At 45.6% G+C, this 71359-nt stretch overlaps 1 protein-coding gene and 3 pseudogenes across 1 annotated transcript; 2 read left to right on the top strand and 2 right to left on the bottom strand.

Annotated features, from left to right (window-relative positions):
• Nucleotides 1-5650: 5650 nt before the first annotated feature.
• LOC107525425 (26S proteasome regulatory subunit 4 pseudogene) lies at nucleotides 5651-7008 on the bottom strand (annotated as a pseudogene).
• Nucleotides 7009-31361: 24353 nt separating this feature from the next.
• LOC148091016 (small nucleolar RNA SNORA48) lies at nucleotides 31362-31506 on the bottom strand (annotated as a pseudogene).
• A 14270-nt stretch (nucleotides 31507-45776) lies between these two features.
• On the top strand, nucleotides 45777-65125 carry IRF8 (interferon regulatory factor 8). Its single transcript, XM_087827551.1, has 8 exons — nucleotides 45777-45950; nucleotides 51068-51251; nucleotides 53705-53793; nucleotides 55173-55278; nucleotides 56472-56522; nucleotides 61842-62228; nucleotides 62944-63059; nucleotides 63655-65125. The coding sequence occupies exons 1-8, from the start codon at nucleotides 45777-45779 to the stop codon at nucleotides 63829-63831; spliced, it is 1284 nt and encodes a 427-aa protein (XP_087683677.1). The 3' UTR covers nucleotides 63832-65125.
• A 1063-nt stretch (nucleotides 65126-66188) lies between these two features.
• Nucleotides 66189-66470, top strand: LOC148091015 (HIG1 domain family member 1A, mitochondrial pseudogene; annotated as a pseudogene).
• Nucleotides 66471-71359: the final 4889 nt, after the last annotated feature.

Here is a 71359-nt window from a genome sequence, read left to right as displayed (position 1 = left end):
CTGTGTGTCTAGACACGCAGAGCAGACCTGGCTCCTTGGGATGGTTGCAGGGGCCACAGAGCAGGGTCGTCTGAGAAAGATGACGGGGAGACAGCCTTTAGATTCAGCGGTCACAGCAGCCTGGTTATTTAAGGGAGTGCCAGCTGGCCAGCTGAGAGCTGGGCGGGGAGAACATTCCAGATCACAGGAGCGACACACGAGAAGACCTGAGCTGGAGCAGGTGATCTCTAAGATATGTTTGAACTAGAAAAAACACACGATTCCACTGCAAACAAAAGATTTGGAGACTTTACAGACAGCCAAAGGGAACCTGGAAATCTGATATTACAGAAAACTAGCATGAAAGAAGAAAGAAAAGGTGTCAGCAGATACCTGTTGGGGGCCTAGGCTGCGTGCTTAAGGCGGAGAAGCAGCCTGACTCGGAGGTTTGCAGGGAAGCCGGCTGTTCCCTCTGGATGCAGAGGAGGGCAGGAGGGACATCGGTGCCCCGGGGAGCTGGAACTCGCGGGTTCTTGCTGTGAGAGGGTGAAACTGGGCCCCGCGGAGGTCCCCCTGTGCTGACTGGGCGTGCTGGCGGCGGGGCCTTTCCAGCTTACCCAGCGTAGTAGCCTGACTTCTATTTTTTCTTTCTTTTTTAAATCCTCACCTGAGGATATGCTTTTATTGATTTTAGAGGAGGGAAAGGGAGAGAGGGAGAGAGAGAGAGGGAGTGAGAGGGAGGGCGAAACATCGATGTGAGAGAGAAGCACCCATCGGCTGCCTTGCGTAATGCCCCACCGGGGCCTGAGCCAGCAGCCGGGCGGGGTATGTGCCCTGAGAGGGAATCGAACCCGCAGCCTTTCGGTGTTCGGGATGGTGCTCCAACCAACTAAGCCACCTGGCCAGGGCTGGCCTTTAAGGGCGCTCCCTTTTACTCTTAAAGGCATGCCAGTTGGCACAAAAACAGACCGAGCACCTTATTCCCAATAGAAAAAACTGGGAAGATTCCAGGCGCCCATCACTGGGAGAATGGGAAACAAACTGTGGTGCTTGGGACAATGGACGCAACTCAGCGACATAAAGGGACAGATGACAGCTGTTCTCAGCAGAGTGCACGAACCTCGGCTTTACGCTGAGCGGAGGCAGCCCTGCCTAGGCGTGTGCTTACTGTGGGATTCTATTTTCATGAAGCTCTAGAGCTGACAGGTCCGCAACGTGGTGGGAAAAACCAGGACAGTAGTCACTGTGTGTGGGGAGGGGGCAGGAATTGAGTAGAAAAAGGCATGAAAGAAGTTTTTGGGTTGATGGTAATGTCTGTCTCTTTTTTTTTCTTAATCCACACCTGGGGATATGTTTTAATTAATTTTAGAGAGAGAGGAAGTGGGGGAGAGAGAGAGAAACATTGAACAGTTGCCTCTATACATGCTCCGACTGGGAATCGAACTCACAATCTAGGTATATGCCCTGACCAGGAATCGAACCCACAACCTCTTGGTGTATGGGACGAAGTTCCAACCAAGCGAGCCACGCAGCCGGGGCAATGTCTATATCTCGATAGGGGCTTGGGTTGCACAGGTATGTGCATTTGTCAAAACTCAGCAATTATATAAGGAAAATGTATGCATGTCATCATGTGTAAATTTTACATCTAAAGAAAAAACTATAAACAGATGTTAAGCACAGGTTAATATGCATACTAAGGCGTTAGGTCAAGGGTACTGGTGACCACATCCTACCTTGTGATGTGTCAAAAAAGCTAAGATGGGTAGATGGATGGACAAGGGAGGACCGATGGACAGCTATTTGATGGAGCAAAGGGAATGTAAGGTTCTGGGGACATCCGGGTGGTGAGCAGCTGTTATCACCTCATACGTAAAACCTGCTGTCTCTCTTTGGGGCATGCTTCTGCACCCCCAGCAAGGTTCAGGGGTGGGGAGGGCACACCATGCTTTGATAGAGCATGAAAGAACATTTCAGACCTTTCTCAGCGTGGGCCTGGTGCTACTCTCATCCTGTGCCGTGTCTCAGAGGTTGAGAAGCTTGGTGTTATGAGAAAGCTCGGGCAGACAGGCCCGGCTGTCATTTCCTAGTTGTGGCTTTTTTGAACTCAGGCAAGCTGCTTAACGTCTCTCAGTTTTAGTTTCCTCATCTGTAAAATGGGTCACTCTAACCTCCCTCACAGGGATTGCGGTGAAGAAATATTGTATGAAAAGTTTTGGCAGTTTTAATAAAATATTCCACTTTTGTTTGCTCAGCACCCAGAGCAGTGCTTGGTGCGAAGTAAGCTCTCAATGGACATTTGGGTGGAGTAATGATGCCCTGGGTTTCCACTGCAGACCTCGTGTCCTTGCATGCCCTTCCATGCCCTGGGGACAGATCCTGGCTGCACCCGACGGCCACCACAGCGCTTCTGCCTGCCTTTGCGCTCTCAGCCAGGCCCTTATTTTCAAGCACCTTCAATTTCTTCCTTTCCACAGACTGCTTCTTCCAACGAAGTGACTTAATAGAGTGAAAATGGTGCTTGAATTGGAGTAAAAATTATGGACTTGCGCTTACAAAACTTTTACAAACTATCTGACACATGTAAAATGTTTTATAGATGCAAGCGATCCTTTTTATGCAAGTGCTAGTTCTTACGATTTAATAGTAGCAGTAGTAATAATAGTAGCTAATAGGATCGGGCAGGTAACGGGTATCTGAGAGGTTGCCAGTGATATCCTGTCTTACAGGTGGAAAACCGAAGCTGGGCATCACAGAGCCAGGTTAAAAGCTAGGTCCACCTGACCCTAGGGCCTGAGCCCTTAACCTCTTGCTCTATTGCATCTGGGGACTTGTGTGCCACTTGGGACCTCTGACTCTTCCATGATAAGAGGGAGGAAGGGCAGCAATCCTGAGCACCAGGCTCAGTTGAGGCATAAAAGAACAGTGCGTGTGACGTGCCTCCTCGTGGCACCAAGTCACACGTGTCCTTGTCACTCACACACGTGTAGGTCTCCTCTGTGAATTCACCCCCTCCAGCCTTTTTCCACTCAGCCCCGTGCTCTCGTGCCTTTGCTTGCCAAGTTCCCCGGAGGTGTGGCCTACACCTGCCACCCGACCTCCTCTCCTCTCGCATGGGATCCTTTGCTCCCTCTCGGCTCCTCAGCCCCACAATATGGGATCGTCTCTCCAGGAGTAGGGTTTATTGGGAAGCAAAGTGGAGTTTGCCACAGGAGAGGCGAGTTCAAGTTCTAGTTGCATCCCCCACTGGTTATCATCTTGGACAAGTCACTCAGCCTCTCTGAGTGTCACTGTCTACAGAACAGGGACATTAAGAATTCCCACCTCAAAGGATTTTGGCCAGAGGGAGATGGCCATCAGTTCCCTAATTTGTCTTCACTTTGACAGCCTACGTGTGCACCCCCAGACCTCACATTTTAGTTCTGTTTCCAGACTGATCTTTTTACTCTTAGGGTGGATGGGACTGGGCCCTTTCTTTCCACACTTTCTTAAAGTTTCATCCATGTTGTATGTAGCCCTAGACTGTTTCTCTTCATTGCTGTATGTTAGTCCTTTGCATGAATATGCCACAAGTGATTTATCTATTCCAATGTTGATGGGCATCTGTTTCCCCCACCCTAGGCTTCGGAAGTCACAAACAGTGCTGCCTTTGTATATGTATATGTATATGTATATGTATATGTATATGTATATGTATATGTATATGTATATGTATATGTATATGTATATGATGTATATATGTATATATGTATATGTATATGTATATGTGTGTACACATATTTAATTATATACATGACCTGTATTCTGGAGTTTGCGTTTCTATCAGGTGTATACTAGATGTGGAATTGTGGGTCGTAGGTTATATACACATAATGATAGCTCATTGTGTTTCTTAAAAAAATTTATTTTTCAGTTACGGTTTATATTCAATATTATTTTGTATTAGTTTCAGGTGGACAGCATAGTGGTTAGACAATCACATGTACTTTACAAAGTGCTCCCCTCTGATATTTCCAGTGCCCACCTGGCACCACACATAGTTATTACAATGCTATCGACTGTAGTCCCTCTGCTGTACTTTATGTCCCGTGACTAGTTTGTAACTACCAACTTATACTTATTATTAATCCAGTCACCTTTTTTACCCAGCCACCCAACCCATTACTTTTTTTCAGGGTCATGAGAAGTATCCAAATAGAACGTGGTGGACAGGCCATGAGTGTAGTCAGTGGGGAGTACCGCTGATCCACCCCCTAGGCTGGGCACAGGGTTGCTGGCTTAGGCACAGAACCCTTGCTGAGCTGAGGTTTTCTTTACCTTTACAAAGTTAGAAAACCAGAGAGAATATGCTTGTTCATGTCTCCCTAAGTGGAAGGGAGAAGCTTTTACAAGAAATAACTTTTTCAGCAAATCCAGTGTATTTTTTTAACCTTTCATTTTCCCCCCTGCAATTGTGACATGTCTGCATGAAACTGGCCACAGGAAGGAAGCCCTGTTCAAGAAGCTATTTTCTGAACATCCCTCTACACCCTGGATTTCACAACAGGCATACATTTAGGTAGAGAGATCGAGACTTTGCGCCCTCAATGGCAGCTATAATTTGGGAGTCAAATGCTGTCAGGAAGCGCTTGCAGCTTCTGTGGGATCCCCTCATACAGACAGAAAAGGTGAGAATTAAAGGGGCAATTAAATATTTACTTTAAAGAAACAGACTTCCACAACAGAGAATCTAAACACTTCTGGAAATGAGCCTGAAGTCAGAGGTCAACTCAATGAGACCCTGCAATGGGGAAGTTAAGAGTTTAGAGAAGCACTAGGAAAAAATAGAATGACCCAACGACGGGAGGTAAAGTGACCTGGGACTGCTGCTCTTGAAAGCACCCATTGGCTTAGATGGGGAGGCCCGGGCAATTGATTTATGGCCCGAGGGATGTGCAGCCAACATGAGCATCCTGCAGAGCGACTTACTACAATGTTTGCACTAATCCATACAAAGCAAGGGAGGGTTCACTCCAATTTCCCTTCTGTCTCCCCTCAAGCCCTTCTGCACTTAGCAGTAATATTTAGGTTGTAGCCATGATCAAAGTCACCTGTCTTCTTGTCCTCTGCTTCCCACCCTCATTCTTTCTCCTTCCTGTTGGAAGTGGGCATCTCCATGCATCTTTGCGTTGAAGTATGCGGATTGTAACTACCATTTTCAGTGCTGAGTAGGCTCCAGGTACTTCACACATCTCATTTAATCTTCACAACAGCTCCTTGAGGTAGTGATTTCTATCTGTGGTTTGCAAAGGAAGACAGGCTCAGGGCAGTCAAAGGGATCTCTGAGTAAGGGCACGCAGCTGGTATGGGGAAGGCAGGACATGTCCCCCAGCGTCTGAGCTCGCCTGTCTGGCACTACATCCCAGGCGCCCATGAGCGCCGCTGGAGTGGACTCCTGCCCTCCTCAGTGACTTTGGAATGGGACAGACTCCAGCCACAAGGAGGCGCTGCTCATTCCTGAGTGCTGCTTGCTTGAACCTGGCTTTTTTTTTAGGAAGAGCATGTTTTATTGGGAAGAGGGCACTGCACATGATGCTCAGAAAGGTACACAGTGCACAGAACGTGTTGCTAATGAAGATCAACTGGAACAGGGCTCCTCTGGCAACTTCCCCAAACTCCTTCCTCTAAGGGGTCAGGCATTCCCCACCATTTCCTTGAAGGCAATTGTAGTTTGCTTGAGATAGAGCCCCTCAAGGGTGCCTTCTTGGTTTATTATACAGAACATTTTCTTTACATTTTTGGGTGTCTTCATTAGTTACTTTCATTCTATGTTCTCTCAAGGCCATCAGACCAGCTTCTGTACACATTGTCTTGATGTCAGTACCAGAGAGGTCATCTCTAGCCACGATCAAGTTGTCCAGTGTCACGTCATCAGCCAGCGTCATTCTGCTTGTGTGGATCTGAAAGATGCTCTTCTCGGTCTTTTTGCCAGGCAGGGGAACTCGATCTTGCTGTCAATGCAGCCTGGTCTGATAAGTGCTGGCTCCAAAGTTCCTATTTGGTGTGTGGCTGTGATAACTTTTACGTCTCCCCTTGACTCAGATCCATCCAACTGGTTCAACAGTTCCAACACTGTTCGCTGAATTTCTCTCTCACCACCGGAATTTGAGTCCTATCTTTTTGTCCCAGTGGCATCAATTTCATCAATAACCATGATGGACGCTGCATATTCTTCAGCAACTCGTTCAGCAACCTGAACGAGTTTGGGCCCATGGCCTAGGTACTTCTGTATAAGTTCAGAGCCAACCGCTCTCAAGCAAGTGGCCGAAGTTTGGTTTGCTACTGCTTTGACTAATAAGATTTTACCTATGCCAGGTGGACCACAGAGAATGACCTCCTTAGGGGGATTTAGACCCATCTTTTCATAAAATTCAGGATGAGTGAGAGGAAGTTCCACAGATTCCTTAATTTCCTGGATTTGGTTGCCCAACCCTCCATCGTCAGCATAGGCCTCCTGCAGGGCCTTCTCCACCTTCATCACTGTGACCAAGGGACCCGCGTCATCCATCAGAACCCGAAAGCCAGCATGCACCTGTGGTTGAGCAGGACAGAGCAGCCTGCTTCCAGCAGGTCCTTGTCCACATATGAAAGAATGCTGATGCAGTGTTCTGAGTCCACAGATACAGACACAAGGGTGTGATTGTCATTAATGATCTCTTCCAAGGTCCCTGCTGACATTGGAGACCCCTCAGATCATCCACCTTTGATCTTTCCTCTTCTTGCTTTTCTTCCAAAGGCTTCACTTGTTCCTGACTTCTACTGAATTCTTCCTCCATGAGATGATAGTCTTTAATTCTCCCTAACTTCAATAATTTCAACCAGCACTGAGTGTGAGTTGTCACCAGTGGCAGTTTGCTGGCAGCATCTGGTCCCCTTGTTTTCTTCTTTCCCCCACTCTAGTTGGCACGGGAGGGTCTATGTCTTTTTCTTGTCTGTGGCACCCCTTTTGCTACCTCCAGGACCATGACCACCGCTCTGACTTTGACCCATTTTGACTTCGCTGCTGGACCTTGACTTGGCACCTTTATCACTGTTTTATTAATGTAGCTTCAGAGAGTTAGGGACTAGAGACCACCTAGTTCAAACTCAGATTTTAGGTGAGGAAACAGATGCACGGAACAGGAACAGATGGACTAGAGTGATGTATTTGTCAGCGTTGCTGCACAACAAACTACACTCACACTCAGTGGCTTAAAACAGTGATGACTTGTTATTCCCCACGATCCTGTGGGTAGACTGGGAGATTCTTCAGCTGGTCTCCCCTGAGCTTACTGGTGTGGCAGCACCCGGCCGAGAAGCCTTTCACCCTTGGCATTTTCAAACCATGGCGAGAGTGTCCCAACAGGGCCAAAGCAGGAGCTGGCGTGACTTGGAAGTCTCAAGTCACTTCTGTTCCATTCTGTTGGTCAAAGCATGTCACAGGGCCCTCCCAGAGGTAAGGATTGGGGAAATAGACTCCACTTCTTGATGGGAGGAGCAGCAAAGCCACATGACTAAAGGGGGAGAATGCAGGAAGCATGATTTAAGGAAGGGGGTCATTATTCTAACAACTTCCCTAGATGATGTGGCCAGTGCCCGGCAGAGGCAAAATTTGAACCCAGGACTCCTGATTTTGTTCTTTCCCATGGCAGCATGCTGTTCTAACATCCATGGGACTTTTGAGAATCCCATGGATTTTCCAGGAGTCTCCCTAACTCACCAACAGGTTTCTGGCTCTGAGGAACAACAAAAAAATACTTCATATGTCCACCCCTCCACTCATGACTGGGCTGAGCAGCGTCTATTCCTCGATGATCCCACGGTGTAGCCACTGACCTTTATCTTCCCTCCGGAGTGTCACAGGATGGGAGGATTCTGCGTTACATCATCCAAAGGGGTTCCTGGGTGCTCAGTAAGGTCAAGGAAGAAAGTATTAGCATTCCATTTATCTTTTCATTTGCCTAGAAAGGAAATTAACTTTACTAATGTTTAGAAGTGGAGAGACACTGGTGCTCTGCCTTGGTGGTGATGTCCTGAGTCCTGCAGGGACAGAGAAGACCCTGGGGGAGGAAGGGATACTCTGCAACCCAGACACATGAGCAGTGATCTCTCACATGTCTGATATAGTGGATTAAATATTATGCTATCTTAATACTTTACAGTAATTTGCAAGCAGATTGAGTATGACCATGGTAAAATTTTGTACGGCGTGGACATTCACTGGCCATGTTCTTTAAAGAGTTACCAAATGTAAGAATAAATTACATTCTTTTCTATTTTTTAAAAAAAATCCTCCCCTGAGGACATGTTTATTGATTTTAGAGAGAGAGGAAGGGAGAAAGAGAGAGAGAAACATCGATCAGCTGTTTCCCATATGTGCTCCTACTGGGGATAGAACCAGCAACCTTTCGGTGTACAGGGTGACGCTTCAACCAACTGAGCCACCTGGCCAGGGGGAACAATAACTTATATCTCACTTGTGCATCTAAAACTTTGGAAGCAACATTTTATGTGTACACAATAGCATTTTATGTTTAATCTGAACTGCAATTTGAGGGTACCCATTATGTCTTATTCATTGCTATGTTTTAGGACCTGTCTAGGGCCTGGATTATAGGTCAGAGGAACATGAAATCTTTTGTGGTTAAATGGAGTTGTTCCTGATTGTTTATGTGTCTAGAGCTCCTCATGGTGAGTATCCTATAGAATCTATGATGAAATATTCCAGGAGGCATGAAGGGGGAGTCTTGTTAATCCTGGAACAATCCTACGCAGGGCTGTTGGATGTAATTAACACAAGTGATGTCTCAGATAAACTGCTCTTGTTTTGAAGGGCCGGGAGGACCTTTGTTCTAGATTGTTCTCTTTAGCAGCTTGGGAATTTTCTTGCTGAACTCCTCAACTGTTAATGTGCTTACTATTTTTGTATTTGATTTAGCACCTAGTATATGTTGCCTTGCTGCCATGTAATATTACCTAATTTTCCTTTTTTCAGTATTTTCATCATTCAAGGAATGGATTGGAGCAGAAGACACTTGAAGTCCTGTGCCAGTGTCCTATTACTGTTGTAACGAATCACCACAAACCTAGAGGATAAAAACAACACACATTTATTACCTTACAGTTCTGCAGGTCACAAGTGCCACGTGAGTCTCACTGGGCTAAAGTCTAAGTGTCTCAAGGCTGGTTCCTTCTGGAGAGTCCAGGGGAGAATCTGTTCCTTCCTTTTCCAGCTTCTGAAGGCCACTTACTAAATTCCTTGGCTTGTGGCCCCTTCCTCCGTTTTCGAAGCTAACAGTGTAGCACTTTCAAATCTTAATCTCTGTCTTTCTCTGTCCCCCTGTTTCTCTCTCTCTCTCAGCCTCTCTTTTCTGTCTCTCCCCCTCTGCCTCCCCTCCTTGTTTTTTTCTTTCACAGGATCTACAAAGTTTGCAATCCGGTCTGTATGTGTTTCAGGCTTATCTCCCGCATTGTTTTGGAAACTGTTTTCTCATTCACAGCTATATTACTGGGACCTAGAAAGGAACATTAGTTGAATTATCCTCAAATTGAAAACTTCTCTCCTTTTTTCTATTCCTATCCATCTGCAGGCCATGTGTTTGTCCAATAAGAGAAGAAGAAATACCGACACCATAGTCTAACCCCAGGGGCTTTCCAGCCAGTCTCGGTAATGCACTTAGGTAAGGCCGGGGCCTCCTCACATGACCTCATGCTGCGGGCAGTGCCAGGTCTGGGGAGCTGGGCGCCAGAGCACCTTGGGACTAGGAAGTAAAACTTCCACGAAGACCCTGTCCGCAGCTCCCGGCTCTCATCTCAGAGGCATTGCCTCTTCTCTTCTGGTGGACTCTATTTTCTCTGGAAATAGGAACAAGATCAAGGGGTGCTAGGGGTGTGAGGAGAAGGAACGTATGAGACAGTGGTTGAGGAGAGGAGGGAAGGACGGGGAAACGGGTGTGGTCCCCGGGCAGCAGGAACGCTGGCTGAAGGTCAAGGGCGCAATGGAGAGGGAGTTTGAGCGGCACTGTTGCGTGTCCTCTGACCACATTCAGCTGCTGGGTACAGGACTGGAGAGAGCTGAGGGCGGTGTTCAGCCAGGTTTGGTGTTTGTCGAGTGGGTAACACTGTGGGAACAGGTTCCCCTTCCTTTTCTGTAAAGTGGGTGGAACCTCCCACTGCGGATTGAGGGTGGCTGATTCAGAGGTGGGAGTGTAGGAGCTTATGGGCATCCAACATCCAGAACATTCTCACCAGAACCCAGGGACACTGCAATGTATCTCCCTTTAAGGCTGCCCTTAATTTTGATCTGATCTCACCCAACTTGTGGCAGGAGGTGAGCTGCAGGTGGGGGTGGAGGGAACATTGAGTGCCCCAAGGCTCTGTCCCAGACCTGATCCCCACCCAGGGACTGTTGTCTGAAGGGAGAACTTACCACGCAGAGTCTTCACCTGCAGGGCAGAGTTCTACCACCATCACCACGTTCATGCAATGGCATGAGTGTCTACCACGTGCCCAACAGATGGGGCTCATGGAAGCCTAAGTCCTCAAGAAACTTAGATCAACTGAGGCAGGAACACAGTAATATATGATATTTAACAAGCTCAGAAGTTATTTTCCATTTGGACCTAGGATTATGACCAAGCCTGGTTTGTCTTTGCCCCTGAAGAAAGGCAACAGGGAAAAAACCAGGGGCCAAGAGGTTTGAAGGTGAAGTTTCTGGCTGTGCTGTGGTTGCTCCTGAGAGGTATATTCTCGATGCCTTTTATGGGCCCGGCCACATTTGTGACTCAGACAGCCTAAGGGACTCCTCCAGTTTCCTGCTGTGGTAGATCCCACTGATGGAAAGCGTCACCTGATAATTTAGTTTCCTTTCATATGAGTTTCTTTTGAGTCCTGCTACCCTGATACTTAAAGATGGGCTGGGAAAAGCCCTTTCTAGGAATTTCTGTGCTGTGGGCTTTTGCCTCTCAGACCTCCTGGAGGGCCTGGGCATTGTCAGGCAAAGGGTGGTCATCCTGGAGCCAGAAGGTCCCCAACTGTCTGGAGAAAACTTGGGTGCCGATTGGCAGGCAGGCCTAGGCTGCTCCTGGCGCTCACCCAGGGAAAGTAGCACTCAGTCATTTTAAAAGCCATCATCTCCTCCCCAGACCCTGCACTGGGGGTGGTCTCACATGGGAGAGCTCCTCCTCTGCCGTTGTTGAGAGACCCTTTCTCATTTGGATCCCTACGGAGGGTCTCTGGGCTCAGAGCAGTGCCAATGGGGTGACTGCAGTTCAAGGAGCAGAGAGAAGGGAGTGGGGAGACAGGGAGCAGAGGGGAGGAGATCTGAAGGAGACTGAGGCGAAAGGAAGAAACATGCCCTGGCCAGCGTGGCTCAGTGGCTAGAGCATCGGTCCGCATACCAAAGTGTCTCAGGTTAGATTCTTGGTTAAGGGCAGGTGCCTGGGTTACAGGTTCGATGCCTGGCCCCAAGGAGGGGCTTGTGTGGGAGGCAAACAATCAATGCGTCTCTCTCACATCGATGTTTCTCTCCCTCTCTCTCCCCTCCATCTCTCTCCCGCCCTCCCTCCCTCCTTTCCACTCTTTATTTTAAAAAAAAAATATTTTTAATCCTCACCTGAGGATATTTTTTTCCATTGCTTTTCAGAGAGAGTGGAAGGAAGAGAGAGAGAGAAACATCGATGTGTCTAGAGAGACAGACACATCGATTGGTTGCCTCCCGCATGCACCCTGACTGGGGCCACGGATGGAGCCTACACACCAGGCCAGAATTGTACCCAGGACCCTTCAGTCCACAGGCCAGCGCTCTAACCACTGAGAAACCCAGCCAGGGCTTCCTTTTCATTCTTTCTAAAAACCAATGGAAAAAATATCCTCCAGTGAGGATTAACAAAAAAAAGAGAAAAAAAAAAGGAAGAAACATAACTCAGTGGTTCTCAACTGGGGCCGGTCCTGTCCTCCCCCCGCCAGAACATTTGGGCAATGTCTGGAGACATTTTTGCTATTGGCATCTAGTGATCTAGTAGGTTGAGTCCAGGGGTGCTGCTCAGCACCTTGCAATGCCCAGGACAGCTCAGCCACAGAGAATAATCCAGCCCCAAATGTCACCAGAGCGCTGATGTTACTTGAAGGACTGGCTGAGGCGGCGAGGACAAGGAGCCCATTTGTTCCATGGAAAGAGATCCACTGTTTTTTTTCTTGAATAGCAATTAGTGTTTATGAATTGGCATTTAGGCAAAATGTGAAAATGGAGAAGCTGGGGCTCTGGGCTTCGGTTTGGATCTTTTCCATATGAAACATCCCTTTGGATTACCCCTTAACCAAACAGGAGAGGGTGTCATCAGCCATTGGCCCTTTGGTACAAATGATTGTACATCCACACCACTTCCCTTTGGACAGTCACCGCTGAAACTTTTGTCTGATGGTGACATGGTGGCTTGCATTGTCTTTAGGAGGTTCTAGTACCTCGGTGTGGCAGGGTGGCATTGGTGGTGAGGGGCTCCCTGGTCACCACTCATACCAGCCTGGCCTTGCTGGGAGCATTTCCCACTAACTGGGCTATCACCTCTGAGTATGGCATCTTGCTGGCAGGAAGCTGTCCTGTGAGGGCTAAGTCCCACCTAGGCTGCCTTCTAGCTTTGCACAGGCTCTTGTGGGGTGGGGCACAGAGAAACTGGGTGGGTCTCTCTGCCTTGTCCACCTTAGGGCTTTCTAGGTGGAATCAGAGGATCTGGCCACTATAGTGGCAAGAAAAGGGAGTTGGAGCAGGAGTGATCAGTAAAGGGTGTGTGGTCTGGACCTTTAAGGAAACACATGGATCAGGGACTCCCTGGGTATGGGCTTTTGTGGGAAAAGACAGAGAAGCCCTGACTTTCCAATGAGGCAACAACAACTCCTGGTGGCTGGGCAGTGGGGGCTGGGCTCTCCACTGGGGACAAGCATTCAGGGGAAGGTGCCAGGCTCAGTCTTGGAGTGCACCAAGTTATTTCCAAGGGGGAGTGATTGCTTCCTGGAAGCTGAGATCTGAACTGTGCACCTGGCAATGGCATTCCCTTCTTACTCCACGTGTGTCATCCCGTGATGAGTCCATGGAGGACCTTTCTCTCTTCAAGACTGCCCTTGATGTAAATTTCGGCCAGGTGTCACCTGCAAATGAAGGGTGAGGGTCAGCCTGAGCACGCACAGATGACTGAGGCTGTAGGTCTGGGATGCCCATTGGGGAACACAGCTTGGAAAGTACATGCTGACATGGCAGTTGAGAGTCAAAACCCCTTTTGAGCATGTGATCAAATCCCTCTAATAAAGAAGAGAAACTGAGAGTCTCAGGCCATGTGCTGGGACGGCTGCCATCGTCGGGCTACAGGCCTGGGGGTGGGGGGAGGCACCAGGAAAACTATGAAAATTCTGCAGTGTTTTGCTTTCACTCACCTAGATTTAGAGGAATTCTCTGGCAAAATGAAACTGAAATCTTGCTTCCCCACTGATGGTCTCCTGGTGGCTGCTGTGCATGGACTTGCCCTTGACTCTAGGCTCTGATGCTCTTCCGAGGTCAGCTCTGTCAATGTATAATTCATGTACAATAAAATACAATAAAATTCACCAATTTTAAGTGTATGATTTGATGAGTTTTAACAAATGTGTACAGTTATGTAACCCTTGCAATCATGACATGCTACGTTTCCATCACCCCAAAAGCTTCCCCTCCTTTCTCTGCAGTCAGTCTCCTCCCTCTGTAGCAGTCTGGTAACCACCCATCTCCTTTCTGTCACTGTGTTTTGGCCTTTTTTTATTAAAAAAAAAAATTGTGTATACACAGAATCTTACAGTATGTAGTCTTTTATGTCTGGCTTTTAAAACTTAATGGAATGCATTTACAATTCATCCACATTGTGGTTTGAATCAGAACTTTGTTCCTGTTATAACTGAACCCTGTTCCATGGTGTCAAGACACCACTATTTGTTTATCGATTCACCAGTTTACAGACATTTGGGTTGTTTCCAGTTATTGGAGACTCTGAAAAAAGCTGTTATAAACATTCGTTTACAGGTATTAATGTGGACATACGCTTTCTGTTTTTGTGGTAAAAACTTGAAAGTGGAATTGCTGGGTCATATGGTAATTTTATGTTAACTTGTTAAGGAACTGCCAGACTCAGTGGCTGCACTATTTTGCATTTCCACCAGCAATGGATTAGAGTACCAGTTGCTCCACAGCCTTGTCAGCATTTGGTATCGTCAGTCTCTTAATTGTAACCATTCTAATGACCATATAGAGGTAGATTAATGGTTTTCATTTGTGTTTCCCTAATTACCAAGGATGTTTTCAGGTGCTTATTTGCCACCTGTATATCTTCTTTGATGAAATTTCTGTTCATGTCATTTGACCGTTTTTAAAAACTGGGTTGTTTGTTTTCTTAATATTGAGTTGCAAGAGTTGTTTATATGTTCTGGATACAAGTCTTTTGTTAGATATATATTTTGCAACTATTTTTGTGCTTTGCTTGCCTTTTCATTTTCTTAACACTGTCACTTGAAGAGTAAAATGTAAAAAATTTTGATGAAGTCCAGTTTACCAAATAATTCTTTTATAGTTTGTGCTTTTTGGTGTCCTATTTAAGAAATCTTTGCCTAACCCAATGCCACTTAGATTTTTTTCTTAAGTTTTCTTCTAGAAGTTTTATAGTTTTAGCTCTTACATTTATGTCTTAGATCTATTTTGAGTCCATTTTTGTATATGATATAAGTCATGGTTTATTTTTGTTGCCTATTGGATGCCCAATTGTTCAATTGTTGGGACTGCCATTAGTTGAAAAATTATTGTTTTCTCATCGAATTGCCTTGGCAACTTTGTAGAAAATCAATTTGCCATGTGCATACGGATCTACCTCTACACTTTGTTGTAATTTTATTAGAAAAAGTAAGATTTAAGTACAATGCTTCTCATGAAAACACTTTCATTCTTCATCAAATAATGTATTTATCTGGGATTCCAGTTATAATATTTATGTTACTCTAAAGACTACAGTTTATTTCTGTGCAACTTTGCAGTGTGCTTTGGCCAAAAGCATTAATAGCTGGGCCCAATTTAAATATTGTAACTTATGGAAAAGAACTGTCAAAATGGTCTGATGACTTTTGAGAATGAGACATAATGATCTGAAATGTATACCTTGCACCTATTTCTGCCTTTCTTTATCTTACACAACTCCCAGGTTGATGAATCTCCAAGAAAACCTCTGACTCAAACTTAGAAGAGAGCTGCTGCTCTCAAACACAGGTCACCATGTCATTGCATCTGAGTAGTAGAGTTTCCTAACTTCCAGGAATATTTAAAATTTTCTGTGGTTCTTCAAGTGTCAGGCATGAGTCTACCTAGGTGAATTTCTGGGCCTTTGCATAGCAATGAAAGAAAAGTTCATCAGTTGTAGATAATCTCGTGTTCACAGCTTGTTCATTCTCACATTTCCATCTCCCAGGGCTGGGACATGCAGCCCTATTTCCATATTCTCACTTAGTCTTTATTGTGAGTTTGGAAACACAGATACTCTCATATTCTATTCTGCTTTTGCTTATGATAAATTTTATCTTATAAGGTGCTGTCTAGGGCTTCTTCTTCTTTCTCTTTTGTGTTTCAAAGACCAGTAGGAAAATACACACCTGTGTGTTGATACTCTAACTTTGTGGTAAGCTCATTTGAAAAGCCAAGGACCACATACTGTCATTATTCATAGATGAAAGGATATTTTAGCTCCAAATTTTGAAGACTATCTCAGACTGGCTTTGTCCCTGAACTGCCATTTGATTCCTAGAAAGGACAGAGAGCTGGAGTCAGACCACTGGATGCCAAAAGAGGTCTGTCACCTTCTTCATTAAGCTATTTGCCCTCTGAGTGCCCTCATCTGATGAGTGTTAACCACACTCCATTTCTAAACCGAAGCTTCTGACAATGTTGAAGTGACCGTTTTCTCAGCTTTGGCTCATCAGGGTTTTAGAAAGTCTGAGTATCAGTTCAGTCTGACAGACCCACCCAGGAGAGGGGAGTGTAGTCTGCGGGCACTTAGCTCTGGGACCAGTCAGCCTCCCCCTTTTCATCCCACTTATGAACGGAAGCCTTTTGCCAAGCCCTTGACCCGAATGATGAACCAAGAGAGGTAGGGGTCACACTAAAGCAGAGGAAAGCCACTGCCTTGGCCGTGAGAATTTAGAGATAAGCACCAACCAGTGACAATGGCCAGGAGCATTCTTGAAAGTTCCCAGGTGTCCGCTGAAATTGTGACAAAGTGGATCTGCACTTTCTTGTGGTAGGCAGAATAACGGACCCCGAAGACGTCCACTCCTTACTCCCCAGACCTTCAAATATGTTAGGTTGCAGATGGTACTAGGGTTGCTAATCAGCTGACCTTGAGATCATCCTGGGTTATCCAGGCGGGCCCAGTGTCATCACAGGGTCCTTATAAGTGGCAGAAGGAAGCAGGAGAGAGTCAGAGGAACTGTGACTATGGAAGCATTTGGGAGATGCACCGTTGCTGCCTTGAAATGAGCCCAGGAGTGAGGGCAGCCTAGAAGCCAAAACAGACAAGGACAGGGGCTCTCCTCTAGACCCTCTAGAAAGGAACCAGCCCTGCTGACACCTTCATTTTAGCCCAGTGAGAGCTGTGCTCGACTTCTGACCCCCAGAATTACGAGATAATAATTTGTGTTGTTAAAAACTACTAAGTTTTGGGTAATTTGTTATAGTAGCAATTGAAAACAAATATAATATTTAATCTTTCCTCATTCATTTCCCCTTGTTTTGGTGTCTTTGGATGGCTACAAAAGTGCACTGCAAATTTTCCAAATTTTCTTTTGGACTAACGTAAGAATTTACCCACCATGTTTTTATTTTTATTTTTTGACTCAACCACTTTTATTTCACTTCTTTTTTCTCTCCCTAGCACCTTAAAGTTTTTTTCAAATTAGAAAAAACTGCAATGGAACTTTTGGGGCATAACCGGTGATTATGATCCTCCTCCTCATAAATAGAATTTCTATAGGATACATTTTTCTCTACTTAAATGCATGAAATAATATGCCACATGTTAAAGAAATTCTTTATGCCCATACTACAATTCACCTACTACCAATGAATTCCCTGAATGTCAATGAAAAGATAGTTATATGCTGGAGAGAAGAGCTGTGTCTGTGTTATTACAGAGGACAGACCCCCTTTAATTTCTAAGTGTTGAACTGGAACTGACTGTGTCTCAATCTAAGAGTTTTCTGAACATTAAACTGTTAAAAATCAAACTGCTTTATGAGATAACAAATTTCTTATTTCTGAAATAATTCAAAGAGGCTGTCAAGGCTGTTGTAGAGGGGATTCCTGCAAGAGGTGGGAAGTTATGTTAGGTCACCCCTCTGGTCCTTTCCAACAGAAAGAGCAGATGATTTCATGATGCGGAATTACCTGGAATTGCTTCTCAGTTGTCTTGCTGCGATGGCCCAACCCCCATCCCAGTTGCCCAGTTTTTCCGAAGAAACAGATAAGTGAATTCGAGTTGGAAGCGTCCTTAGAAATTCAATCTGCTGTTCTTATAAGGGGAGTTGATTTGCCCAAGGTCACCCAGGTAGTCAATGACAGGGAGTGAGCCAAGAACAGCTCTCCCCGGCTTTCTAGCTGCTTGATCATGGGCTCAGTTTCCACAGTGCTGCCAGGACGCAAAGTATTCTTGCTATTCAAGTCCTTGCCAGCTTTGGCATCTTTTGGGGAGTGTAAGGAAATATGGGACCAGCCACCACGCCCGCTTCCTTTTCTTGCTTTCATCCTGTCTTGATCCTTAGAGGAGCTTGTCATTCTGATCTTTTCCTGTTGCCAATTCTTTTAACCCCCACTTTTTAAAGTCCCCACCTGAGGATATGTTTTTATTGATTTTTGAGAGAGAGAGAAAGGGAAACATCAATATGAGAGAGAAACATCAACTGGTTGCCTCCTGTACACACCCTGACCTGAGGTCGAACCGAAAACAGGTCTGTGTCTTGACCGGGAATTGAACCCACAACCTTTTGGTGAACGGGACAACGCTCCAACCAACTGAGCCACCCACTCAGGGCGTAACTCCCATTTCTGAAGAGAGGCGGGCATGTGTCCGGTGACTTGCTGGGTCCAGGAGATTGTGTGGAGAATCCAGGGAGTGCTTTCAACCACTGAACTTCCATTCCCTGGGCGATGGTGACACAGGATAAGCACAGAAAGGGGGCAGGAGAGAGTAGAGACGGCCGGTTTGTTGGAGTGGCAGAATGGGGAATGATTTGTTTTCTCCCTTTTTACATTTTTCAGAGTTGCTGAGTCATTAATTTTTCATTAATGCAAAGTTGTGAGAAATATAAGTGTATACAGGCTCCACTCTTCTTTTAGTTCAGAAAAATGATGCTTGAGAGCAAAAGACTGAACAGCTGTTTCATCTACATGGAGGTGAAATTTAGAAAACAAAAGTGGAATTACTTTTTATTGTTTCGAAGTATTAGTCATTGTAATTTAAAAAGGGAAGTCATGCATATAACCGGTGGAAAAGAGCAGTCACTGCGGGTGATGTAAGCATGTGTCATCATGTTAATTAATAGCTGATATTAATACCAATGAGGCAGATTCAATCAGGTGGCCAGTTATACAACAAGTATCCAGAAATCTGTGTTTTTCCCTTTAAACCAATAATGTTCATTTAAAACTTGCAGTGAAAAAAAGATTTCATTCACAATGACAAAATGCATTAAATAACCTAGGAAAATTTTCACTTAAATGTGCAGGACCCAAAGTGAAAAGAATTGAAGCCTCTATAAAGGGCATAAAAAATGACTTCTTCTTGGATAGAAAGACTTGTCATGAAAAACATGTCAGTTCTCCATAAATTATCTGTAAATTCAATGCAGTTCCAAGAAACGTACCCACGAGTTTCTTCTTTTTTTTTTTAGTTAAAAAACCACAATTATTCTAAAGTTTACCTGTAAGACTATAGATATGGGAAGATGGCTAGGAAATGTGTGTTTTGCTGGTTTCTATAAAATTTATTATAAAATTTGCATACAATGAAATGCACTTTTTTGGTGTCTAGCTCTTCACACTTTGACAAATGCAGAGTCGTATAACTGCCACCTCATCAGGATACAGTCCCCCCCAATTCCCTGTGCAGCAGTCTCTCCCTCCACCCCTAATCCAAGGAAACCGTGGACTTCTTTTCTCTCCCTCTAGTCTTGTCCTTTCAAGGACATCATATAAGTGAAGTCACACAGAGTGTAATCCCCGCGTCTGTCATCTCTTACTTAATGTATGTGAGATTCATCCATGTTGCGTGTAATCAGTGGTTCATTCCTTTTTATTGCTGAGTGGTACTCCCTTGCATGGGATATTTGACAGTCGTGAGGAGACCTACTGTGCACCGTAGCATCGCATGGAAACAAACATAGCACAGCTTATCCAGCCGCCCACTGAAGGACACCTAGGTTGTTTCTCTGACTTGTAATTATGAACAAAGCTGCTACACATTCTGCGTGCAGGTTTTTTGGAAGGACATACGTTTTCGATTCTGTAGGGGGAGGGTGGACATACTCGCTTTATGTCTTTAGGAGGGGAAAGCATTCAGGTTTTCAACATTAGGTATAAAGTTGGACGTAGGTTTTCTGTTGATGTCATTTATCAGGTTACAGAAGTTCCCTTATAGCCCTAATTTGCTGAGTTTTTAAAAATCATGCATAGATGTCAGGTTTAGTAAAATGCTGTTTCTGCGCCTATGGAGACGGTGATGATTTTTATTCTTTAGTTTGCTGATACAGAGGGTGACATTGGTTGATCTTCCAGTGTTGGTCTAATCTAGCATTCCTGGGATAAACTCTGCTTGGTAGTGGTGTATTTCCCTTATTACTGGACCTGGTTTGCTGACATTTTGATGAGGACTTTGCATCTCGGATCCCAAGGAATATGAAGTTTTCTTTTCTTGTTTAAGTATTTCTCTGGTTTTGGTATCAGGGTAACGCTGGCTGTGTAGAATGACTTGGGAAGTGTTCTTTCGTCTTTTATTTTCTGGAAGAGTTTGTGTATTATTCCTTCATTAAATGCTTGGGTGTCTTTCTTGGAGGGTTTTTTAAAACCACAAACTCACTTTAGCAACATGGGACTATTTAGATGATCTATTTCTTCTTGAGTGAGTTTTGGTAGTCTGTGTCTTTGAAAGAATTGATCAGTTTCATCCAGGTTGTCAAAAGGAACATACAAGTTGTTATAATATTACTTTGCTCTCCTTTTAATGTTTCTGGGATCCACATGTAATTTTTGTCTCCCCACTTTTCTTCTTAGTCAGTTTGGCTAGAGGTGTATCAATTTTCTTGATCTTTTCAAAGAACCAGCTATTGAGTTTATTTACTTTATCTAGTGTTTTTTGTTTTTAATTAGTACTTGTTCCTCTCTCTATGATTTCTTTTCTTATTCTTGCTTTGAGTTTAACTTGCTCTTCTCCCCCCTCTCCCAGTTTCTTGGGTGGAAGCTCAGATTGTTTATTTGAAAACTATCTTCTTTTCTAATATAAGCATTTAATGCCTCTCAACTTCCCTCTAAGTGCTGCTTTACTGGCATCCAACACATTTTAATAAGTTGTATTTTCGTTTTCATTCCATTCAAATATTTTACAATTTCCCTTGTGACTTACTTTTTGACCCAGGGATTATTTAGAAGTATGTTGTTTAATTCCCAAACATTTGGGGGATTTTCTAGATATCTTTCTGTTGTTAATTTGTAGTTTAATTCTGTTATGGTCAGAGAACATAGTTTGTATCATTTTGATTATTTTAAACTCCTTAAAGTTTGGTATGTGACTCAGGGTATCGTCCATCGTGAGGAAAGTCCATGTGTACTTGACAGGAAGCTGTATTTGTTGTTGGATGGATGTTAATTGGGTTAAGCTGGTTGCTAGTGTTGTTCAAGAATATAACTTTTATATTCTTGGTGATTTTCTCTCTATTTGCTTCATTAATTACTGAAAGAGGAGTGTTAAAATTTCCAAGTATAATTTTAGAATTTATTTCTCTTTCATGTCTATTATTTATTTCTCCATGTATTTTGATTCTCTTTTGTTAGGTGCATACACATTTGCGATTGTTACGCCTTCTTGACGAACTCACCTGTTTTTCACTATGTATTATTCCTCTTTATTTATTTTTCTTGGCTCTAAAGCTATTTTGTATGATATTACTATAGCCACTCTAGCATTCTTTTTAAAAAAAATATAAATAGCTTTATCGAGCTATAATTTGCCTACCCTAAAATTTATTTAAAATGTATAATTCAATGCTTTTTAGTATATCCACAGTGTGTAAAAACATTACCATGACCAACTGGGTCACAGTTTTGTATCCCCAAGAGAAATTCTGCACCCATTAGCAATCAATAACCATATCCATTCCCCTCCTACCCTCCTCTAAGCCCTAACCAACCACTAGTTCACTTTCTGTCTCTATAAATTTATCTATTTTTGACACTTCATGTAAGTGAAATAATACAATTTGTACTCTTTCATGACTTTTTTTTCACTAAGCATAATGTTTTCAAGAGTCATCCATGGTGTAGCCTGAATCAGTACTTCATTCCTTTATATGCCTGAATAATATTTCAGTGTATAGACATTACATATTTTATTTATCAGTTCATCAGTCGATGCACATTTGGGTTGTTACCACTTTTTGGCTATTCTGAATAATGCTGTTATGAACATTCATGTACAAGTTGTTGTGTGGACACAGGTTTTCATTTCTTTTGGTTGTATACTTAGGGATACATTTGTTGGGTCATATGATAACCCTGTGCTTAACTTTGTGAGTATGTTTTTCTAAATTAGTGTTTTTAGGCTATATCTTTTTTCATTCTTTAACTTTTAACCTATTTATGTAATTATATTTGAAGTAGATTTTTTTTGTAGATAGCATGTAGTTGAATATTTTTTAAAAAGTCCAAATCTGACAATCTCTGTCTTTTCATTCATGTGTTTGACTACTTACATTTAATGTAAATTGCATTTAATGTAATTATTGATACACTTGAATTTAGGCCTACCAGATTATTACCTGCTTTCTGTTTGTTTCTCTGTTTTTTGTTCCTCTTCCTTCTTTCCTGCCTTCTTTTGGATTATTTGAATTTTTTAGTGGTCCATGTTAATTTATTTATTAGCTTTTTTACTATATTTCTTTGTATCATTTCTAAGTGGTTGCTCTAGGGGTTATAATATACACACTTACTTAGGGTTTTCCACAGTGTACTTTGGATTACTATTTTGCTGGTTCAAGTAAAATGTAGAAAACTTATGATCACAGACATTCCTACAATTCTCCCCTCTATGTTTTACTTGTCACAAGTGTTATATCTACATACATTGAAAACCCCATCAGGAAATGTTATAATTTCGCCTTTCAACAGTCATTCGTAGTTTACAGAGCTTAAGAAGAATGGTCATTTGTATTTACCATTTCTGTTGCTCCGCCTTTATTCCTGAAGTTCCAGGTTTAGCTCTGTTACCATTTTCCTTCTACCTGAATATCTTTCTTAGCATTTCTTTTACAGAAGGTCTACTAGCAGTGAATCCTAGTTCGGCTTCATTTGAGAATGTCTTTATTTCACTTTTATTTCCAAAAGATATTTTTACAGGATTTGGAATTATGGGTTATAATTTTTTTTCTTTTAGTTTAAAAATGCTGTTTCACTATCTTCTGGTTCCCAATGTGTCCACGAGAAATCTCCAATCTTTTAGGTCACTGTGCCCCTGTATGTAAGGTATGCCTTTTCTCTGGCTGCTTCCAGTAATTTTTCCTTCATGTTTGATTGTCACAGTATGATTATGATATGTCAGGGTGTGGATTTCTTTGGGTTTATGTTATTTAGGAATTTTGTACTTTTTCAAATCATAAATTTATGTCTTTCACAAAATTTGGGAAGTTTTTAGCCATTATTTCTTTGAATAATTTTTCTGCACCAATTTCTTTTTCTGTTGAGAAATCAGCTGATAGTCGTATGGGGGCTCCCTTGTAGGTAACTAATTGCTTTTCTCTTGCTGCTTTTAAGATTCTCTCTTTGTCTTTAACCTTTGGCATTTTAATTACGATGTGTCTTGCTGTGGGCCTCTTTGGGTTCCTCTTGTTTGGGACCCTCTGTGCTTCCAGGACTTGTAAGTCGATTTCTTTCCCCAGGTAGGGGACATTTTCTGTAATTAGTTTTTCAAATAGGTTTTCAATTTCTTGGTCTCTTTCTTCCCCTCTGGCACCCCAGTAGTACAAATGTTGGGCCTCTTGAAGTTGTCCCAGAGGCTCCTTATACTATCTTCATATTTCTGGGTTCTTTTTTCCTTTTGCTCTTCTGGTTGGGTGCTTTTTGTTTCCTCATGCTTCATATTGCTGATTTGATTCTCTGAGTCCTCTACTCTGTTTATTACCTGTAAATTATTCTTCATTTCAGTTCATGTAGCCTTCATTTCAAATTGGTACTTTATTATGTCATTGGTTTTCTCAGTTATTTTCATAATATTCTTACTAATATGGTTGAGCATTCTTATAAACAAAATTCTGAACTCTGTATCTGTTAGCTTGCTTGGATCTATTTCATTTAGTTCTTCTTCTAGAGATTTGTTTCTTTGCCTCCACATTTGGCTGCTTCCAGGTGTTTGTTTCTATGTATTAGGTAGAGCTGCTATGTCCCCTGGAATTTGTAGAGTGGCTTAGTGTACTAGGTGTCCTGTAGGGTCCGGTGGCTCAGCCTCCCCAGTCACCTGAGCTGGGCCTCCTAGGTGCTCCCCTGTGTGGGCTGTGTGCACTGTCCTGTTGTAGTTGAGCCTTGGTTGCTGTTGGTGTCCCTGGGAGGAACTGAGCCCCAGGCCAATCAGCTGTGAGGACCAGCTGCAACTACAGCCAAAGAGCTGCTGTGCTGGAGACACCCCTATGGAGCAGGATTTACTTCAGTGGAGCTTTGGGGTTCACCAAGTGTGCCCCTTGAGTGTGTCACTCGTGGATGTGGTAGGGTTGTAATCCAGCGTGGTCGAGTCTGACCACCAGGTGCACTGTCTCTGGGGCCTCCCGGGAGGTGCAAAGTCAGCCTCTGTCAGAGCCTTGCCCGGGGCCACCCAGCATGAGCTACACAGCAAACCGTAGTTGGCTGCTACTTGTGCTGGGCTTGGAGGTGCCCAGGAGAGGCCAAGCTCTGAGCCAGTGCAGCTGCCGCTAGTGCCAGGCCTGGGGCCGCTTATCAAGCCGTATGGGGCCCACTGCTGCTTGTTTGAGAGATTTTAGGAAAGTCCTAAGCATAAGACTCAGAGGCCACTTGCACAGAAAAGCCCCTGGAAATGGCCCGGATGAGCCTGGAGGTGGGGAGGGGCGGGGCCTCCGGGAATCACGGGGCGGGGCCAAAGGGGTGAGCCTGGTGCTGGCGACTCAAATATGGCGCCTGCCTGCAGGCTGTGTGCGGGGAGGACTCGCCAAAGGAGCCATGGCCTCCGCCAGCCCTTCTGCCTGGGAGGAAGCCGCCCTCCAGCTCTCGCCCCACTTCAGGCAGGTTAGTTCCTCCCCGAGTGTCCCAGGTCCTTTCAGGCCGCTGCCCGGCGCTGGGCTCAGAGGGAGCGTCCGAGTGAGTCCGTGCCGGGCCCTTAAGAGGAGCTGCTGGGGCTCCCGCAGCCTCTGCGACCCTCAGCCATAGTCCCCGCTGGTTTCACAGCTGGAAGGTGTGGGGACGTCTCTTCCCGGCCCTGGAGCCCTGGGCTGGGGGCCTGCTGTGGGGCTGGGACCCCTCGTTCCTCCCCTGCCGAGATTCCCTCCCAGGTTTAACCCGGGGCACCTGGTGTGGGCCCGAGGCTGCGTCTCTGTAATTCAGCCCCGACCCGCCCTCGTCTGCGCCCCTCCTACCGTCTCGGTGCTTCTTCAGCTCCCTGGTTGTGGGGCTTCTGTGCAGCCAGATTCCAGGAGGCTCTGAGTGACGGTGGTTCTGTATTTTAGTTGTAATTTTGATGTGGTTGCGGGAGGCGGCGGGTGTAGCCGTTACCTACCCGCCATCTTGTTTCCTCTCCCATAATTCTTTTTTAAAAATATGTCTTTATTGATTTCAGAGAGAGGAAGGGAGAGGGAGACAGAGAGAGAAACGTCAGCCATGAGACAGTGATCGGCTGCCTCCTGCACGCCCCCTACTGGAGCGGTCCGGAAACCCAGGCATGTGCCCGGACTGGGAATGGAACTGTGACCTCTAGGCCACACTGGCCTGGCACTGTGGCACAGTTCTTGCAGCTGGACCTGCCTCGAGGTGAAGCAACGAGAGAAGAGAGAGAGAAACAATGAGGATCCCCTTTCCTAGTCCCTCTGGCCGTAGAGAAGGGGCTTTCTCTCCATTTGGGTTTTCTTTCAACTCTCAGCCACTGGCACCGCCGTGGGAGTGCAGATCTGTGATGGGGTTTGCTTTGGGGCAGGACAAGGATAGTGAAAAGAAAAAAGAAGAGGGGATTTCTGCCACTTTCTGTCTTTCAGGTGCCCCCTTTCCCAGCCCTCTGGCCAGAAAGAGAGTTTCTCTTGGGGCTTTTTCTGTTCACACCCTGACAGTTTTCTTGGAGTTAAAACTGAATATAAATGGAAATGGGACATTAAAAGATTGTAAAATATGACAGACTGATTTGGGATTAGTAGACGGAGCAAAATGAAAGAACAGTAAATGATTATGAGGGACCGGGCCACATCCTTAAATCACCACTTTTGGGATAGTTGCAGATATCCCTTAGCTTCTCCTGGTGTTGAGGATGACCCCTGGCCCCCAACCACTTCTGGGCAATAGGAGAGACTGTTCTGCTTTTCTACTCCTTGCTGGGGCACAGGCCCACTGTCCTCTCTGTTCCCAGACTGTGTCCACAGTGGAACAGAGATGCAGCATGCGCCTCTTAGAGGCAGGCTCACTGCGGGTTTGTTCCAAGTGATTGGAAGGGTCTTGGCTTGGACTTACATAGAAAACCAGCATGTTTACCTCTATTAGTAATTCAAATGCTTAGGGCTTATAAAAGGCATTTCTAAAAATTGATCATGTTGTATGTTTTGTAACCTTTCTTTTCTTATAAAATGTCCTTAGATGTCATGGGAAAGGAGACCAAGAATCCCAAAATTCCCCTAATGATTGCTTTATCACTTGCTGAAAAGACCCAGTTTCCTGGGATTATCAGAGCTGTTTCTAGAGCATAACTTGAAGGGTGGTAAAGAGTCTCTCACTACCCCAAATACTTCCCTAAATTGATCAGCTTATGGTCTTGTCCCCACCCATAGCCTTTTGTTTGGTAAGGCATTAGATGCCTCTGCTGAAAATGTAAACTTCTGTTGTTGTTTGAGAGGGTAACTGGCTAAGCAGTAAGAGAAAGGGTTTTGGGCTCTGATGACCCCGGGCCTCTATCCTGCTCTGCCGCTTCCTTACTGTGTGACATTGAACTATTTCTTTTTCTCTGCAAAATCTCAGTTTTTCTCATCTGAAATACGGGGTAGCACCAACCTCACAGGATTGTTGTGAGGATTAGATGAGATAATATATAGATCAGCACTGTCCAATTGAAATACAATGTAATCCGCAGCCTAATTTTAAATTTTATAGAAGCCAAATTAAAAATAAACAAGTAAAATGAATTTTAATATATCATTTACCCCAACACGTTTATAAAATTATCAATTCAACATGTAATAAATACAAAAATTATTAATGAGATATTTCATTTTTTTCTCATACTAAGTCTTCAAAATTTGGTGTATTTTACCCTTACAGAGCCTCCCAATTCATACCAGGCAAATTTCAAATGATCGGTGGCCACATGTGGCCAGTGGCTGCCATATTGGTTGGAATAGTGGTAGATAAGGCCTGGCATGAAGGGAGTGCTCAGTACCTGGTGCTGTGTAGACTGTTTTTGGCACTTCCTTCTTATGTGAATTTGCCAGCTCTAGTTGGCCAAGCAGTCAACGCTCTCCTGACAGAATGTTACCTGTGTCAGTTTCCTATTGTTATGTAACAAGTTGCCACAAACTTAGTGGCTTCAAACAGTACCCATTTGTCATCCCCCAGTTTTATAGCTCAGAAGTCCATGTGGATTCAACCAGGCTCTCTGCTCAGGATCTCACTGACTGCAGTAAAGGTGTTTTAGGACTGCATTCTCATTTGAAGGCTTGACTGGGCAACACTATGCTCACTCAGGTTGTTGGCAGAATTCAGATCCTTGCAGTTGTAGGACTGAGGTTCTTTATTTCCTTGATGGATGTCATCCGGGGACCAGTGTTTGCTCTCAGAGACCACCTACGTTCCTTCTCATGCTTTCCATGTGATCCCATGACTTTGACTTTCCTGTCTGCTACCAGCTGGAAAAAAAACTCTGCTTTTAGAGGGCTCATGTGATTAGATTAGGCGTACCCAGATATCCTTCCTTTTGATTCACTCAAAGTCAACTGATGAGTAGCCTAAATTACACTTGCAAAGTCCCTTTTGCCATGTAATATGACATAATCAGGATATAATATCTCATCACTTTCAGAGTTGAAGGAATTAGGGTGAGAAATCTTGGGGGCCATTTTTGGGTTCTGTTCACCTCGTTACAAGTAGAGGTGGATGGAGGTTGAGGCTCAGCCTGTGGCAGGCTCTCTTGCCTACCTAGTTTAGATGTTACAGAAGGTTTTGAGGCCGTGGCTTTCTGGAACTGAGGGATGGGAGAGTGACGACAGGCGTGAAGGCTTCTGTAGATCTCACACTTCCTTTTGATCTAGTGCTGGTTCTGGCAATTGCTCCTGGGCATCCTCCCTCCCTTCCTTCCTTCCTTCCTTCCTTCCTTCCTTCCTTCCTTCCTTCCTTCCTTCCTTCCTTCCTTCCTTCCTTCCTTCCTTCCTTCTCTCTTCCTCTCTCTTTCTTTCTTCTTTTTAAAAAAATATGGCTTTATTGATTTCAGAGAGAGGAAGGGAGAGGGAGAGAGAGAGAGAGAAACAATGATGAGTCATTGATCAGCTGCCTCTTGCATGCCCCCACTGGGAATCAAGCCCACAACCCAGGCATGTGCCCTGACCAGCAATAGAACCACAATCTCTTGGATCATAGATTGATGCTCAAACACTGAGCCACACTGGCTGGACCTCTCTTTTTTTTGAACTAATGATCTTCTCAAGTATTTGACCAAGGCCAACTGGTGACTGATCCTTTTGCTAAGTACATAGATCTGAGGACACTGTAATCTAATGCTAACACTTTTGATCTTTTTGGGTTTCCGAGGTTGAATGCAGTGGCAATTGTAGGGCAAGATTATTTTGAAAAGTAAAACTATATTTGTCAAAAGGCTAGTCATCACAATCTTTTTTCCTCCGATTGTGAGGATTGGGTCCCACTTCAAGGAGAGGAATACTGATCCACAGAGGCAGTGCAGACTCACTCTAGGCATGGCTAGAATGAGCAGATCCTTGTTGGAGGACCACCCGGCCTCTTGAAGAACCTGGTGTCAGTGTGCCTCTTCCCTGAAATAAATGTGGTGTGACACTTTTGTGCCTTTTACACACAAGTTAAATAGAAGATGTCTACCAGAAATGCTCCGCATTCCTTTATCCCTATTAGAAGCCAGGGATCTTTTAAAAGTTTGGGGCTTTATATTTCATGTTAGTCACTTGGCACTGACTGTAGGCATTGAGTCTGAATTTCCTTGGAAAGAAGCCTCAGGACACTACTGTGTCTGTGGCAGAATGCACAAATGGTCACCAGTGACAGATGACGCCTCCCTGGCCAGATACATGGCTAGATGCATGGAATTGGCTAGATACATGGAAGTCACTGAATTAGCAGGGGTCCTGGGGTGTCTTCTGTTATCAAATAGAGACAAGCACCAAGAAACCCTCCAGTGGGAGCCCTAGAAGTTTTTCCTAGCTCTTCACTGGGGCCAATCGTTTCTTTTTCAATCATATACATTCCATTATATGCTTTCAAAGACATTATTCTGGACAAGGGGCCCACTAGCCTCACCAGATTGCCAAAGAAGTCCGCCAAAGGAGTTTCTGTGGCTGCTGTAACAGATTACCAAAAACTGGGGGGGCTTAATTGATCTCTCACAGCTCTGGAGTCCAGAAGTCTGAAATCAAGGTGTCAGCAGGCTCTGAAGGGAACTCCATTCCACGCCTCTCTCCTAGCTTCTGGTGGCTGCCTGCAACCTTGAGCGTTCCTTGGATTGGGGCTGCATCACTCCCATCTCGGCCTCCATCTGCACATGACCTTCTCCTTGTGTGCCTAAGTTCTCTTCTTATAAGGACACCCTAAATGCAGGATGATCTCATCTTGAGATTCTTAATTTAATTACATCTCCAAAGACTCCTTTTCCAAACAAGGTCACATTCACATCCTGGGGTTTAGGACATTGACATATCTCTTTGGAGGGGGTCACCATTCAACCCATCCTCGGAGCCCATGACACAAAAGCTAAGCACCCCCCATGATCTTCCTAGAGGATTACTGATCTTTCCTGTCAAAATCTCACTTTCCCATGATTTTTTGCTGCTGTAACTCGTTTGCATTGCTAACTTGCAAATTGAAAATAATGATGTACCCTCTGCCCTTTAAAAAACTTCTGATTAAGTTATGGTGAAAGCTGACAAGTGCACTTTTTTTTCTTTTTTTAAACTCTCAAGAATCATCTAAGCAGGAAACCACTAAGTGGAGATGACTTAAAATCTCTCCCATGTACATTCTGCTGGTGATACTTATGCTTTCTGGCAGGAGGAAACTCCCACAGTGCTTGGGGTGATGCTTCTCAGATTTAGGCTCATGTTTCATGTAATTCAGTCTCAAGGTTGACACCCACATGCCCCTGCCCCCTGCCACTTCTCCTGAGACACTGGAAGCCGCTGCTGGGTCAGAGCTGGCTGGAGCTTTGCAGCTGACAGACCACTTTCACCCACATGACATCATGTGGCTGAAATGCCTGTTCCCCTCCGGCTCACATGGCTGGCTTCTCTGCTCTTTAGGTCTCAACTTAAATGTCATCTCCTCAAAGATGCCTAACCACCCTCTCTGCCCTGAGGTCTCTCGTATTTTCTCCCTTGTTCCTTCTTTCTCCTTCACTGATGATATCGAAATAGCAAGGAGACAGGCAACCTCAAAGTCTTTGGATGACAATTTTTAAATTTCCTCCTGTCGAAACCAGAAGAGAGAAGTGGGAAACCTGGGGTGAAAACAGTCGTTCAATGCGTAGGATACATGTGGAATAAAACTTTGGTGATTTTAGTTAATGATAAATTTTCTGAAAGAGCACAGTTGCTAAAGGTTGACCATTATACTGAGCGTGAAACGTTTCCATCCCCAGACCCACTACCGCTATTTTGGCTCATTTTTCTTCATTGCTTTTGATTGAGTTAGAATTCACATGCCATAAAATGCACCATTTAAAAGTGTTCAATTCAGTGGATTTTAGCAAATTCACAAGGTTGACCCAAGTGATATTTAGGATGCTTGGCTACTGCAGAGGCAAAGAGTTAAACATTTTTTTTTCCAGTTTGGAATTTGTGTAGTGTTTTTTAAGGCACGCAGCATTGAAACCACCTTTTAAGAAATTGAGGATATGAGAAACTAATATTGTTTGCACCCTCTGTTATGAATCCTCTCTGATTTGGAGACCTATGTGTGAGGGATAGGATGGTGGATGGGGTGCTGCCAAGCTGGACGGCCCCAGGGAGCTGTGAGCCAGGGAAGAAGTGCTTCTCTGGAAACCCCCGGTTCATGGTCAGGGACACCAACCACCAAGGAGAACTTTTCTGAATGACATAACACATTCTTTTATCCTGTCGCCAACCTGATATGGAGATGCCCACAGAAGCTCCCTGCCCCACCATCTTCCTAAGGGGCCCCTCCCTCTGTGTCCCAGCCCTTTTCAGGAGCTTGCCGGGCACACTATTCTCAGCATGGCTCCCCTCCCCCCCCCAGTGTGTCCCTTACTCTCCTATCTGTAGCTTGGACACTAGCCAACTGTGACTACTACTGTCCCCTGGCATGCTCAACGTGTCCATGATTAAACTGCTCCTTGGGTGCACCAGGCACCATTGATTCCAAGAACTAAAACCAGGCTTTCTACCCTCCTAGGGGTCTCTGGCATGATTTCTTCTCCTGTTTGGGTCTTTTCTTCCTCTACCTGTAAAAGGCCTTTCTCAACCTCTAAGGTTCATTTCAAATGCTGCTTCCTCCAGGGAAGCTTTATTATTGAGATACAATTCACATACCATGCAGTTCACCCATTTAAAGTGTACAAGTCAAAGGCTTTTAGTATATTCACAGAATTGTGTAACCATCACCACACTCAATTTAATTTAATTTAATTATTTTTATATTTTTATTTATTTATTTATGAGCTTCCAGCATGAAACAGCTCTGGCCACCAACACAGGCATCAAGCTAGGGTGAACTAAGAACTGTACATCTGCTTTGCCCCTGACTGATATAAAAACACCACCACCAATCAGGTGTCTCCTTGCCCATTGCCAGGGGGTAACCACAGTCAATTTTAGAAACCAATAAAAGAAAACCCTTACCCACTTTGCTCCAAACTCCTCAGCCGTAGGTAGTCACCAGTCTTTTTTCTGTCTTTACAAATTTGTCTATTTTGGATGTCTCAAATAATGGAATCATGTAATATGTGGCCTTTTGTGACTGGCTTTTAAAAAAATCTAACATGATGTTTTCAAGGGCCTTCCATACTGTGGTATGTATCAGTGCCCTGCCCTTTTTTATGGCTGAATAATATTCCTTTGTATGGATGTGCCACATTTTGTTTATCCATTCATCAGGTAATGGACATTTAGATTATTTCTACTTTTTGGCTATTATGACAATGCTGCTATGAACAGCTGTGTAAAAGTTTTTGTGTGACTATGTTTTTATTTTTCTTGGGTACATACCCCAGAGTGGAATTGCTAGGTCATATGGTAACTCTATATTTTATTTATATTTTTTGCATATTTTTCTTCTAGCTTTTTTCCTGTTTTTTGGTGTTTTGTAGGAATTCTTATACTTTCTAGGTAACCATCTATACTCTTTGTTGCAAATATCTTCTAGGCTGTGGTCTTGTTTACATTTTCTTTTTTCATGGTATAGAAAGTTTAAATGTATTAATCATCTCCTGTTGGTTTATGCTTTTTTGTGTCTTGTCTAAAAAATCCTTTCCTACTTTGAGGTTATAAAGCTAGTTCCCTGTATTTTCTTCTAAGAATTTTTACTTGTTGCCTTTTACAATTAGGCTTTTAGTCCACACAGTTTTGTTGTGTGTTTGTTGTGCAACATGGAACCAATTTCCTTTTATTTTCCATATAAAAGGAAAATAAGTGTCCCTCCATCACTCATTAAGCAGCCCACCTGGCCCCACTGATTTCTAATGGCTCTTCTACCATACATCACATTTTCATGTACACAGGAGACAGTTTCTGGCCCGATCCTGCTGTTCCAGTAGTTTCAGCCTCTAACCATGTTGCTGTCACATTCTCTTTGTTCCAACGGATTTATGACAAGACTGGACATCTAGTAGGGCAAGTCCTCCAACTGTTCTTCAAAATTGTCTTGTCTCTTCTCTAAGATATTGTATTTTCCAAGCCATAAACATGGCAGAGTCTCTATTCAGTTATGTCTTCTTTTGTAACTTCCAATAACTGGACACTTTCTGGTTCAGGAATGGTGCCTTTTGCTATAAGCTCACGTGGTGGAAGGGGCCGAGGGTCTCTCTGGAGCCTCTTTTATAAAGGAACTAATCCCACTCATGAGGGCTCTTTCCTCCTGACCCAATCACCTCCTGAAGACCCCACCTCCAAATACCATTACATTGGACATTAGGCTTGAACATATGAATCCTGGGGGGACACAAACATTCAGCCCATAACAGCATCCAAGGACATTTATGTGTTGAAACAGTAAATAACCTAATGCAAGCACCAAGTGAGGAGGTGGAAGCCTAAAACCGCCTTTAGGAAAGAAATCTGACACCCACAGCTTGGAAGGGCAAGCACCCCTCTCCAGTGCGGGGGGAGCCAGGAGCGCTCGGCAGCACACACCGTCTCTCCAGGATCCTACATCCTGGTTTTCCATTCACTTAAATCTGAAAAAGAATCCCTGGAAATTATTCTACAGAGAGATAATCCTAGACCTTTCGGGGGGCCCCAAGAGTATCCCAAAGAGCTGGAGCTGAGTGAGGAAAGAATTTATGCGACTCCCAGGCTTGGCGTGAACTTACATGACCCTCACACAAAAGGAGTTTCTAGTCACATTCCCGGAAACACAGCGTGAAGCAGGTGTTGTTTGCACATACCTCTAGCTTGACTCCTAAGTGATGATGCATTTATTTGCGTGAATGGGTGACCAGAGTGAAAGGAAGAGCTCGAAACAAGGAGGCTGTCAGGAAGGAAATGACTAGCTCCTAAAGAACTTCAGCCATTTGTGTCCTGGCCCCTCCCCACCCAGTCCCCAACTGGCTCATCTTTTGGTCTGTAGAACAACTCTGCCTGGAGAGAGTAGGCATTTATTTAGACCTGGAAGAAATTCCAGTGCCTAAGTAGTTCAACCCTTTAATTTCCCCGAAGAGGAAATAGAAGTGTGAATTATGCCCCTCTGCTCTGGGCTGCACCTCCATCCCTGAGTAAACGATGTAGAGGGATAGAAAGAGCCTTGCACTTGAGTCAAGAGACTTTAGTCTTCCTGGCCCTCAGTTTTCCCATCTGTCTGATGGGGACAGTCATACCTGTCCCTCCTTATAGGGTTGTTTTGAGAACCACGTGAGAAGATTTGAGAGCAAGTGTTTTGTGAAAGAGAAAGCGAATTGCAGATGGAAGTTGGCATGGCTAGTCTCACTGTAGATGGCACTGCAAATGAGTTCTTCACCTCCTTTCTCTTTGTTGGGTCCATAACACAGTGCTGGGAGTAAAGGGATCCTGCTTTCTGTCTTGGCCCAACTCTGCCTCCTATGCTTCTTTGCATTCCTTCTTTATAGGTAGTTATGTGGCACATCACAGCCAACCATGAGATTATAGTGAAAGAAATTATGACCCGCTGTGAATTTAACTGCCTCAGTTCAGGAAATATTTACCGAAGACCCCTTTGGTGACAGAAAAGTTGAACTGGAATCACAGAATTTTAAAATTGGACAGAACTTGGACATTACAGATTAAGTAGCACACTCTCCCACGTGACACAGGAACACTGTCAGTAAAAATCTTTCACAGGTGATCAAGCTTCTAGGGGAAGGCAGCTCCCCACCTCACCAGGCACCTCGTCCCGTTTTACAAAGATTATTGAAGCACAGCCCATTATTAAGTGGATTGAAGTCAACCCCGGAGCAGATTCTGCTACCATATGCCACAAGAGTCTGACGTGAAGAGTCCTTACAAATAAAGACATTACAGAGTCCCCAGTCTTGTCTCTCAGAACCAGTATAAAGATGGAATTCTAGCATATCATTTTAAATGTCTCTTAGAATCCTCAAAATTTGCTATTTTATTTAGAGGTAAATATTCATTATTGTGCTATTTTTTTTTTTTTTTTTGGTGCCTTTGCCATACCTTTGTTAGAGATCTATTTGTTGCATGTCTGCAAAGGCCACTGGGAGATGGATATGGGTAAACCTATTCGGGAGTATTTGGCCTTGCTGTCAAGCACTCGGATTTCTGAATCCTAAGGGCCCCGAGTTACTTACGAATCTTAAAATTTTAAATCACTCATCTATGCTACATATCAGAGTTTATATTTGTGGTAAACCAGTATGTCCTAAGCAATAGCCCCAAATGTTATAGCTATTTTTGGTCTATGCTTAGAAACCTTTTCTCCAAGGAGCTCTTCCCCTAGTAACAAATATGAATAAAACACATTTTGAAAAGCAAAAAAAAAAAAAAAAAAAAAATTAACAAATGCTTAAGGCAATTTATTTTCTATTTTCTTTACATTCAAATTTTATATGCTTGACCCTTCTTGGAGGATGGATGTTAATGAGTTAGGTATATAGCACATTGCAGGGATTTAATAAATATCCACTAAATGAATGAACAATGTCTTTTAAAGTAATGAAGTTTAGTACATGCACAAACATAGACTTACCTCAGATTTTTCATTTATCTTTCTAGAGTAAAGAAATAGATTGGGGCAATATTAGTAACTAGTAAATTATCATCTAAATCCACCTTGAACACCTAGAGCAATTAATTCAGTAAAAGAGAAACTACACCTAAGCAAATAAGGTCAAAGTTCACATCTTTAGAATTGACAGGTTTTACCCAGTTTCTGAATATTTTCCTTTTCAAGGCTCTTGAGTCAGCCCTAATTTACTACCCTGAAGAAATCTCACTTATATTGTAGGATAGCCTCTTTTTTTTTTTTTTAATATGTTTTTATTGATTTCAGAGAGAGGAAGGGAGAGGGGGAGAGAGAGATAGAGAAACATCAATGATGAGAGAGAATCATTGATCGGCTGCCTCCTGCACGCCCCCTATTAGAGATCGAGCCTGCAACCTGGGCATGTGCCCTGACCAGCAGTCAAACAGTGACCTCCAGGTTCCTGGGTCGAAGCTCAACCACTGAGCCACACAGGCTGGGCAGAAGAGAGCTTCTTAACATGAAATTCACATACACGCACCCCCCCCCCCCCGTGTGTTTAGCTGCCTGATAAGCTGTAGCCATTTGTTCCGTGCTGAGTAAACTAATGAATGAATCTTTTCCTTATCTGCCAAGATAAACCGCCAACTTCCAAGTACAAATTGGTTTTCCCAGGTGAATCATACACCTTCCTGCACCTGCGGGCCCAGGGCTGCCCATGTGTGTAATTGGGCCTTAGTTCCTGACTTGGGGAAGGAGTATTAGGAGTCTTCGCTTGAGCCAACCTCTTTGTCAGTTGCCCTCAAGTTGTCCGCTGTCAGCTGCCTTTGTGTTCACTTTTGTTGTACAAAACCTTAAGTGTACGGCAGGATGACTTGCCATATATACACACCGTGTATATACCTCCAGATCAAGATGTAGAATGCTCCCTGGTAGTTCATCCCAGTCAACTCTCACTCACCCTGAGATGACCTCTATTCTGACCTCTATCATCTCAGGTTTAAAAAAAGTAGTTCATTGATTTTTAGAGAGAGAGGAATGGAGAGGGAGAGAGAGAGCAAGACATTGATGTGAGAGTGAAACATCGATTGGCTGCCTCCTGCGTGCCTCCCACCAGGGATTAAGCCCACAACTCAGGCATGTGCCCTGACCAGGAATCAAACCAGCAGCCTTTCAGTGCACAGGATGATACTCAACTGAGCCACACCGGCCAGGGCTATCACCTCAGTTTTCCTGTTCTTGGACTTTGTGTAAATGTAGTCTGACTCCCAGGTGTTCTTTTGTGTCGGCTTCTTTCACTCAGCATGATGTCTGCAAGCTTCATCCTTGCGTTGGAGTGCAGACATGATGTTCTTTCTATTGTTAGGTAATATTTCATTGCATCGATAGAGCACAGTTGGTTTATCTGGCCCCCGGTTGGTTAATATTTGGGCTGTTTCCAGGCCTACTTGGGGTTATTAGGAATAAAGCTGTAATTAAGTTTCTTGAACGTGTGTTTCAGTGAACTCCATGCACCTACTTCTTTGGGGATGTATTTGGGAGTGGAAGTTCTGGGCGTAGGCTAGGCGTAGGTTTACCCTATGTTTTCCCAAGCAGTTGTACCAGTTTGCACTCCTACCAGCAGTGAATGAAAGTTCTAATTATTCCACATATTTTCCAACACATAGTATGATCAGTCTTTTTAACTTCAGCCATTCTGGTGGGATATCTTATGGTGTCTTTTCTCTCTCTCTCTTTTATTAAAGTATAGTTGGCATACAATATTATATTGGTTTCAGGTGTTATTGTGGGTTTGTTTTTTTTTTGCATTTTCCTGACTGATTTTGATCCCTGTTTCATACGCTTTTTGGCTATTTGGTTAAGAGCCAAATAACTGTTCAATCTCTTTATCTTTTTTTCTTCAAGTATCACAATGCTTATTGACAGACACAAGTACACAGATCAGAGCATGAACATGACTTCATAAGTTAAGAAGATTCAATTTCCATACTCATATAAAGGGGCCAATTCAAATTTACCATTTATTTTGCACCCACAAAAACCACTTCAAGGGTATTGACGATCTCTGAAAACTGATCAGCTTTATGCAAGTAAATTATGTTTCTTTTAACAAGCCTGAAGACCTCCCAGGCTCAAGATAGCACAAGAGATAGAAGTACAGGCAATATACTATTATAGCCACAATCACCAATTACCGTTAAGAATTTTTGTGAATGGCCAAGTGGATAATTAAATATTGCAACAAGTCAAATATTACTGAGCAAAGTGCATTTCTATAGTAGTCATTGATCTTCTTGCATTTTCTAACTTAAAATGGCCTATGATGTCTGGCAGCAAAGTAGATCCATGTAAGAAATTCTCTGCTTGAGAATTTAGGGTGGAATCTTTTTCTTTTCTTTTTTTTAAAATATGTATTTATTGATTTCAGAGAGAGGAAGGAAGAGGGAGAGAGAGAGAGAAATATCAATGATGAGAGAGTCATTGATAGGCCACCTCCTGCACGCCCCCTACTGGGGATCAAGCCAGACACCCAGGCATGTGCCCTGGCTGGGAATTGAACCATGACATCCAGGTTCATGGGTTGACGCTCAACCACTGAGCCACACTCAGCCAGGCTCTTTCTCTTCTTGATTCACAGGATTTCTTTCTATGTTCTGGATATATCCTCTTGAAAATATGTGTTGTGAATATCTTCTCCCAGTCTTGGCTTGCTTTTGCACTCTTACTACTGTCTTTTAATGAACATACTCTTAATTTTAGTGAAGCCCAATTTATCTATCTTTCTTTTATGGCCAGTGCTCTGTCTGGTCTTACATCTTTGACTACCTACCCCCATTATTGTTTTCTTGATGGTTAGATTAATTCTTAGCAAATGTCCTGTTCTGTGTGCTTGGTATTTCTGACTTCCCACCTGCCCGACTCCATCAAGCTCTGTATTCTGCAAAGCCTTTCTTACCCATCCAGGTCACTGGTCTGCTGACCGATAGGTCTTTTATTATTTCCTGTTGCTTGGGCCTGTCTATCCATTTCTTTCCTCATTTTCCCATTCAGTTTCAGCATTGGTACCATTTTTTACAATTAACTATCCTTTCTCTGATTTGGCATTGCCATTCTTGGAGGGAGACAATAATGTCATTGTGTTGATGTGGTTTTAAGCAGAAGGCCTCTTGTGGAAATACGCAATCAGGAAAAATTTCAAACATTTACACATGCCCTTTGTCCAGAGTTGTACTTTCGGGGCACTGGGGTGAAACTTGAGAAGAAGGAAGGACCAGAGAAGTACATTGGGATCCACGTAACTCACTGAGCTGGGAGCCAGCAGGTATAACAGTGTGAGCAATCCAGAATGCAGATTAGATGAAGAACTGTAAAGCTGAAAAGAGGAAAAAGAGCTTTCATTAGATTTTTTTTGTCATCTGATTAAGGCAGCATGGGCTCTCTGGCTGGGAAGAGCTGGTGTTCCCAGGTGGAGAGATCACTAGGGTGGTGCCAAACAGATAGGAGTGGCCCCTCCCTGGAAGACTCTGCCTTTCTCCTGCCATCTTCATGCCTGCCACCCTCTGAATGCTGGCATATAGCAGCTTTGTCCTTAAGCATGAGCTCTCGGCCTCAGCGAAGCTGAGAAAACTCAACCTACCCAAGTTGATGACAGGTAAACACAAGTCACTAACGGCAGGTAAATGCAGCCACTGGCACCATTGGAAGGAGTGTAGTAGGTTTTGCATGTCAAAACCACCTCAGAATTGGGAGCATGTGCAGAAAAGAGTTGACATAGCAGGCCTGAGATGACAGTCCCCAGAAAGGCCTGCTTCCAAGGTGGGATCTAGGATGGCATCTGGGGACTTGGATTTCATGAGGGTCCCCACCACTCCAGCACAGATTGGTGGCTCCCTGTGCCTAAACTGTATGAAGAGTGTGGATAATCTGAACATCTGCTTTCCCTCAGGGGTCTGGGAATTGGATTTGGAGAAGGCAGAGGAGACTCACGTGGTGAGCCTCCAATAAAATCCCTGGGCACTGAGTTTCCCTGGTGGGCAACATTTTACACGTATTGATACAACTCATTGCTGGAGGAATTCAGCACATCTTGTGTGACTTCACTGGGAGGGGACTCTGGGAGCTGGTGCCTGGTTCCTCTGGACTTCACCTCATGCTGTTCCCTGTGCTGATCTTGCTTTGCATCCTCTCATGGTAATAAATCATGGCCGTGAGCACAGCTATATGCTGAGTCCCCCAGCATATACCACAGCTGGCGAATTACCAGCCTGGGGTGTTCCCAGAGAATCCCCAACTCAGAGGAGTATAAAAAACAACCCACCTCCTGGAGCACAGATTTCTTGGGAGTGAGTTGACACTGGTCCCCTCAGCAAACACAGTTCAGAGCTCCCTGGAACCTCCCTTGTGAAGCCTGGGCTTGGAAAGTGGGAAGGGAGAGGTGGGGACTCGGTAAAGGGAAAGCTCTTCCCCAGAAATCTCACCACCAATTCCCTTCCTTACCCAGCCCCCAACCTTCCTACACATCTCACTATCCTGAGGCAGGAATTACTAGGTTGAATCATATGAAACTGCCCTTTCTGTAGATCAAAAACAGTTGAATATTGGTAATTTCACATAATATTATAATCCACGCCATAATGCAGGTGAGGCTTAGGGAGGTTAAGTCATTTGCCGAAGGTCACACATTTCATGAGTCAGGGAGCTTGGATTTGAAGCGAGGCCTGACTCCAAAACCAGCCCTTCTCCCTGTGGTGACAGGATGCTATCCATGGAAATAGGGGTTCTTATTGGGTGATGGTAAAAGATCAGGTTGGCAGAGTATGGCTTTTAGATATCAGGATGAGCATCTGGGCCTGCAGTAGCAACTACAGGGAGACCATTGGAGATAAAAAGGCTTAAAATGGGGGAGCAAAGAGTGGGAAAAAAAGGGACGTGGTATGGAGGCAGGAAGGTGAGTAGGCTGCTGTAGAATCAGATGACACTTAGAATTAGGAGGTCCTGGCAGGTAACTGGCAAGAAAGGAAAGACTGAAGAGACACTTTTTGAGTCTCCTGTCCTTGGCACCATATATAGCACATAGTAGTTGCTCAATAAGTGCCCATTATGTAGGAACAGAACTGAACAGATAAGGTTAGAAATTGTTCCTAGGTGGTGAGAAATTACCACATTGAAAATATGGGGTTTCAGGATCAGTTTTAATGCAAGCCAGCGTATTGTGAATGATTCCTGTAATGTATATAGTGACACCTACTGCCAGTAACATATGCTGTGACCCAGCCACAGCTGACTGCTCTGTATGCTTTGCTCCTATCATTACCTAAGTGGAGTGCTGAGTGGAAACCTGAGCACTGATCTTTGTGCAGGGACAGCCGTAGGTATGTAAGCCTGGTTAGGCTTAAGTGGCACATTCGTGAAAAGATACCAGTGTAAACATACACAGCAGGCTATTTTAAGAACTTCTTACGTTCCAGGCACTCTGCATTCTGGAAGCTCATCCCACATCATAACAAATATATTAAAATACTCCCACATTATCTAAATACTCTTAAAACGTTTTGACCTTAAAAAAACAGTTTTCATTTGAACTTATTTGGCCACAGGGAACTTAGTTAATTTATAATTGCTGTGACTTCCCAGAAATCATGGTATTAGGAAACTCTTACTAAGTGATTTCTAACTTACACATGGTTATAATGAAATGTTTATCAATAAGTAAATTACATTTATGAAGTTGATTACATGTTCTGTTTGGAACATTTATGAATTTCACATTTGTTATTTGGGGCCAATAAAAGTTTTTGAGTCTCAACCATTTTCATAGGTCCTTGAAAAGCGTATTGAATAAAATGGCCCTGTAAACATTGCTGCTTGTATATGATTGGGCAACAAGGCAATAAAAATCAATTAAGCCTGGCCAGTATGGCTCAGTGGAGAGTGCCTCTGCCCTGGCACTGAAAGGTCAAGGGTTTGATTCCTGGTCAAGAGCATGCACCTGGGTTGCAGGTTCTATCCCCCCCAGCTCTGGTTGGGGTTCGTGGGGGAGGCAACCAATAGATGTATCTCTCTCATATGGATGTTTCTCTCTTCCCCTCCCTCCCTTCCACTCTCTCTAAAAAATCAGTGGAAAAAATATCCTTGTTGAGGATTAACAAAAAAAACAAAGTCAATGAAGACTCCTCTTCCTCTATTCTAAGATACCCCAGAACGGAACAAGGGGAAGCATGGCTTTCCCTCCTGTTTCCAAGGGCTTTCGCTCCTGTTTCTTTCAGCAGCGTTGTTTCCCCACTCCACTGCCAGGTACACAATAAATGCCAGCCGGCATCCAGGAGAGGCTGGAAACTGAAGACACAGACCTACAGGGCACCCGACCGCAACACAACGGATGTTTTCTGGGGAAAATAATTTATGATGAAAGTTTCCCTGTTTTTATGTCTGATCTTCAGAGGACAGTGGTTTCTGACCCCTCCCCTCCCACCTTTTTTTTTTTTTTTTTAAAAGCTGGGCATTTTTAAATTTTTCTTCTGCCATTCTCCGTCAAGTGCAGGCGACTGGTCCTCTAGGACCCGTGTGTAGGTGGCCGGTCCTTTCCACATCTCAGGTGGGCTGCTTGTCACAGTCTGGACGCGTTATTAGGGGCTCCATCGGGATGGGGGATGCCTCCTGGAGCTTCGGCCACACTCGAGGAGATAATGGCCTGGGTGGGTACTGGGGGTCACGGTCTGCAGTACTGACCTCTGGACCCCCCCCCCAGCATGCATGCCCCCCTCGGCCCCCGCCTGGGCCATCTGACACCCACCATGCACCCCGCAGCCCTAACCTTCCCCATGCGCCCCCCCGCTTAGGCCCTGACAGCCCGGCAGCGCCTTGACCTCAGCCACCTGACACCCCCTCTTCGCCCTGACCTTAACGTGGGCCCGCGGACGCCCCCACGGCCCCTCGGGAATTCCGTCGGCCACGCCCGCCCCGCGCCGCCCCCGGACCCCCGGCGCGGACCCCGGAAGACGCCGGGACCTATAGCCGCGCGTACTTTCAGCAAAGTGATTTCTCGGAAGAAGCAGAGCGAGCGGGCCGCGCCCATTGGGCGGCTCCGGAGCCCTGCCCGCGCCCATTGGCTGGCGCAGCGGGCGCGTGGCGTGCAGGGCCCGCCCCCGAGCTTAAATAGGCGCGGGAGCGGAGCCCTCGGCCGCATCTCCCGAGCGCGGCTGGCGAGCGTGGGAACGCGGGCGGCGGCACGGGCGGGCGGCGAGCGGGCGCGCACGGCGGCAGGTAGGTGTCCGGGGCGGGGGCGGCGGCCCGCGCGAGCGCTGCAGCCGCGAGGTCCCCGGCCGGCGCCGTCGCCTCCCCGCCCCCACTGTTTTCTCCCACCCCTCTATTTCTCCCGAATCCAAACCGAAGGTCCACGTTGTTGATCGTGGGGTGGCTGCCCCTAAAAATGGGCCGAGGCTTTTTTTTTTTTTTTTTTAAACCCTAATTTTTCTTAAAATCTGGTTTGCATGGAGGACTTTAGAATGGCTCGGATAATGAAGGGAAATACCCTTTATTATAAAACCTTCTCCTTTGTCCCGCTCAAATACAGCCACATGGAGTAACAGTTGGAGGGTCAGAACCCTGAAACTGCCCAGTACCCAGCAGGGCTTGTGTGGGTTAGTTTGTGAAGGGGGCAGACTGGGTTTTTTATTCTGATGGATGACCATTAGGATTTCTGAGTGGGGTTTGAGGTCCTTTGCTTCTGTCATAGCCTAGTCGCCCCCCGGGCAAGAGGTTAGTTGGGGTCACAACTAAGAAGAACATTTTGGTGTGAAATGACCCCAAGGCAAAGGGCAGAGCCTCTAAGGTGAAAAGGTGAGATAGATATATTACTTACCCAGAGCTGTGAAGTGCTTCGTGATGGAAACTAGAGACCTCATTACCCAGGATTTTAAACTATTCTCCTAATATATAGGGGGATACAACATAATTTTTTAAACCTAAGTTAGGAGCCGGTCCTTAAATGATGGTCTGAGAGTGTCCTTTTGGATTATGGCAGGTTCCCCCATATAAAGAATTAGGAGTGGTTTGGTCGTTTTAGCAAGATAGGGGCCAGAGGGAGAAATGACTTTGATGCTTTTGGGTCTCATGGGGATGGGGGCTTGTGGTGGCCAGGGCAGATGCCCTGGGCCTCCAGAGGTGTGGGAGAAGGTGAGTCCTGCACCATCCCTCGGGCACATCCTGGAATCAGGTTGGTTGGCCCCAGGGAAGCCTCTTATCATCTGCCGATTGGAAAGCCTGACCCCCGGACCCATTTATAGGGTGTAGATTAGCTCCAGATAGGACTTGGCCCATAAAGAGAATTATTACCTAAAAATCAAGGAAGAGGAAGTTATAAACATGTGACTGGGCTTATAAAATTTTCCTGGCTCAGCATTTGGTGGAATTAATTTGTTAGTGTTTAATAGATTATTATGGATCTTCATTGTGTTAGAATCTTAGGCTTTTAATGTGGCTTAGAATCTTGCAGGTGATCTCATTGAAAATTCAGGTGGGGCTGTCCATGTGCTGAGATCTTATAATTTAACCATGGTTTTTCTCTGCAGAGTGAGTAAACTAAGACCCTCTTGCTGGGTGTCTGGGGGTTCGGATGCCTTTCTGGGTCTCAGTTTTTCCATTTTTGAACCAAGAGTGGTTGGATTAGATGATTTCTAGAGTTTTTCCAGCTATTGTATTCTATGACTTAATCTTCCTCTTAATGCCATCTCTTACTTTTTTTTCTTTTCCTCTTAAATCACCAAGACAGTTGTTCTTAACAATTTTGTGGTTATGAATCCATTAAAAATCCTGATGAGAAGGTGTTGATCACTTTCTAGAAAAAATGCCCATACAAACAAAATATTGCTTTTCATTTCAGGATGCTCCTGGAATACAGACTGTAGTTTATGAACCTCGTACTAAGGGGGTGAGCAAAATGCCAATGAGCAGGAACATGTCTTTTAATAGACAGATCCACAGACTAACTTTTCTCTTGTGTTCTGGCCCCCTATAATTGTCCCCCACACAGCTCCTTCCTCAGAGAAGGGAAAAGTCTCCTGCCTTTCTAACAGGAAAGACCCATAGGAATCTGTACCCTGCCAAGTTATTTTCTGGAGGGAGCTTGGTGGTGCCATTCTCTCATTAAGTGCTCCTCCCAGATCTGTCCCATATTTATAAAAACAAGGGACTGTTTTAGAATTCTGGGACACTTGAGATCCATTCACTTTGCAGGTGAGGAGAACCCCAGAGAGAGGTTCAAGCGACTTAACCAAGGTCTAGTTAGAGAAAAGCCTTTGCTGGAGTCTGCAGTTTTCAAATCGAAGTCCACTTCCAAGTTCACACACTTCACCAGCTGGGGTTATTGGATGAAAAAGTTGTATTTGGTGCTCACGGGACCTCACCTTCTCCCCAGGACCTGGACACCCTCTCTGACCCCATAGCCATCTGCAGGGTAGCTGGAGTTTTCATTATACTCACTTGTTGCTTTATGGACCAGCATGGCTCTGGATGTGAGCATATTCTTGGGGACATTATGTCTTGTCACTGCTGATTGTTTCGAAGTTGTTTGCCTGAAGAGGTCACATTTTAATCAGAAGAATATAAATACTTTTTTTTTTTTTTTTGGGTGGGCGTCTGTCCAACTGCCTAGGGGATTTCCACTCCTCTTCTTGTAAATGTGGGCTGTGAGTTGATACAGCGTGACTGCTTTCTCTTTTTCTCTGTGCTGTTGGGACAGTTGCCTGCTCTGGCAGGAATGTCTCTGGGCTCCCTAGGACGGTGAGGTCCCCTGATTTTGGTGCCTCTGGAAGAGTCTATCCGGGCTAACTTTGTCTATAGCCACAGTTGATTTCCTCACACTCGTCTGCTATCTTCCAGTTGGTCATAAGAGTTCCTGAGGAAGAAAGTTGGGATAATAATACCAATATCTGTTATTTAGAGAAATCTTTGAACGTCCAGGCACTGTCTCAGGTGTTTTATACGCATTGTCTGAGCCCTGACTACAGTGATGCCAAGTACCAATAGTTTCCCCAGCATTTCAGCTAGTGTAGCTGACACTTCAGTGTTAAGTGATGCTCCCAGGTCACCCAGTTGAGAGATGGCAGGATTCGAATGGGACCCCAGCTCTGCCTTTCCCAAATTCATGCTGTTATCACTAAACCAGCCCTGAAGGAATGTTCTAGAAGGATAGCCCGAGACTTTTTTCTTTCTCGGAGATCACAAATGTCCTATTTGCTCACAGACACTGGTCAGAGTGGGCATCAAGTAATGGAATTGGCTCTTAGAGGGATGGGTGCTCATTGAAGGGACCTGAAAGTGTAAAAGTGAGCTTTCCCTGCCTTGTGCTAAAGATGGAATGGGGTCATTAGAGGTGGCTGAAAGGGAGCATGGGGTAAAAGCTGGAAGGCACAGGCAGAACCGTAGGTGGGGCCAACATCTGGGTGAAGGGCCGCTGCAGAGTTCCCAGGGAGCTTTCAGTTTTCATTCAGGAGCCTGAGGTCCTGGAGGCAGGCATGGTCTTCTCACAGCAGGTGGCCCAGAGTTCCTGGCAGCGTGGGTTTCCCCAAGCTGGCACCTGCGCTGCGACCTCTGATTTTCCTGATAGCAATTCTTGGCTGTTCAGTACCTGGGGTGCTGTGATGAATGAGCCAATATTTGTAATGTCTTAGACTATGCTTTCTCCTTTCCAAGGATGTGTGACAGGAACGGAGGCCGGCGGCTTCGGCAGTGGCTGATTGAACAAATTGACAGCAGCCTGTACCCAGGGCTGATTTGGGAAAACGACGAGAAGAGCATGTTCCGGATCCCTTGGAAACACGCTGGTAAACAAGATTACAATCAGGAAGTGGACGCCTCCATTTTCAAGGTAAAGGCTGGACTTCCCTCCCCTGACCACGAGCCGGGCCTCTGTCTTCCCTCACTGGCCGGTGGAGGTGTTGAGTGACAACTTTCTTATTTTCTTAAAAATTAACCCAATTTTTTAAAACTGAACATTGATTGAGTGCAGAATGTGTCTAAAAAATATACTAGGCGATTTTGCAGCTACTGTGTGATTTAATCACTTTGAGGTCAGTTGTATGTTGGTGGCATTTTTTGGATGAGATTAAGGACACTTTTTGCCTTCTTGCAAAGTTATTACATCTGTTTGGCAATGTGGGGTCAGCTTAGTGAGAGAGACACCATCTGTCATTACTTCCGGGCTGGGTCATATGGGATGTCCTGCCGCAGGTGTCTAGAAATAGCCTGACTTCCCTTGAGAATAGTGAGTACCCCAAGCATGGGAGGACTTGCTGTTTGGTTCTACCATTTACACTGAGACTCAGCACTGATTGAGAGTTTGGCCTGGCCCCACAGGGTTTGTTTTTTCTTCTACCACAGTCTTATGCAGGAGGTGCTGTCTTTGCCCTGGTTCTGTGGAATCACTGAGAGGAGAAGTGACTTGTTAAAATCTCACAGCTCTTGGATGATGGAGTCAGCATTTGAACCCAGGCAGCCCAACCCTGAGCCTATGCTCCCAACCCCTAGCAGTACTGATAAACAGAGGTTTCTTGCCATTACACTTAGATTCAGGCTGAGGAACCAGGAGCAAGGGCAGTGCAGCTCTGCAACCCAGAGGGTCATCAGGGTCCCCTGTGGGCTTCTCTAAGGCTCCAGAAGTGCAGGTTCTACCCCCTGAGAGATTTGTAGCCCTGGGTCAAGGTGAACCCAGGCTTCTGTTTTTGCAAACAGATGCACCACAGGTGGTCTGACTCAGCCCAGGTTGCAAACTGGTGCTGCTGTGGGCATTTGGGGGCTCCAGGACAGGGAGGGGAGAGTGAGGGAGCATGGAGGAGGGGTGGAGAGGCTGAGCTGTGAAGGGTCAGAATCAGACCTGACACTTTGGTTGAATGAGGGGAGCAAGGCCCTGCGGGACTCCATTGCAATACCAGACTCTTAGCCAGGGATGACTGTCTTCTGACACAAAAAGTCAAAAGTGACAAAAGATCATAACTTGGTCTCAGAGTGGAGCATAAGTAGGTCAGAGTTGGCTTCTGAGGCATTTCTGTCCTTCAGGTCTCTTTCTGATGTTTGCAGTGGGGCTGTACATGTAGCAATGCTATGAAATCTCTCACCTGGGGTCGCAACTCTCTGAGAATCTGATGCCAGTTACTGGCCCTCTCCAAGGGAAGTGGGCACATGTGGATGTTTTACACTCACCTCAGGGGACCCCACGTGGCCTGAATGCCCAGCAGATTTTTTTCCATCAAGGACCGCAGGTCAGGAGCCTAGGCTCTGCCAGGTTTTCGAGCTGCTAGTGAGTCCTGTCTCCTTCTTGGAGGAATGTGGATTCCTCTCTTGTGGAGGTTTTTTCCGTTAGCATTATACTGAGCTCTTCTTGGAATGACTCTAGCTAAATTTAGACAGTGCCCAAGGTCCGTCTGGTCAGCTGGGAATTCTAGATTATAGATCACTAGAAGCCAGGACCCCTCAACCTTGGCACTGTTGATTGACATCTAGGGCCAGATAGTTCCTTGTTGTGGGGGTGCACTGTGGGATATTCAGCAGCATCCCTGACCTCGACTGACTAGATGCCAGCAGCATCTACCCCCAAATGTGACAACCAAAAATGCCTCTGACATTGCCAGATGCCTCCCTGGGGGCGCTGTCTCCCCTTCCACATTGAGAGCCCCTTTAGGAGCTGACCATGGCCAAGATGAACAGATTTACGCAGAAGTGTGAGGTGCTGAGGGCACATTCTGGGAGGAGAGTAAAGGGGGCTGGACCAGTAGGCTGCATAACCCTGGCTTGGGGCTTGCTGGTGGAGATGCAAGGCCTCTCCCTTCATGCTGCTCCCCGTTTCAGCTTATGCGCAGGGGGTAATGAAATAAAGCCCCAGATTTATACATCTTATGCAATGTTCTTCATGGCCGTTTCAACAGCGTTGAGAAAAATGCGCAAGATTCCCAATGTTTCCGTTGATTACGCAGTCGCTCAGTGTGGCAATCTGAAATGAGTGTACAATCTCAGCAGGAATGGGGGTGGGGGGGCATGGGTGCCCACCCAGGGCTGCGCAGCCACCGGGAGGGTGACAGCCTGGGCTGGGGGAATACAGGTGGGAAGAAGGCATCTGGCGCTTCCCCGAGTTGCACTAGCTCTCTGCAGCCTCTGAGGGGCGGATCTCGGACGTCCAGGAAACGTGTCTGCTCTTGGAAGAAGCTGGTAGGCAGGCCTTGGCTGGATAGAGCCAGCTTAGGGATTTTCTGGTGAAGTTTAGTTTCACACAGTCAAAGAAAACCTGTCAAACACTTATGAGTTAAGAAAACCAGTCTGTTTTCCTGCCGTAGTAAGTGGGCTTAAGAAGCTACTTATACCAGAGACTCCTTCATCGTCTGCAGGCATCATTCTGAGGTCAGCTTCATGGTGGAGACCAGAGATGGGAGACTGAAAAAGACATTTAGCTCAGTTTGTACCATCCCTGGATGCACTGATGAGGCCCTGATATCAGCCCATATTTATTTTTTACAAAGTATTTGCCTCCTTTTCATAATGTTGAGGGGGGAAATGGAGTAAAGGGGGGTTATGATTCATTGGTCGTTCTCTCATTGACCAGGCATTGTGATAGTCCTAAATGGGTTAGAACTCACTTAGTAGGCCTTTGAAAAAAAACACCATTTGATTTTTAAAGCACGAGATGAGACAGTAATGCTCAGTCAGGAAGGGTTCATGGTCTCCGGTTTAATGCTGGCAGCTGATGAGGGCAGAGCGCCTTGTGGATGGGAGTATAGGTTACGGTGGGACTGGGCGGCCGTGGCGGCTGCTATTGGAGGGACTCAGAATCGCTCTTTTCCGTCTAGGAATAGCCCTTAGGGTCTTGACAGATCTCCCAGCTGGGTGATATTTTAGAGCCAGCCCGAGAACCTTCAAAAAGACTCAGTGTGGGCTGAAGCGGGGAACCTGATGCCAGCGCAGGGTGCTTCCTGCCCACAGGCCCTGCTTTGCTTTATGATGTCCTGGCTATTTTCATGGGGCAAGTGTGAGCCTTGAATGAACCAGTGGTTATGACCCTGTAGGCTGTGCAGTTCTCGGTAAGTACCAGCTGATCCTAACATTGCCCCTAAATCCATGCTCTTCAAGGTCCATTTGTAATATGGATTAGGCCGGTGGTTCTCAAATGTGTGTGTGTATCATGATTTTACTTCCTGGGGACACTTGGCATTGTTGGTTGTCACAATGGGGGTGGGTGTGCTACTGGCATTTAGTGGGTGGAGGCCAGGGATGCTGCTAGACATCCAACCATGCACAGAATAATCTGTCGATAGTGCTGAGGTAGAGATACTCTGATTTAATGTAATAAATACTTGAAATTACTGTTCAGTGTGTACGTGGTTTGCTCTTATATTTCTCTAGTGCAGTTAATAAATGATTGAAAAACAAAACACTGAAAAGAATTGAAAACCACTTTTAAACATATTTCTAAAGGGGAGTTTTTCATCTGTGTCAGTAAAGGAAATGACCACTCATGCTCATTAGTAGGAATGTTTTAACAGTTTCTTTGCATGGAGCAGAGATGCAAAATCTGAGCTCTGGGCATCAACAGAGGAGGGAGCATTGGCAGTGGACTGTGAGGTCTTGTCTACTATGGGGAGATAAAAAGCCAAGACTTTTAAATGGAGCTGTGACTTACAGGGGTGTTATGGTGTTTCTGGGAGCGTGGCCTCATGTGCACCTGGGTCAGAATGACTGGGATGTTCGCTAAGGATGCAGGTTTGCAGACCTTACCCACACCAACGAATGAGAATCTTGAGGGGCAGGTCCAGGAATCTGCATTTCACGACTCCCAGGGGATTGTCATTAAGGTAGAGAATAGCTGGCATTTAATCCCATACAAGGTCACCTTGGGAAAGTTACCTCTTGGAATTGCATTTTCCTGAGTGGGGTTGAGAATTCCTTTTAGATCTGGTATTATTTTAGGTTGGAAGATGTGTCTGATTTTGTCTAAAGCCAAAAGTTATTTTCACCTGACAGTAGTGACCTCCTAATTGATGTGTCCTGTATTCCAATTTTGAAATTAAAAGTATGCCCATTCACATATTTTATTTTAAAAAACTAATGCCTCATTTATGTTCGGCTGGTCTCAGTGGTTGAGCGTCGACCCATGATCCAGGAGGTCATGGTTTGATTCTGGTCGGGGCACATGCCAAAGTTGCAGGCTCGGTCCCCAGCAGGAGGCAGCCAATCAGTGACTCTCTCTCATGATTGATGTTTCTCTCTCTCCCTGTCCCTCCCTCTCTCTGAAATCAATAAAAACATATTGTAAAAAAATTAAAATAATCCCCCATTTACATTTTGACTTGAAGTTTCCTGCTTTGAATCTTTGTTCTTAGTTCAGAGTCTAAGATTTGGAGAGGTCAGAAAACAGAGCTGTGAGAAAATGAACAGAGGGAGAACATTTCATTGCATTGTGAGCAGTGCCCTGGGGAGGTTGGGGGAAGGTTAGAATAAATGCCAAAATGCAAAACAAAATTTCTATTAAAAGTAGCAGGGCAGTCAGTGGATGACCCACACTCAGAATTTTTGCAAATGTTTCCCTTTCATGCTAAATTTTCATGCTTGGGGTTGATTAAAAAACACACACAAATTGTTCTTTGTTTTGAACATTCTAGTGAAACCATGTGCACTTCCTTCTTGTGCTACTTGACCTCAGGCTCCTCCTGGCTCTCTGGTCCAGGGAAGGATTTGTGTCAGGGAGGAGCCTTGGCCTGAGTTCCAGTTTCAACTCAGCTGGGAGATCTTGGGGGACCCCTTCTTGGCCTGGGTCTTCTTATATCTGTCCAAGAAAGTGGTCTGATTGAGGTCTCTGAGCCCCAAAATTCCCTGAATGAGAGTTGATGGCCAAAAATGACTTTCAGGAGGGTGAGCATGTGCTGGTCCTGACTGTGGCTGTGGATATCTGTGGTCGAGGGGCAGGCTGTGTGTTTCATGTGCTGCTTTCTCTTTCTTCAGGCCTGGGCAGTTTTTAAAGGGAAATTTAAGGAAGGAGACAAAGCTGAACCAGCCACGTGGAAGACAAGGCTACGCTGTGCTTTGAACAAGAGTCCAGATTTTGAGGAAGTGACAGACCGGTCCCAGCTGGACATTTCCGAGCCATACAAAGTTTATCGCATCGTCCCAGAGGAAGAACAAAAATGTAACTATCCTTGATGGGCACTCAGTCCAACAGAGGGTGCAAGGCCCAGGCTCAGGGTGGAGGCCACCACCCACAGGGTCTGGGGCAAATGGTTTTAGCTAAACAAAATAGTTCTCTCCTTTGTATAAGCAGATATGGAGATCTCTTTCCGCTGACCTCACCCACCATCTGCTGACCAAGTGGCAGCTTCTGGTTGAGTGAGAGGTGGAGCTGATGGAAGGAAAGGGTGGGTAGATTGGGTGGCAGCCAGTTTTGCTGACCAGGATATCCCTGGGGCTTAGGAATGAGATTGGGCAGGAGCAGGGATCCTCTGACAGTGTGGAAGGAATTCCTTTTGTTTTCTAGCAACTCTAAGAGGGGGCCAGGGGGACATAAAGTGAACAAAGAAGGGATGGCTAATGAGGGTAGAGGGTAAAGTTCTTGAATGAATTTGCAGATGATGACACTGTTAGTTTCATCACCACAATTCAGTATCGTTAGATCCTGATCCTTGTTTGGGAACTCAGGATGTGGTAATTCCTGAAGTTTCTTCCACCTCTAAAATCCCAGGAAAGCATCTGTGAGGAATTTAAAGCAGGGATAGCAACAACCTGCTGTACATCTCCCAATACTTGATTTCTACACTCCAGTCAGATATCGCTAATAAATCAGGATGGATGGAGCTCGGATCTGGCCTCAGAATCCTTCCAGAGGGGTGTGCTCTGCAGCTGCTATGCATCAGAGCTGGCCCATAAGATCAAATCTAATTGCCATCTCTGGTTTAAAACATTGTTAACACATTGATTTTCTTAGCCATTAATTGTAGCAATGAGAATATTGGCATGGCATCCTTTTGTCCTTTGAAGAAGTCCAGTAAGATCTGAAAGAAATAGAACACTAGTTAGGACTATGCAGAAATTCTGAGTTTGAGCTCTTGCCACTGTGGGAAGGTTAAAAGTGTTGATGTGTAATTTTTAAAAAGTTAAAATTGTGACCCTAACAAATATATAGTGAGCCTGGGTCAGAGAGTTACTTGATTCATTAATGAGGGAACCAGCACAATGACAAAGATTGTTCGACAGAATATGACACACTGACTTACATGGTCAGTGAAGGACAGAGTCTGACCAGGCAAGACAACCATAGTTTGGGGGTTATCTTTTCTGCTGGTCATTTGTAGCTTAATTGCCTGTAAATGAACACCTGGCTTTACTGAGTCTGAAGCCTAATCGATAGTCGATAGTCGATACTAAGTCAAACAAACTGACCTTGCCCTGGAAAATCAGATAACCCTTAGGGGAGACCTCTTGGATAATCCTCTGGAATGGTTTTGAAAGGCCAGTCATCTTTTTGCTTTATTTCCCAGTTTTGGATATGTATATATATTTTTGTCATCACAAAGTAAATTGTGATTTGAAGGAATAGAGAAGTTCCTCTCACTCCCCTACCCCTGGGATCAGCCAAGCTTGAACTGGCAGGTGACCCTAACTTGTTTATAGCATGGGGCGCAGCCAGCATCACCTGCAAGGGTGGATGTTAAAGAGCAGGTTCTCAGGGGGGCAGAGAAGCATTGCATTTGCATAAGGCCTACGTGGACCCATCCCCTCTGTACTTCAGTGGTTTGCAAGCTCCATTGAGGGTGCCCCACCTGCCCCCTACTTCCCTCATCAACAGCTTCTAAGTGAATTCTTGAATCAAAATGGAATAAAAATTCAGTGCCAATGAAACAATAGGCCAATGCTGTAGATCACTGGGACTCAGGAATTCCAACCAACAGGTGTTTGTTGGTTATAGTACACCTCACACTGATAAACTTAATGAGGTGATTTTCTGGCCAGGGAAGAGACATAAACCCAGGGAAGAGACTAGCCCGGTCCAGAGTGCTTGTCGTGGAAATGCTCACATGCCTTTAGTGATTCCCGATGAAGGTGGGTTCGAACTGGGCATGGGCGAGTCTTTGTGGTATGCCTTGTGTGTGCGTGCGTGTGTGTACAGATGCACACGTGTATATTTGGAAAGGCCAAAAAGAGATTTCCTGCCAATTAACTTAAAAAAAAAAAAAAAAAAAGCTCTAACCTGCAAATGCATTTTGCCAGGAAACCTTTGAGTGCCTTCAAGTGCCCCGGCTTGTAAATTTAACCTCTGCAGGGTGGTAGGCACCTGGTATAAAGGACATCTCATACGAATTCCTTTCAGATCTCCACAAACAGAAGGAAGAGACCAAAGTGCTCTTTATCCTCTGAGTGTTAGAAACAACAACAACCAACTTCTCTCTTTTGATTCTGCTGATCAGATGACTAAAGAAGCATGGGAAAAAGTTTTCTAGGCCTTCCCCAAACCAGGGAAGACACTTACTGACTTTAATTTCTTTCAACTCAGCATTTAAAAAACTCCCAGTGATTATGGCCTCACTGATGGTTGTGATGTCTCAGTGCTGTGGTCACATTTTGTCATGTTCGTCTGCTTTTCCATAGGCAAATTAGGCGTGTCCACTCCTGGCTGTGTGAATGAAGTCACTGAGATGGAGTGCAGTCACTCTGAAATTGACGAGCTGATCAAGGAGGTGCGTGGGGGCAGCATTTCCAGAGGTCTGGCCCAAAGACAGAAGCCACATGTGCTTTGGTGGGCAGTGGCATTGTTCATGCCCTGCCAAGGCATCCAGAGCCTCGGGCTCTCCCCACAAACCTTGTCTCTACCCCAACAGAGACAGAATGTGGACTGGGCCACCTATGTGAGGCCAGCCGCCACCAGCTGGTCAGCCCCTTCACCTGGTGTCCGCTCCTTAATCCTGAGGGCTGGGGCAGAGTGCTTTCTCTGTGTCAGTGGTGTTCCCTCAAGCTCTCCCTCTTCGTATTTAAACATTCTGAATGGCAGTCTTTTTAGTGCATCATATATTTTCTTGCTTTCTTAGCAGGCTGCAGTGAACAAAATGGAAACCTTTCTTCCTGCTTGGGGCTGTCCCTATGGGCTGGCTATTGCACTAGCTTTCTTGGCTGGTGGGTTGCCTGTCTCTCAATACACAGCTTTCCATCCTTGATGGGTTGGAAAGCTGCATAACCAAGCTCGTTAGCATTGTATGTAAAGTCATAGTTAATACGCTATCAGTAAAGGCTTAATGGGGCCTCAGACGATGGGTATTTGAATACCAATTTTAGCTATTTGGATGCCATTTTCTTCTGCCTTTAGCCTTTTAACTATGTTTTTTATGGCTGTTACAAGGTGGACATGGCATAGCTAAAATCCCACACAGTCCTTGCAAAAGGCGGTGTGGGTATTGTATAAATTCTCAATTCACACAGCAATGCTACAATCCTTGGGAGCAACTTGGCTGTCAGAAAATGCAGATAACAAAATACAATCTATTCCAAGCCGCCTGACTTTCCTGTACATAGCCGCTGTTTCTGGGTGGTCTTTGGCAGCAGATCAACTGAGTTCCTGGCTTCATGTCACTCTAACAAGGTCCCATTTTCCGTACAAGGTTTTTCTGCTCACTCAGCTAAGAGAGTGAAATAATTGGATTGGTGCACTAGGATCACAGGAAAAGCAGATTTAAAAAACATTGCCTAACTGATTTGCCAACTCCTTTAAGAAATGGGGCAGAGATGGAAAATTGAGACATGGCGTATTGAGTGAGACTCGCTAAAACATGGCAGAGCCCACTCAGTTTCAGGGTGCATTGGGGGTCCCAGAACTGGCAATGGGCAGTTCATGTAAAAGGCCAATACACTTATTAGCGGCTCTGAAGAGGCTAGTAATTCAGTCACGTGGCTTGATCACTAAGCCTGCTGGATTGTCCCGGATCTTTCAAGATGCAAAGTAAAACTTCCCTTTTGTCTTATGAGCTAAAGGTGATAGTATAGTTTCAGTTAAGCTTAAGCCATTCGTCTTTACAACACTGGGGTCCTGACTGCACTGCTTTTCTGTCTGTCCTCAATTGCACAGCCTTCTGTGGATGAGTACATGGGGATGGTCAAAAGGAGCCCTTCACCACCTGAGGCCTGCAGGAATCAGTTCCTCCCAGACTGGTGGATGCAGCAGCCCAGCGCAGGTGAGGGTGGGAGCCCAGGACCACTCGAAGTGGGGTGGGGGCTGGGCTTGTTTGAATGGTTTCAGCCCCATCGCAGCTGGAGTGTGGTGGGGGCGGGAGTGCTGCTACCATCCCTATTTTATGGATGGTAACTGATCCCGGAGAGGTGGCCCTTGAGGGCAGAGCCCAGCCACGCCCTTAGCCCCATTTTCCTCTGTCCTTCCCTGGGAGATGTCTACTTTCCCCTCTGCGCCTGAGAAGGTCCGAGGGGAGGGAGTGCAGTGAACTTCATGTAGAGCAGAGGGGATTCACAGCTCTGGGCCATGTTAGGTCTGTTAGGTCCGCCATCCAGTTTCTTCAGACATTAGGGGCTCCTCAGAGCCAAGCACATCCCAGAGCAGCTGGAGAGCAGGCGAGCTCAGGAACGGCCAGTTGCTTACTCAGAGCCCTGGATGTGAATCCCCTGTCAGAAGTTGCATGAGGCTCAGTTTACTCGTCTGAAAAATGGAGACACCAGGACAGACCCTACAGGGTCTTGAAGTTAAATGAGACACTTACACTCTTATTAGTTTCTGATAACCCCTTTTCTCTCCCTGCCCATCACCACTGCTTGAGATGACCCTTCTTCCAGGAGCATCAAAATTACCCTTCCAACGGGAGCATGAGTGGCTTTGGTTCCTTGCTTGGCCTCTCCCCCCACTGTACCCTGTGGGAGAACAGGAGGTGATAGCTGGCCTAATGGGCCTCAGAGATTGCCAGGGTGTGGGATGGTGTTAAGTCAGGGGCCCTGGGAGAGCCCCCTCTCCCTGTGCTCAGCACCTCCGAGAAGCTAACTCGGGCCCAGGCTCCCCTTCGAGTCAAGCCCTGGATGGTGGGCACGCAGTCCAGCAGTATTTTGAGAGCAGGCCCTCAGGGGGAAGGAAATGTGGCCCCACAATGTCACACTGACACATGGTCAGAAATCCCACAGCACAGAGGAAGTCTTCCCCCCTCCATGCTGGTTGGGTTGAGGTCTGGTTTTCTGCGTTTATGAAACATAGGTCGCCACACTGAGAGGGAAAAACACCGAATTCAGCGGAAGCCTGTGGCAGGGCCTCAGGACCACGCCATATGTGGCTTTTTAAGAAACTTTTGGAGAGGGGGAGCATTTGGGCTGCTTCCCCTGCACACAACTGGGCCTGGCTGGGTCTGATTCTGCTTCTCTCTTTCTCCAGCAGGCTTGCCGCTGGTGACGGGGTACACCGCCTATGATGCGCACCACTCAGGTACAGAGTTCTCTGGGCTGGCTGCCATGGGAGGGGGGCACTCTGAAGACGAAACTCGAAGGGCCCATGTGGGTTCTTGAGGGCCCCTAGATGAGCACAACCTGGTGTCAGAAGTTGGGCACCCAATTCCTCCTTTACTGTGTGGTTTGGGAGTGAGTAAGTGGCTGGCCTTTTTGAGCCTCTTCTTGGATTGGACCAACAGAAAGAATCGAAGAGCTCTTTGCAGGCCTAACTATATGGGAGAGTGTAGGTACAGACATACTCAAGGTCCAGCTCTGCCCCTCTCATGTGACCCCAGGCAGAGTAACTGAACCACTCGGAACCTCAGGCTTCTCATCTGTGATGTGAGAACAACAGTAACAACTACCTCATGGGAGTGTTGTGAGGATTAAACAGAGTTATTAAAACTTTCTGGTGGGGACATATTGGTGAACGGATGTCACCAGTGTCAATTTCCTTTACTCTCTCCCTCACCTAAGCTTATAACAATAACAGTGCTAGTAACAGTAATGGTGGTGGTGATGATCATGGCTATAGTGGTGACGGTGGTGATGATGATGGTCATGATGGTGATGCTGATAGTGGTGATGGTGGTGATGGTGATGATGATGGTGATGATGGTGGTGGTGATTGTGGTGATGGTGATGGTAGTAGTGGTGGTGATGATGGTGGTGATGATGGTGGTGATGATGGTGGTGATGATGGTGATGGTGGTGGTGGTGATGGTGATAGTGGTGGTGGTGATGATGGTGGTGGTGATGATGGTGATAGCGATGATGGTGGTGATAGTGGTGATGGTGATGATGGTAGTGGTGATTGTGGTGATGATGATGGTAATAGTGGTGATGATGGTGATGGTGATGATGGTGGTGATGATGGTGATGGTGATGGTGATAGTGGTGATGATGGTGATGATGTTGGTGGTGGTGGTGATTGTAGTGATGGTGATGGTAACAGTGGTGATGATGGTGATGATGGTGATGGTGGTGGTGATTGTGGTGATGGTGATGGTAATAGTGGTGATGATGGTGATGGTGATAGTGGTGATGATGGTGAGGATGTTGATGGTGATGGCTGACATTAGCGAATGCTAAATGGGTCCAAGATCACAAGTGAGACTTTCATGGCCTAATCTCATTATCACTTCCCACCACCCGTAGGTAGGTGCTGTTATTATACCTACTGCGCCACAGACACTGGTCACATAACTTGTGGGCTGCAGAGCTGGGGTATGGCCCCAGGCTGTCCCATTCATGCTCCTGCCCCCAGCAGACAGAGGTGGCCTCTGCGTGTGCCACCTCTGGGGACTCAGACCGCGTTCCTGCCAGTGGCCCCTGGAATTTACATTCAGGCTCATTGATGGCATCTTCAGAGCAAAGGAAGCTGGTGTCTTCCCCAACAGTGGCCGGGTTCTGTGAGAAGGGAACAGCCTGACTCATCAAGATGGACCACATAACACTGGGGCCGGGGATCCGAGCAAGGCCTTCTGGTGCAGAGGTGGAAACGGGGCTCAGAGAGAAGTGTCTTGACCAAGGCCCTCGTGAGATGAGTGTTTTTGAGTGGTAGAGGCAGGTTCTTACCCAGGCAAGAAAATTTTAAAGCTAACAATGCTCCAGTTCATTGAGCTCTTACCTATAGCACAGCAGCCCTTAGAACTGTGGACTGTTATAATTCTGGCTTCACAGATGAGGAAACTGAGGCTTAGAGGTTAAATTGCTCTCCCAACATCACACAGCTGGTATGTGGGGCTGCCGGGTTCAAACCCAGGCATCTGGCTTCAAGTCTGTTTTTAGATTTATACTGGGCAGCTCTCATGCTCACCAGAGGCCCAGCTCCTGGAGGCCCTGAGTCATGGGACTGGGCCTTTGACCTGGTCAGCTCTGGACTATGGCCCAGGGAGTCTGCTGACTAATGCTTTCTGGGGGCAGGAGAATAGTGGGGCACCAGGCTGCAGTGTCTGGGTGAGAAGGCATGGTCTGAGGAGGAAGCTCCCGCAGGTTATTCCAGAGCTGTCTCAGCACACAGCAGGTGGAGTGACTCGCAGCCACTGCCTCACGCAAAGAAAATCCTACAACATTCCTCTAGAAGTTGTGGACTTCGGTATTTCTGTTCAGTTCACACAACCCCTGCTCCCATGTACATAAGTTGTCAAGGGTCCCAGTTCTTAGCTCTGCAGGGAAAGGTAATATAATGAGTGAAATGTCAGGTGAAAGACAATAGGGAGTGGCAGAGACTCTGGCAAAGTGGAGGGGCCACACTCCTCTGGGCTGTTTGTGATGGTCCCTGCCCAGTGGACTTGCAGACCCAGCCAGGCTCAATTTTTCCATTTTTCTAGAGGAACCAGAGGTCAGAATTTTTAAGTGAAATTTTCCCATATAAAAAGTTGGCACCAAATTTGCGTTAACAACATCCTACTGTGCTGGTGGATCCAAACATGTCTCTTGCTCCCCTTCTGTGCTCTCAACTGTGTGTATTTGAAATAATTGGTGTGAAGGGTGATGTTTGAAATTGACAGTGTGGCTTGGTGCTTAAGAACACAGGTGTGGTTCCCTGGCCAGTGTGGCTCAGTTGGTTGAGTGTTGTCCCATGCACCCAAAGGTCACTGGTTCGATTCCTGGTAAGGGCACATACCCAGGTTGTGGGTTAGATCTCTGGTCAGGGTGTGTATGGGAAGGAACCTATCGATGTTTCTCTCTTACATTGATGTTTTTCTCTCTCCCCCTCTCCTTTCCTCTCTTTCTAAAATCAACGAAAAACACTTAAAAAAGAAGAACACAGATGTGGTGCCGGCCTGCTGGGGAGGGAGTGCATCCGGGCTCCCTAATTAGCAATTGTGCCATTCACAACAAGCCCCTTAACATGTCTGTGACTCAGCTTTCTCACCTGGAATATGGGTATAATTATTAATAGTCTTCACCTCATGGGGTGGTTGTGAGGATGAAGTGTGCTAGTAGGTTTAAAGCACTGAGAACAGCACTTGGGATTGTGCTGTGTAGACAGGACTGTGGCTTATAACTTCAGGAGTCTCATCTGTGTAGCTAATCTTTTGTCTTCTTACCCCAATTTATTTAATAACCGCTTATATGGTGCTAAGTACAAATGCAAGCTCATTCAATCCTCACAGCCACCCAGTGAAGTGGGATTATTATTAGCTCCACTTTGCTGATGGGGACACTGAGGCACAGAGCAGGGAAGCTGCTGCCCCAGGTCACACAGCTGGGATAATGCATCAGGCAGTGGGCTCCACAGTATGTGCTCTGCTGCCATTGTCCTCTCTAAGCAGGGCTGTCCGCAGTGGGCAAGTGGATGTAACAGGCGCAGGACAGGGTTGCATTGGGGCTCTCAGAATTGCAGAGGGCTGGACTGAATAACTGGGGACCCTTGATGAGTGGCTACTGCTCTGTGGGTCTCCATTGCTCGCCTGTAGGGCTCGGCAAGTCATGGCTCAGGCCCTTCTAGCTCGAACCTCCTTCTAGCTCGAGCCTAAGCTGTCCCATGGCATTGGGGTCACTAGGACAGCCCTGCCTGGGCCTCTCTGGAACCCCTTGTCTGCTCCTCCCTCTGAAGCAGTCAGTTCACACAGTCGAGAGACACTAGTATGAAATAAGGCCACAGCAATGGCAGGGCAAAGGGGCAGAGTGGCGACAGACTCATCTGGAGTGTTCCATTCATTTGGGACAAAGTTAAGAATTGTTTTGGGGCAAAGGAGTGGAAAGTGTGTCAAGTCATCAGGTGATGTGGATGCTGCAGAGCTGGAGGGTGGGAGGATGGTGAGTGGGGGGGTCATGAAACTTGGGGTCAGATACTAGTGGTGCTACTTACCTGCTGGGTGACCCACCTGGGCCTTAGTTCCCCCAAATGTCAAATAAATGAGTTGGACTGGAGCCCCTGCAGCTCTGATTCCCAACCCTGCAGGATTCTAGAATGTCATTTAACTCCAACATGGGAGAAAATGGATTCTGTGAACAGTAGTGGGGCATCTTAATATTTGACTGAGCAAACGTTTCTTGAGCAAAGCCCAGCAGGAGGGTCCAAGGAATTGTAAGTGCGCAGCAGCGTTAACCCAGGTGAGGTAGGTGGCCACCCAGAAGGCTGCCCCTGACAGTTGTGCAGGTGTGCACTGCGCAGGTCTAGGGGGGCACCATGGAGTTGGACACCTCACAGCTTATGTGGCTCCAGGGGTCAGTGCCAGATTAGTCTTAAAAGGTTCCCTAATCTCACCAAGCTCATTGACAGTGCATATAATTCCATAGTTCAAGACTATCAAAATGCAGATTTCTCTGTGAGTACCCCTGAATTTAGCGAGTTCCCCTGTCTTTATTCCTGCCTTAGTTTAGAGGTTCCTAGATGTTAGACATCTGAGCCCCACCTTCACACTTGGTTTTCATAACTGGGTACCACCTGGACTATTATTAATATCCTGGTTTTCTCTAAATCTTACTTTTTAAAACATAAATTTATTTTAGATGGGGGCCATCTATCATTGCCTGGCAAAGAAAAAACAGTGTCACTTGCTATAAGTAGGAAACCAGAGGTCAAAGCAAATTCATTGGAAACCAAATACACTGTTTAGTGGTTCTGGCCAGATATTATCACCTGCCCAAGGCTTAGAGCCCCTTTGTTAAAAGAGAGGTTGTCAGAATTAAATATTAAAGATCCCTCAGCACCCAAGTGGGGCTTTGTTTTAGGTGGTCAGAGACTGAGGGAATATACATACATATATTACACAATGTTACCGAGATATATAGCTTTACATACTCTAGAACGATGTAGCCTGTTGCCTGCAGTCATAATGGAAGGATGTGCTAGATCTGAATTTGAGGTTAGTGAAAATAAAGATATAATCTTTTTCTTGACAAATTCACAGTCCCCTTGAGGTTCCCTGGATTTCAAATTAAGAACCTATGTTATATATTATAGTATTGTATTATATATAGTATAACGTGTAACAGTGTTATAGCAGTGCCTGTGAGGTGGAGCTAGCTTCCTAAGAAATTAAGTTGTCAAACCTCCTACTCTCCGGGTGTTACTCTCAGGGTAAATTGTCCAGCTGTCAGCCCTTCCCAGAAATAGGGAGAGCACTGTAGTAGTTTTCTATATTCGGAATCCTTGGTTTCCTTAGTAATTCTGTGCATTTATTCGTGCTTATAAAACCATTATTTCTAGAAGGGGTGCATGAACTTCCCAAAAAAGGTCCTAGACACACAAAAAGTTCAGCTCCCCCCGGTTTGGGAGGAAGAAAGGCTCTAGGCATTTGCACAGGATGGACCAGGGAGCCCCCTTCCCCTCAGCCCCTGACCTGCCCCCTCTTTCCCGCAGCCTTCTCCCAGATGGTCATCAGCTTCTACTACGGGGGCAAGCTGGTGGGCCAGACCACCACCACCTGCCGCGAGGGCTGCCGCCTGTCGCTGGGCCAGCCGGGCCTGCCGGGCGCCAAGCTGTATGGGCCCGAGGGCCTGGAGCTGGTGCGCTTCCCGCCCGCAGACACCATCCCCAGCGAGCGGCAGAGGCAGGTGACGCGGAAGCTGTTCGGGCACCTGGAGCGGGGCGTGCTGCTGCACAGCAGCCAGCAGGGCGTGCTGGTCAAGCGGCTGTGCCAGGGCCGCGTGTTTTACAGCGGCAACGCCGTGCTCTGCAAGGACAGGCCCAACAAGCTGGAGCGCGACGAGGTGGTCAAGGTCTTCGACACCAGTCAGTTCTTCCGAGGTCTGTACCACCATCACCTTGTTGCCCGTATCTTAAAAATCACGCCTCCTTCCCAGGGCCATTTGTAGGGGCCAGAGGCTCAGCTGCAGCAGGGGGGACCCTGCATTTGAATTCTACTCTGCACTTTTTTGCTGCGTGACCCCGGGGATGCCTCTCTGTGCCTCGACTTCCCCACGTGTAGAATGGGAGGTCAGTGCAGCACCTTCCTCGCTCAGCTGTTGGAGGGTTAAGGAACTTGGCACCTTGCAGCCCGCGTAGACGGCGCCTGCACTCTGGGAGCTGGTCCGAGTGCGCTTCCTTCCTCTGTGCCTGCAGCGTCAGAAGCTGCATCTTGGCCAGGGGTTTGGTGTGTGCCGACCTTATGAACATGGAGTCCCCCGCACAACACCCACATACAGAAGTGCTGCACGTCAGCTGTTGTTATTCTGTGGGGCACATAATTAGGATCCCACTGTGTGTGTTCCTCCTAGAAGGTCAGGGTGCCTGAAAGCAGTCCGGCTGCGTGGGAACGCCTCTCTGTGCTCCCAGAGCTCTCTGCTTCTCTCCCTGTTACAGGCAGGAGCTAGTGTCACATTTCTCCTGCCACCTGGCCTGAGAGCTGGAGGCTCCCTGGAGAAGGGGCCCTGGAAAGGTGGGCGAGGTGGCTTTCGTGAGCTCCTGTGTGAAAGCGCTGAGGAGTTGCAAACACCTGCTCCTTCCCCTCGTGTCTCTCCAGAGCTGCAGCACTTCTATAACAACCAGAGCCGGCTTCCTGACAGCAGGGTGGTGCTGTGCTTCGGAGAAGAGTTTCCGGATATGACCCCCTTGCGCTCCAAACTCATTCTGGTGCAGGTAAGAGCAGCAGCGCCAGGCCTTGTGGCCAGATCTCCCAGCCCGCACGTCAGGAGCCAGTTCATCCCTGGGCTGCATAGCAGGCGGCAAGGACTGGGGTACTCCACGTGTGTGCAGAAGCAGGCCTGGGTGGGACCTTCAAGTGGCAGCAGTGGATTCTTGCCAGTGCTGAACCATCTTATGTTTCAGGATTCTCACAATCTGTCTCCCCTCCCCATTTTTGGCCTGGTTTGTTTTTCTAAATGAAAACCTTCTTTTCAGAAAGATCCCACCTTGCCTTAAGGTCTAAATGACAGATTAGGGCTTTGCAAGCTCTTACTTACCGCTAGTCAAAGGAATGAAGCTCTAATGGTGGGATTCAGGACACTGGCTAGCCAGGTTGGGACAATATTGAGAAAGAATATATAGGAGTCTTTGTAGGAATACCGCTTGCCCTTTCTTTGCATCTCCCTATTCTGGGTTCGTTCATTTGAGACTCACATGGAGTTTCTAAATGCTAGCTTTGGACTGGGGTAATCAAAGAATCTGGCTAGGGTCAAATGAGACCCCCCTCACTTCCCACCTCCATCTCTGACCTTGTGCACCATCCCTCTAGATTGAGCAACTCTATGTCCGGCAGCTGGTGGAAGAAGCTGGGAAGAGCTGTGGTGCTGGGTCCATGATGCAGGCTCCTGAGGAGCCCCAGCCAGACCAGGTCTTCCGGATGTTTCCAGATATTTGTGCCTCCCACCAGAGACCGTTTTTCAGAGAAAACCAACAGATCACAGTTTAAGTCTCTCTTGGGCACCCCACCCCGCTCACATCTCACATTTCATTATTACAATTACTGTTGTAATTATTTAAGGATATCCCTCTGACCTGGGGTGGGACGCCTCACTCTGCTCTTAATTTAGTAAGGGCATCTCCGAGGACACACCAAGTGATTTGAATGCTATAACTAGAACCTCTGATTAAAACATTTATTTCCTGCATTTCTCCCTAATTATCATTAGTTGCTGTGATTCTTGAGCATTTTGGGTAATTGATATTTCCGAAGACTTTTAATTTGACTAGCACATATTTGCTTCCAGTAAAGAAATTTGGGGAAGATGAACTTGTGAGAACAAGACTGCTTTTCATCTTAATCTTTGATTAGAGCTATAGATTTATGATTTTATGCACTTGATTCGATGTGAAGTGTCTTTGTACTTTTAAGCATGTTAATAAGACTTAAAAATACTTAGAGACCAGCTTCCCTTCAATAAGTGAAAGCGAAGCCCCTGGCTTCTTTGGAGAAGGTGTATTGTTCTCACAGTTTGGTGCCCGGAAAGCACTTCTGTCCCCAGGTGAACCAGTGTGCTTTTATCTTCCTACAGTGACACTTTTCCCTTTGGCGCTTTGTTGCAGGAAGCTTAGGGCTAAATTCATTTTTTCATTTCTGTAATTAAGTCACCCCAGATACCTCTCTGTTTTGTTCCTCTAAATAGTTTCGACCTGTTTTTAAAATATTTGTAATTTTAATTGTCTAATTATAAACTGCTTTGAAGCTTTTCTTTATTTTTCTTTTAATAAAGTAGGCAGGATAGAAGCCACAAGTTCACAAAATATGAGCATTTTGTATGAGCATGTTGATTGGGCCTCGGACCCAGTCGTCCCAACTGGTGGAGTTTAGAGTATAGGTGCCAGGAGAGTGGTTTGGGGGATGTGGATGGCATGTGTGAGCCTGTCACCGCTACACTGGTCATGGGTGGACTGTGGCCCGGACAGCGCCTTCCCTCATCCACACCAAGTTCTTCAACAGAGCCTACATGGTGGGATTTCAATGGAGAAGTCCCAGTGTTAGCTCTGGAAGAACTTACCCTATTTATTAGCACATAAAATGAATTTACTACCCAAAATGTCTCAAAATGTTTACCCTGGATCCTGATGCTGATTATCAAAAGCCAGAGGCAAAAAAACTGAACACAATGCCATCTCGCTGACCCTCTGGCGAGCAGTAGACAGAATCCCCACACCCCTTTAAAACTGCTGTCAGGGTTCAAAAGGACTTGAACTTTTTTTTTTTTCTAAATAAACATATTTTGCTAGATCGGGTGTCTCTTGTTTGTCTGTGTATCCTGTGTCGTGCGCGGGCACTGGCAGAGATCGGCACCCATGGCGTGTGCGGAGCACCTGCCTCACTTCTCGGTGGTGCAGTTTGTTGGTCTGACGGAGTCAGTCGCACCGTGGGCGCAGACACCAGGCAGTGTGGAGGGCTGGGGGGTGCTTTTGCTTTGCCTCCACTCTTGGGGGTGGGGAGGAGAATCTGTTCTGTGTTCTTTTTCCTTTCTCACGCAGCCTGGGGCACCATCACCCCTGACTCAGAATCTCACAATGAAAGGGCAAGAAGGGGGCTCACCTGTCAACCCTCATTTTGAGAAATGGGAGGAGTTGGGATTTGGGGGACAAATTGCCCAGCTCAGCCAACCTGGTAGCCTTGTAACCACAGAAGTCTCTGGTTTAAAATCTGAAAGGCCTAGGAAAGCCTGTTTACCTTCCTGTCACTGCTTCCAGGGTGACGCAGGCGTGGCGCTGCCCAGATTTACTCACCATCGGGCCTTTAGATGTGTCTGATTTCACACGAGAATATAGGGAAACTCCAGTAAAAGAGCTTGGCTCTCCTCCTTCGGCCAACAAAGTGAGCATTACATTTTTAAGGATAACAGGCCCATTTTCTGAAAAATTTTGTGTGTGTGTGTGTCATGAGAGATATGAAAAGGTTTTCTTTTTTAAAAAAATTATTGTTGAAAGTATTACAGATGTCCCCCTTCCCCCCACTGACCGCTTCTACCCCCCCAGGCCTTCACCACACTACTGTCTGTGTCCATGGGCTATGCACATATGTATACAAGTTCTTAGGTGAATCTCTTCCCACCCCCACCCCCGCCTTCCCCCTGAGATCCCTCAGTCTGTTCCCTGCTTCTATGTCTCTGGATCTACTTTGTTCATCAGTTTATTCTGTTCTTTAGATTCTACATCTGAGTGTTTTCTGAAATTTTGTAGGATAAATAGCTTTAGTGTGTAGCTCAAACGAGCTCGTTATAGCTCACATCTGAGAAGCCAGTTGGAGCTTGGGAGGTCCTGTTGATTTCGGAAGATTCTTCAATCACTATGTCCACCGGCGCAGATGTTTCTCTTTCTTTGTATGATAAAGGTCAGGGATCTAAACTTGTCCAAAAAGCCCAAGAGGCACCATTTGTCCCTATCGGAATGGCGAGTTTTGCAGCAATCATTGCATATGGATTATATAAATTAATGAGCAGGGGAAATACTAATATGTCCATTCCCCTGATCCACATGTGCGTGGCAGCCCAAGGCTTTGTTGTGGGATCAATGACTCTTGGTATGGGCTAATCCATGTATAAAGAATTCCGGGCAAAACCTAAACCCTAGAAGAGGCTCCGCCTTGGTCTTGGTGGTGGTGCTTGCTATAGTTAGACGCCTCATATTAAGGTGATACGTTTATGTTGAAAATAAGTCATTTGAGTGGGTCAGACAATAACACGGTAATTTGAATATCAGCTTCCTTCCTTGCAGGCTTGGTTTGCCAGGTGACTAAATTACTAGTGACTGGTTCACTAGCGAGGCCATTCAGGGGAGTCAGATTAGCATGTAAGAAACATAATCACTTTTAAATGCACCACCTTGTTAAACTCTTTGGTGAAATTAGTTCTAAAGAAGACAACATGCCATCCTGAAGTACTCCCGGTTACTGCGGAGTATCACATACTTTTGATGTTATGTAGGAATCTATTTACCCCAGTTAATTTAACTTTTTCTGCCTGCCTTGTGGACTGAATGAGCCTTTCAGGTTTCAGGGCTGGTTGGCTCTTAACCCTTTCAGAACAAGCTCAGGGCATGTAACGTTACAGGCCTCCTCACAGCTGAACGTGTGTGTGTGTTTGAACCAAGCCTAAAATGCGGACAACAGCTGCTAGAAGGTAGTATTTTAGGATCACACTTGTAAACATAATTATGGATCCTAGTTTAGTTCTTTTGTAATGGCAGAATTACATTTTTGCTGTTGTTATATTAGAATAATTTTTAAATGTCACCTTGAAATAGAAATATGTATTTTAAGTGCTAATGCAAAGGTAATGAAAAACAGTTCTGAAATATGTGCAGTGTGTTCTTTTTCTCTGTAAGAATCATAAATATTAAACTAAACAAATTACTTATAATGGCAACGATTTGAAAGCAAGCTCTGGACAGACATTTTACACAAACTTTTGTGTACTGCGGAGACTTTTTTGCACTTGTGAGGTTCTAACCTGAATTTACATTCCATGGTGATAACATGGTAAATGTAGTGTTATTAAAGTAAGTGAACATATAAAAAAAAAAGAGAAATAAAATGCACATCTTTAATATGCTAATGAGTATTTATTTTTGTACGCATTTAAACATACATTGATCTCCTTTATTCTTTATTAAAATAAAATGCCCTTTTTAAAAGCTGATGTGTGCTTTTTTTGGAGGGGGGGGGGTCACTGTTAAATACTTTATCATTGTCACCAGATTTTAGATACTTTAAAGAAGGAATTAAAAAATAATACTGCACTGACTTTAAGAACTTTTTGCTTGTTTGTTTTCTGACTCATCCCAGAAAAATTCCAAAAAGGTATGGAGACTTGCAAATTATACAGAATTTCCTGGGGAAATTGTGGGGCACCCGTGGTTTTTGCTAAAACCTGAGGGCCTGTTTGAATTTCTGTGAGCTGACTGATGACTGGGCAGAGGGTGTGGAGAAAGTAGGAGTTTGGCATCAGTAGCCCTTCCTGGAAGCTGCTGGAAATGACTGTAGGAGGACCACCTGGGCTGGGTCCACGTGTGATGGGGCTGTGTGTCCTTCCATTCATACGCATGCTCCTTGAGCCAGGTCCTAGGAATGGAGTAGGGATGCGAGGGACCCAGTTTGGCAAACATGGAGATTGCTTCCAGTTTCATCGGACATGCCTGGGGAACAACCCAGGACAAATTGTCAGTTGCCGGGAGGAACAGGCAGAGAGGTGGTACCCAACACACCCCTCTCCATGGCGATGGGTATTATCTCTCCAGCCTCAGACACGCCCAGTGGGACTGGGGCTGTTCTTATTCTCAGCTTATAGATGAGGAAACTGAGGCACGGGGCCATGCTTGACTGACCATGGGCCATTTGTGCCCGGGGGACAGCTCAGTCCAAGAGGCTCTCTGACATTGGGCTGCCGTGCTGAAGCTGCTCGCCACTAACGCCCCTTGAAAAGGCATCTGGGCAAATCGCTGACTTTCTTAGAAATCCTTGCCGTGAGTCACCTTCATTCCTACATGCTGTAAGTAGGAATTTCGTTTGTAAGCAAGCTTGTGGACTCATCCATCCCATGGATCAGGCCAGTTTGGTAGAACTGCTTCTCTCCAGAGTTCAACACCCTTGTGCAGACAAATTCTTCCCCCTCAGCTTCTTCAGCAACCTCGGAGGGCTAGCTGTTGAGATGGTGGCTCTTCTCCAGCACCCGAAGGGCAGCCAGTGGGAACAGGCTGATGAGACATTCGGCCAAACAATCAGCCTTCACTCTGTATTTTAAAACATTTTAAGAAATTAAGATATTTCAACAATCTCTATCTGAGTGCCATTTAGTGCACTGACTTTGGCAAGATACCTCTGGAATGTGAAATTTTTGTTTTCTTTGCGAGGTCTAGATGGACTGAGATGATGACTCCAAGGGCAAGCATCCAGGCTCTGCTGGGCCCTGGGAATGCTGGGAGAATCCTGCTGAAGAGCAGGGGTCCCTGTGCGCTACGGGGACAGTTCTCTCTGCAAAGAAGCAATTGTGGGAACTTACTCATGTGATTCAGAATCTCCACAATAGAAAGTTTTGCAACTCCATTACTCAGAAATATTTAGAAATTCTTTCTAAAGAATGATCTATAATTAATGACTAATTGTAACAGCTTAGTGGCTGAGAGTGGGGAGGGCTGGTTTCTTAGTGGAAACACTGCCTTTACTGTAAGTAGGAAGGGAGAAGCGAACATCTTGACCCACTCACAATCTATACCTCCCTCTTGGACAGGTGCGCTGTACACCAGCATGTCTGAAGCCTCCCAGGGAGGAGAGGGTTACTTACTAATTACTTGGTCCTTCTGGCTTGCCTTGTGTGCGGGAGGAATGGGCTCTGGTGGCCCAGAAAACCTCAGCCCCTGAAGCGGGTGCTGGGAGCTGGGAGTCACCTGCTCCAGAGAGTGTTGCCTCGATTATTCAGAGGGTTACTCCAGAGAGCAGCCTTCAGCCCCCGACAGCCCACGCTTCACATTCCAGCTCAGTGCTTATTAGCTGTGTGTCCTTGGGAAAATCACACTTTCTGTTCCTCAGTTTCCTTATCTGTAACATGGGGGTGAGTAGTAAATGACTAAATAAGTGTAAAGAGCTTAAAATAGTACCCTGCACAGAGTAAGTGCTAAAACAAGTGAACAGTATTTATAATTTATGTAATCACTTTATGATAAAACATCGATGTCATAAATAATTAATTTTTATAATTATTCATATAAACTATAAATAATTATGCAATTATTTAGTAATTGTTAATTATTAAATACTTAACAATGTGATACATTATATACTTATATAATTATTTGGTTATCTTTTATTATAATTATTTAACTTTGTAGTTATATTGATAATTCCATTGATTATATAATTATTAAATGATTTCTATTGTTATGTACTTTTAATTATGTAAATAATTAAATACAGTAGTCCTCCATTGTCCTTAGGGGATACGTTCCAAGATCCCTAGCGGATGTCTGGAACCTCAGATAGTGCTGAATCCTACACATACAGGTGTGTTTTCCTAGATATATGTACTTATGACAAAGTGTAATTTATAAATGAGGCACAGTAAGAGGTTAACAGCAATAACTAATAAAATAGAACGATTCTAACAATATACTGTAACTAAAGCCACGTGAGTGTGGTGTCCCTCTCTCTGAGAACCGAGGCAGCCATAAACTGGGGCCCGCTAATGGGTGGGCGGCCTCTGCAGCTGGAGTCGCCCGAGAAGGGGTGACTCACGCCCTGGGCGGGTGGAATAGGACGGCGTGAGGTTTCATCACGCTACTCAGAACAGCACACAATTTCAAACTTACTAGCTGTTTACTTCTGAAATTTTCCATTTAATCTTTTCAGACCATGGTTGACTGCAGGTAACTGAAACCACAGAAAGGAAAGCTGTGGATACTGGGCTGGGGGGGGCGGGGCGGAGGCCTATTGTCATTATAATGTAATTGTTAAATAAATATAATGTCATCTCTTATTTACTGTCTGCTCTTGTGCAGGGTCAGGACCATCTGCCCTGTTACCTGTGATTGCAGCACTCGAGCCAGTGCTCGGTCAGTGTCTGCCGAGCGGGTGGCGGGTGACCGCAGGTCAGGGCTCTCTGGTGGCGGGAGTGGCCCTCGGTGGGAGAGGCCAGCGTAGGACAGAGGAGTAAAGGGCTATAGGAAACAGCGTATTCGCAGCTGCCTGGCACATAGCTGGTGCTCCAGATGTGTTAGTTCCTTCCCATCCCCTTCTCCGTATAAAAAGTGAAAAAATAAGAGGGATTCCATAGGGTCTCTGTGAGGTTACATGAGCTCACAGGAGCCTTGCAGCAGAAATGATTGGGAGCTCACTCAGAGATCTCTGCCCTCCTCCCAGTCTTCCAAAGAGAAAAGTCTAATTACAAGCTTAGTTTTTGCCTTGGCCTCCTTCCCTAGATGAACTGTTTCTTGCTGGAGAGAGAACAAGTTAATCTATAGGATAAAGCAATGGTGGGGGCGGGGGGGGGGCAGGAAAGGGAAGGCAGTGCTGCACCCGAGTGCTAAGGGAGTTTTAGGATGTGAGTGACGGTGCACAGGAGGGAAGGCTGTGCACGTCAGGGTTAGCTGTGTGATCTGCCTCCTGGTCCTCAGGACATGGAAATAGGGGATTTGAGCTAATTCTCCCCCCCCATTGATTTTTTTTTTAAGAGAGAGTGGAAGGGAGGGAGGGGGGGAGGAGGAGAGAGAGAGAAACATTGATGAAAGAGAGACACATGGATTGATTGCCTCCCGCATGCACCCTAACTGGGGCCAGGGATTGAACCTGCAACCCAGGTACATGTCCTTGACTGGGAATCGAAGCCGAAATCCTTCTGTCTGCAGGCTGATGCTCTAACCATTGAGCAACACTGGCCAGGGTGATTTGAGCTAATTTGAAAGTCTATCTGGTTGTGGAGCTATGTTTTATCCAGAGGGACATTTCTGAGACTGAGTCCCACGGCTCCTGG

The sequence above is a fragment of the Miniopterus natalensis genome, chromosome 18, assembly GCF_054644295.1.
Source record: "Miniopterus natalensis isolate mMinNat1 chromosome 18, mMinNat1.hap1, whole genome shotgun sequence".
NCBI classification, from domain to species: Eukaryota; Metazoa; Chordata; class Mammalia; order Chiroptera; family Miniopteridae; genus Miniopterus; species Miniopterus natalensis.
The sequence above is the reverse complement of the archived record's forward strand: the minus strand, read 5'-3'. Positions and strand labels throughout refer to the sequence as shown.

Bases quoted from the DNA above. Each gene is read 5' to 3' on its own strand.
- IRF8 (XM_087827551.1), top strand. From the start codon at position 45,777: ATGTGTGACAGGAACGGAGGCCGGCGGCTTCGGCAGTGGCTGATTGAA. The intron at 55,279-56,471 runs GTGAGGGTGGGA...CTCTTTCTCCAG, and splicing joins GATGCAGCAGCCCAGCGCAG to CAGGCTTGCCGCTGGTGACG. The intron at 63,060-63,654 runs GTAAGAGCAGCA...CCATCCCTCTAG, and splicing joins CCAAACTCATTCTGGTGCAG to ATTGAGCAACTCTATGTCCG.